Source organism: Callospermophilus lateralis, chromosome 7 (genome assembly GCF_048772815.1).
Source record: "Callospermophilus lateralis isolate mCalLat2 chromosome 7, mCalLat2.hap1, whole genome shotgun sequence".
Lineage (NCBI taxonomy): Eukaryota > Metazoa > Chordata > Mammalia > Rodentia > Sciuridae > Callospermophilus > Callospermophilus lateralis.
In genome coordinates this window covers 83,667,328-83,728,275 of record NC_135311.1, presented here as the reverse complement: position 1 = coordinate 83,728,275, position 60,948 = coordinate 83,667,328, and the positions used below count along the sequence as shown (strand labels likewise).

Sequence of the window (60,948 nt, the reverse complement as noted above, 5' to 3'; positions counted from 1 at the left end):
AATTGTAGAAGCTGGAAGGGAGCTGGCACACATATCATTTCTTACTTCAGTGAAGCTGAGTTAAGGACACTGAAAAATGCTACCTGATTTTTTTTTCCCTTTTTCCAAAACACCCAATTTATTTTTTGCCACTATCACCAAAGCCACTTAGATGGAGAGAGCCAACAAAAGCATCAAATGTGTTGTTGGAAATTTCAGGCTCTATTAAGTGCCTATGCTCTGTGTCCCCATGTTATCCCATGTGAAGTTTGGTTGTATGTGCTAACATAAAATCATCATGTTTTATTTATGCATTTGCATAAAATTATGTCAACTTTAAAGGAGATTTCCCTCAATAATGCAGGTAGGATTCATCCAGTTAGATGAAAGCTGTAGGAGCAAAAACTCCTGAGTTTTCCCGAAAAAGAATTTTATCTCAAGACTGCAACATAGAACCCTGCCTGTATTGCCATACTGCTGGCCTTCACTTTCTAGCCCCAACTGCGTGAGTGGTTTCCTTCAATAAATCTCTTTATACATATATGTCTTGGTGATTTGTTTCTCTGGAGAACCTTGTCTGATTGATACTCTCCCTTATACTCTAACATTTTATTTGGTCTCATCCCTACTCAACTGTAAACTCAATGTTGTGGACCATGTCCTGTGTCTTTGTATTCTCAAATTCCATCAGTGGCTGTAAGTACTTGTGAACTAATGGATATTCACCTCTTTCCAGAAGTCTGCCAAATCAGGGGACACATAACAAGTGACACAAAGATGACAAACAGGCCCAGGTTCTAGAAATCTAGGGAGGGTGAAACTAGAAAGCAGGGAGTGCACCTGCTACAGAAGTCAGAGGTGCAGTGAGCTAGCATAGCCTGAGACCTTGGAATTAAAGTTTAGGAATCTGTGGTTTTATATCAACAGGTTACTAAAAATAATTGTCAGCTGAGTTTGAATCTCCTAGTCCTGTGACCTTCAGCATGTTGCTTCACATTTGGGGGCTCCGGGTAGTTGTTTAATTTGGTTGTACAAACATAGTTAGGAGTCAAGTCCACAGAAGTCAAAGCAAACAGAAACAGAAATCCAGAAGGTTGCCACGTGAAATAATGCTTTCTTAATCTACATATTATTCTCTACTTGACAGCAGTGACAGGCACAGGGGACTATGTAGTAGTGCAAAGCCCTAACTAGTGAATGTTGTCAGCTGGAAGTTAGAGAGGACCAGATATAGAATTATAAGGATATTCGTACAGAAAATGATTCCACAGCTATATAATCATAATCACTGCCATTAATCCACAGAGCTTGGCTAGTTTTGCCTTCAATATTATCTGAACTGTATTAATGACTTGGGAAGTGTTAAGATGACTGACAGGTTAGCTCATTCTATGGATCAGGTAAGTGTGCAAACACATTAAACTGACTTTTACAGAATAATTATTCCTTTGTCTTTTGGCCTAGAAAAGAATCCCCTATTTTTGGAAACACATAAAATGCTAGCCTTCTGATTAATAATACTGCTTTAATTCTTTTCCCCAAAATGTTATTTTGTAGGACCGTTAACCTGTAAAAGAAATAGCCTATGATCTCAGACAATGATAATAGCAAAAATACTTCAGCCACAGCAGAGAGAGCCAGAAGCCAATTTCTGGAATTAGCAGTGCTTTCTGTTCACTACTAAAGCAGGATTACATGTTTAGACTAGAAGCTGTCATTCAACAAAACAAATCAGATAAGATAACCAAGTATATAATATAATAAGAAACAGAAGGATGTGTTCATGGGAAGAAAAAAAAAATAATAAAAAACCAAACTTTATTTCCTTGAACATAATGCTAGTGATTACTAAGGCTATCTTTTTATTTAGTTCAGATAAAGATGTTTCAGAACAGAATACTATAAAGTAACCATTAGGAGTCATGCAGAAATGATGTAAGACCAGTACTGCACAAAGACACACTAGACAAATACACAGCTAATATTCTATAGGATTTATTACAGAATTAAAAAAAAAGAGCAGATCATTCTTAGTGTACAAAATTAGTGAACTTATTAAGTTAAATAACAATATGTGACCCATATCACAAAACCTAGTAACTCTAAATCTACTCTGAAATCCCAATGAATCAAAAAATACCTGTTTGGTGACTCTGCACCTAGCATCATGGACTAAAAGCATGAAATGGTAATCAATTAGGAATGCAGTGCATATTCTAGTAGTTTGGGAATTACTGGGAAAAATAAAAAAATTTTCTCTAGGTATTACATATTTTTGCCTTTCCAAAAGATTACAAGTTCAAATGAGATTAGTATGAAAATTTCTAGAGAATTTCAGGTCCATTACAGCTATGGGGTAATCAGAGAAGATTAGTGAACTGTTGATACAAATAAGTAGGCTTGGAGTCTTATGCTAAATTCGCACATTTTAATCAAGTGGTAGAATCACTCAAGAATTTCTGAAATCACACTAATGCCATATGACCACCAACATGCTGTTTCCCTACTATGACGACTCCTTAAATTGAGATAGAAGGCATATAAAATATGGCTAGCTACAAAATAAGTTTTCCTCCACTTTCTCTGTTCCCTAAAGAAAAAAAAATCTTGTTTTTTAATATGAGAAACTCATTAAATCAATTGAATGTTAATTAAAGAAACTGTAGGCTAAGTCTAGAGGACAGAATGCCTCCTATTTGCACAAGAAGACCATAGAAGACGGAATTATCACAAGAGAAGAACCATTTTTCCAGGAGGCCGACTACCACGAATGATATCCTCATGAGCCTGGGCCACCTTCTCCAAGGGATACTGAGACCCTACCACAGGTTTCAACCAACCAGTTTCCATTCCTGCTTGAAGGGCTGCTGCAAATTGCTGAAACTCCTCCTAAAAGAGAGCAAAAAAAAATTTTTTTTTTGTAGTAGACTATATGACTTAATTTTTAGAAGCTTTCAAAAACTTTAGATTCTAAGATTTATATCACAAACAGTCTCCTACAAATGGGTGGCTTTTGTCAATTTGTCCAGAATTACAGAAAAACTAGTTCTCTAAAGAGTAACAATAAGTTCCATTTGCCTGGGATAGTGTTAGTTTATAAAATACCTATTGTCTTGAATAATTACTAGTAGTATCACCTTTCTCTTTCATGAGTCTTGACTTGGGTAATAAATTGTACTGTTGCCTTCATTACCCATCAGGTCGCTTAACCTTACCCACTCCTCGGGTCAGATGACCAAGCTTAGCATCTACCCTAACTTCAGGCTGTCAGACTAGGCAAACTGTACCAATGTCCAAGTTAACAAAATTAGAAGCTCTTCTTCTCCTACCTTGGTTGATGCAAATAAAGTGATTCCATTTATACTAGACTCTTTCATCATGGTGGCCCGTGGGTTTATTTCAATAGGGCCTCTGCTGCCAACAACCTATTATGAAATAACAGGTCTACAGTCAAAGATTGCTGCAGGAGAGCATTAAACTGCAGTAAAACTTTAAAGTGGAAATGAAAAATACTTACTATTACTTTTCCTCCAAATGACAGAAGATTCAAATCATTACTAAGATTCACATTAGCTAACATTTCGATAATCACATCAATCCCCTTTTCACCAACAGATTTCTACATAATAAAAAAGAATGGCAAGAATGATAATAAGTGAAAAAACTGTAAAATAGCTATTATTTTACAGAAATGCACTTCAAGTGACAATGACATATAAGATATGTTTTTAAGAATAACAATGTAAATTTTAAAATGATCTAATTATATAATGATGATGTAACTCCAAGGAACCAGCCACAACATCTAAAATGATAAAGGTTTGTCCTGGATAAATTGATGTAATGAAATAAAGTCTCCCTGGAATTTTCAGGTGCTATAAACCACTTTTTACTTAGCCAAAGATTTCACATCTTTAAAATGTCTTTTACAAAGAAATGAACAAATCAAAATCCATAAACCCCAGAGGACTTCCATTTTTATTAAGTAACAAATACTCTGGTGTTGCAGGATTTGCGTGTGTGTGTGTGTGTGTGTGTGTGTGTGTTTGTACATGAAGTTTTGTTCCAAATGGTTTACCATCTGATTGTCTCTGATTGTCACACTAATTCTTTTCTTTTGGGCTCTGAGAATTTGGTTTCCATCTGGCACTTTTAAAAAGCTAGTACATATCTACGTGATATTCATTTTATCAATAAAAAAGAATATCCATGGCAGATACTATACTAGAATGCAAAGAATGGACATAGTGAGCTAAAAACAAAGTTAAGAAGAAAGAGAAAATACTAGGCAGAGCTGGAATGTAATGGCCTAAGCACTATATTACCAGAATAAGCCATAAATGATAGAAGAAAAAAAGTTAAAAATTTGATTGCCTGCAACCACCGAGGCAATGACCTGAGCCTAGGGTATGGAATAGAATTTTCTAAGCAAAAAGAAAGGAAGGCAGGTGAGAGAAGCCAGACAGGAGATGGAGTAAGTCTCAATTTAAGATACCAAAAATGTAAGGAACTGATAAGTCAAGGATTGGAACTTTAGGAAAACTGAAGTATGTATCTGGGTGAGGAGGAGTAGCAGGGAGAGGAGGTGCATGTTATTCAGCTTTCTGTTATGTTAACAAAACATCAATTTAAATAAAAAAAGGTTATTTGGGCTCACAATTTGGGAGGTTTTGGTCTATGGTCAGTTAGTTACTCATTGCTTTAGGGCCTATAGCAATACAGTATATCATGGTGGGGGGTGCATGATGGAGCATGATGCTCACCTCATGGTGAGAAACAGAAGAGTTAAGGTCCTAATATCCCCTTCAAGGTCAGGTCTCCATACGACTGAAAGATTCCCACTAGGCCCTATCTCTGAGAGGTTCCACTACCTCCCAACAGTGACACAGGCTGGGAACCAAGCCTTTCATGCATTAGTCTCTGGGGATTGCTCCTCCAAACCACAGCACTGTGGGAGAGGGGACTGTAAAATTGATACAGATTGCAACCACACATTGAATGCCATATTAAAGGATTTGGAATTTGTGCATCGATTCATGCACCAGGCACTATTTTAGGCTCTGCAACAGCAGTAGGAACTGAGGGTCAAAAATTCCTTTTCTAAAGCAGTTGCCATTTTAGCTACTTCTGGGTATTTTTTTAAAGGAAGAACACAAGTAAGTCTGATTAAAAAGTGGAAAAGACAAAAGGGGCTATTAGCTAATCTATGATTAATAGTCAAGACTAAAGAAATTGAGGCCTAAACTAAGTCACAGGTGGGTGGAATAGATAAAAAAGGTCTGCATAAAGGCATGTCAGAGGTGAAACTGGCAGGATGAGGGGTGGAAGGGAGAATGGTGATTAAAATAAAATGAGAGTTCCTATCTTGGGTGAGCAGATGAGTGGTGAGGTCTAGCAGTGTAGCAGCATGAAGGAATGGACATCAGGCCAGAGTCAGTTCTAGAAATCAGCAGCACATGGGTAAAACCTGAAGCCATGGGACAAATGAGGTTGATTAGGGGAAAGTCTAGCACATGAAAGAGAGACCAGGATAAAAAAACAAAACAAACAAACAAACAAAAAAACAAACCACCAGGGAACACCAATATTTCATTCATATGAAGAGGAAGGAGAAATGAAGGTGAACAGTCAGAGAAGCAAGAAGAGAATCAGCTTTAAGGAGATGTGGTCAGGGTCATCTGGTCCAAAAAATCAAACAGGATGAGAACTGAGATAAGACCAGCAGACTGTGACCTCAGAGGAGCAGTCTAAGAAGTTGGAAAGGAAGCAAAACTGCAATCGGAGGTGAGGAAGGAAAAGCAGTAGTACTTACTAACTTCTTTGAGAAGTTTGGTGGAAAAGGAGAGCAAAGAAAAGGAATGAGATGATAGGTTAGGAGAGTAATGTGTTTTGAGAGTGGGAAAGACTTAAGTAGAAGCATTCAGTGGAAGGGATGGAAGCTACAAGACCTTATGGACTTGAAATCAGATTATTGCCAAACAAAGAAACACATCTGCAAAATAACAGGCCATTTCCATCTTTGTAAATATTTTTGGAGAATGGTGTTAGGATTGAGTAAGGGATCCTAGGTCCCTGGACATATGACCAAGAAATCTCTTTGAACAGTTTTTTGGTGAGATGATTTAGTGATAATGAACTCTCACTTGTGTTTCTCCCTAGTTAATCTATTTATTTTTAGAGAGAGAGAGAGAGAGAGAGAGAGAGAGAGAGAGAGAGAGAGAGAATTTTAATATTTATTTATTTTTTTTATTTTTCGGCGGACACAACATCTTTGTTTTTATGTGGTGCTGAGGATCGAACCCGGGCCACACGCATGCCAGGAGAGCACACTGCCGCTTGAGCCACATCCCCAGCCTATAGTTAATCTATTTTAAGAAGTATTCGGTACCTGAGAAATCCTAATTCTTTCTAACATAAGGAAGTTGTGGTTTGAGGATTAGCAAAGTAATCAGTGTTTAGCAAATTGCTACTAGAGTGCAAATGGAGAACTTGAGAATTGACTGGAACTCTGTTAATATTCAACAGCTAACTAAATACTACCTCACCACTATGGATGACTCCTCCAGCACCCAGTTAGCCAAAACTTTATAGATAAGAAAACTAGACAGATACCAGGTTTCTCACCTTGCATGGAAATTTTACATCAGTAGAAATTATATTAAGGATACCTCATAGCTATAAATACAAAGCTATAGCTTTACTTAAAATGTGATTTGCATTAAAGAGCATCAATTTTTATAGCCATAAGGCTTTAGGAATATTATATTTTATTTAGTATATATACACAATACAGAAATGATAGTAAAATTAGAAAAACGAGACATCTGATTTTAAAATTAATTAAAACTTTAAAACACAAATAAGCATAAAAACACAGTCATAAAAAAGGAAGCAAACAACTTTAAGAGAGTAGCTGGTAAAAGAATGTAAGTCTCCAATCAACAATGTTAGACTTTTATATATATACTGGAGAAAAATTTACCTTAATTTTGTCAATATAATTAACTTCTCTGTGATTAAATACTTCATGGGCTCCATTTTGCAAAACAATCTTTTGTCCCTCCTCAGTACCAGCTGTGCCCAAAACCTTTAAGCCATAAGCTCTAGCAATTTGGCATGTTGCCAATCCAACCTGAAAAACAAAATATAACACAATAGTTATATATTTTCTGCATTCCTGAAAACACTTAATAAACATTAAATGAGCTTCAGGTCCTTCTGGGATTTAACCTATCTTTAAGGAACTTAGCTTGTAAAGAAATAAGAAAAATAGCTCACTTGTATTGAGTGCTTATAATGTTCTAGGTACCATGTTAAATACTTTCTATATACTGATTTATTCCATCCTCACAATGATCCTAAAGTAGATATTATTTCTGTCTCTATTCCTCACACAAGGAAGCTTAAGTTTCTTGCCAGGCACTGTGGCATACATCTGTTATTCCAAGGCAGGAGGATCTAAAGTTCAAGGCCAGCCTCAGCAACTTAGCAAGGCCCTGTCACAAAATAAAACACAAAAAGGGTTAGGAATGTAGCTCTGTAAAGTACCCCTGGGTTCAATCCCCCCAAAAATAACAAAAAAAAAAAAAGAAGCAGCAGAAGAAGTAACTTGCCCAAGTCACATACAGAAAGATAACAGGGACTGGACCAAATCATATCAGACTATAGAACATGAATTTTTAACCACTGTATCAAAATTGAAATGTTTGCTTAGCATCTGTTTTGTGCAGAAGGTATGGGCTTTAAAGATGATCTGAAAATTCTCACTGACTTTATACTTCAACTAATTAAAAAATATACTAAATAACAAATAAGGCCTACACCATTTAAATAAGAGACAGGTACATGGGCAAATTAACTGTGCTACTCAATTATTGAGTGTTTACTCTTGTGTTAAAGATGATCAATGTAAGAAACTTAACATTCTAAGAAGAGGGGAAAATAATAAACACATGAATAAATAAATGAATAAAATAAATTCAGAAAATGGTAAATGCTAAGAAAAAAATAAAACTGGCTACTGGGTTAGAAAGATACAAGGAAAGGGGTAATTTGGGTCATCAGGAAAGGCCACTCTTGAGAAATGAGGCTTAAAGGAAGTGAGCAACAAACCACATGAACATCAGGGCAGCCACTCGGGGGATGGGGCAGGTAGTGAACTAGGTGGAGTGGGAATGTGCCTGAGGTGTTCAAAGAACAGAAAGAGGGTCAATGTGACTCAAGCAAGGGAGACAGAGAGTGGAAGATGAGTCCAGAGAGACAAAGAGAAGCCAAAGTGACAGGACCTTAGAGGTAAGATAAATGCTTTAGATTTTATTAAAAACTCTGCAGAATCACTGGAGGGTCTAGTAGTAGTATATGATCAATTTAGGCTTTAAAAATGGTCACTCCAATTATATGCGAGGCACAAAGAAAGAGGAGAGGAAGGGGAATAAAGATCATTTTGTAGCTGGTGTAACAGTTTAGATAAGAGATGAAGCTGGCTTGGACTAAGGTAATGGCACGAGAAAGAACAAAAACAATTCATATAATTAGAGGTAAACTGATGTGACTTCCTCACAGATCAAATATGGAAGGCAAGGAGGAAGGTCAAGGATGTCTCTTGGGTCTTTGGCTAGATCAACTGGCTTTATTAACCAAGAGCATCATGTTTGTGAAAGCAACAGTCCACTTGAAACACACTGGAGCTGCAAAACACTCCCAGAGGAGGACAGAGTGGGTATAGACTTGAACTTCAGAGATGGGTAAATGCACTTGAGATTCATCATCTTACAGGTGGACGAAGTCACTAGAATGCCAGATAAAGGTGCTTAGTACAAAAGAGAAAAGTAATTTAGGAATATAGATAAAGGAGCAATTATTTAAATAACAATACCAGGAAATAATTTTTTTACTATATGCCAAATCAATGATATAGATAAATGTCACATACTTTTATGAAATCTTGACTTAGTGCTAATGACATTTTGGCCATATCTTTTTTTGTGTGTGTGGTGGTGGGGAACTATTCTGAGCATTGAAGGATGTTTGACAGCATCCCTGGCTTCTGCTCACTAGATGCCAGAATCCTCTTCCCCAGTGTAACAACCAAAAATGACTCTAGACATTGACAGGAAGAGGAAGAGCAGATGATGTGGAATCACTCCCCCACCCACACACAAACCCCAGCCAAAGATAACCATGATCTAGAGGAAGGATTCCGTTAGGCAAGACAGAAAATAATCCAAATGAACAATGATGAGAGGGAAACTGATTAAAATTGTAGCAATCACAGACTCCCAGGCCTGAAATAGACCTTAAAGATTATAATGCACATGGGAATGATGATCTAACTCAGTCAGGTTATGGCAGGCACTTATGGGATCTAACCAACACACCAACAAATGCACAGAACTCACCACCTGATGGACAACAGAGGTATCCAACTAGATGAAACACAGTATGCTATTGGATCATCACTATGGACTTTTGTTACTCTGAATTTCTATTAAAAACCACAGACCTCTAATAAAACCACATTTTAAAATGAAGATTTAATGTAAGTATATTTCCTTGTGCTCTGCTTTGAAGGGTACTTGATAGCTTTGTAAAAGCACTGTTTATTCTCTTCTCATCAACAATTTTACCAGCAATACTCTTTCAATAGATTATGCACCATTATGTGGCAACTATTTTTCTCCTCCTTATTTTGCTAACACTAAAATAGGGCACTCCCCACCAACATATCAGGACAATAGCTGTGTTTATAAATCCTACACCATTTTAAACACACAACATAATCCCAAAGGAATTTGAATTAAATGAGGACAGAAAGTACAAACAGAAGCAAGGCAAAACCCAGCACTCTGTTTCCCTTTGATAGGGCAGGGAGGATCAGAAGCGCTTCACACACCAGGTCGCCAGCCTATCCCTGCCAGGCAAGGATTTAACAAACAGCCAGCTCCAAGAACAGTGTGGATTTTACCTTAAAAAAAAAAAAAAAGCATGGTGAAGCAACTGGGCTTTTTACAAGAGAGTAAGGGAATAAAGAGAATAAAGAGAGATTTTTCTTTAAACTCTTCTCCTTCCTACTGAAATCTTTCTCTACTACACAGAGCATAAGGTCACTCTCAGAAAGCCAGAACAATTTAAATAAATGCATGTGTTTGACAGACCTTCAGTTATTTAGGGTTAAATTTAACCTAACCCAAAAATAGCCTCTTCTCTGGAGCTAAACAATAGGCATTTTTGACAGAGCTTATCTGTCATATTTTCTCAAGCCCCATAAAGACAATCTTGGTGTTTTTAGTAAATAATCCAAGCAATGAAGTCCTTCAGAATTGATCTATCTGAGGTATACAGGAAGCTCGATGTAAAACCTTGTGATTCATCTAAAGAAATAGACAAAAATGCACTGCCTTCTCTGAATCACATGTCCATTTTTGGAGGTCAGTATACCATTCTCATTATTCAGGGCATAATATACCACATAATAAATTACTTTTTACAGTGTACTCTCCAGAACACACAGTGCTCAGAAAGGGTTAACCAGCTTCCTCAAGGTGAGCCACTTCAGCCTGGGCCCTTTATTTTGAAAATATAAAATCTTGTCTCCAAAATTTCCAAAGCCTTTCTGTGCAGGATAGAGGTCATGTGGATTTCTTGTTAATTCCAACCTCAGAGCTCTAACTTTTCTTCTAAGCTCCTCAGAGGCCCATTGGCAGCCAGGTTCTTGAAGAGGTTTCTGACAGCTTGGTGCTGGGTGATTTCTGTGAAGGGCTTATTTTACAAGTTCTGAGCCCTCGCCCCCCTCCCCAACATTAGCATCTTAAGCCCTGGGTTGTGGTGTTAAGGACACAGCTGTATACCGTGCACTCCATGAATGTCATCAAAGCGCAGCAGGCAAGAAAGGAGGGGAGGTAAAAAGGACTGAGTAGTGTAGCTTCTCGCTGCAGTCTGGGGCCACACAGAGGATGCTCTAATGAGTTTTATTTCCTATCTAAGGGAATACGGAATTAATATTAACCTTTAGAACTGTCTGAAATTCTCAATAAATATTCTTGTAACATGCTACTTGAAGGCAAAAACAAAGCCAGTTTATCTTGGTCCACCCCCAACATAGGTAACAAAAGTCTAATACAGACATTATGATAAGATTCTCTGTGGAATTTATTAGCTAAAAAATGCTCATAAGGTAACGACAATCACCTTTAGGAGACTGGATTTTAAAAAGTTTCACCATATAATAGGAACAAAAGTGGCCATGACCGTATTTATAAATTTGACTTTTAAAAAACAACTTGAACTCTGTGAAACCCATATACCCAAGCTCACTTAAATATAAACTTAAAAAAAAATACTTACTCCTCCACTAGCCCCATGAACCAGAACACTCTGTCCAGCTTTCACACGGGCGCTGTAAAAGAAAGCAGAGGTTCCATCTCTTTATTCTTTAAAGATAATTAAATGCTGGTGTTTTGTCATTATCTTTAAGGCATTTCTACCCTTAGTTCATCCAACATTTACCCAAAGAACAGATACATCCTGAAATACAGCCCAAAATATTCTTCACACTCCATAGGATCAAATAATGGTTCTTTAGAGCCACAGATAAAGGGAAATCTTCAGTTCATATATCTGTTCAGCAAATGGTTACTGGGGGTCATTATATGCCAGGTACTGTGCTATTTAATTCTGAGAGGCTACTGCCCTCGTAGATACATTAAGTGGAACTGCTGAGCCTTGAGGAACTGGAGTCTCTCTTCCCCAGCTTCCCACAGAAAGTGTCTCCAGGCAGGTTTATTACAGCTAAGTCTTCATTCTGTGGTCCAGAGTAATACTCAAGTAAACACAGAAGCCAGCCTATTTTTAGCCAGGGATAAGAAAATATTTTTGCTTCTCTTTGCCTCTGAACATCAAGAGGCACTAGCCTCTAGGCTCTGATTTCAGAAAACAGTGCTGAGTCAGCAAAGGACTTACAATAAATCCTGTCACAGAGGTCCCATGCCACCCCCCTCCCCCAAATGTCCAGATCCTCTAGTGAAAAGACATATTCTTTTTACTGCTGGTTCACATTATTACACTTCTGGGACACACCGAAAACAAAGAATACACACCAATGGGGATGTGCCACTCTTCCATAGGGGCAAGTGCTAATGTCACGGCCAGCCGCTGCCATGGGATCCAAATCTGACTCTCCTGGAGGAGCTCTCACTTCCTAGAACAATGTGAGGTGGTCACTCTCCAGCGACACCATGCTTATTGTGGGAGTGAGAACACAGGAACCTGGAGCCCTGCTGTATCTGTGTGATAGCAGCTGATAAATGGCAACAAAGGATGCCTGTCCAGCACTCTCACTTGGAGATAAGGGGATTGAGGACACTGAGTTAAACTGAAGGTTTGAATGATAAACTGAGATAATCAATACTAAAAATATTTGACATTATAAAATGTAAAATAAAAAATAAAGGCATAGGATTACTGATGTTATACTCTAGAATATGAAATACTTTCCAATGAATTTTTATAAATTTTATAATCTCAAAAATGTTATAACTTTTATATAAACATGCTCTTCTCAATGCCCAGGGCTGGGGTGAGTGCAGGCAAACCTTCTTCTAAATCCCTGCTACTGTGATCACGGCCCCTGCAGGGAGTCATTGTGGTAATTAATTTTATTTATCAGCTCACCTGGGCCTCATATTTGTTCAAACACTATTCTGGATAGTGAAGGTGTTTTTTCAGATGAGACTAACACTTTAAATGGTAGAGTTTGAGTAAAGCAGATTACCCTTTTTAATGTGGGTGGGCTTCATCCAATCAGCTGAAGGCCTATATAGAACAAACTGACATTCTGAGCAGAGGGAATCCTGCCAGTGAACTGCCTCATGACTTAAACTGCAACTCTTCCTGAGCCTCCACCTGCTGACCTATCCCATCAAATTTTAGACTTGCACACCTCTATGGTTTCATGAGCCAATTCCTTAATATCAATCAATCAATACATACAAACACTTGCTGTTAAGGAATATATATATGTGTGTGTGTACACACACACACACACACACAAATACACACATACACAGAGTCTGTTGGTTCAGTCTCTTGGGACAGACCTGACTAGCACAGTCCTCTTCCCTTGGGGTCATGGCCTGGGTTCCAGCAGTGGGCTGGCCTTCACACTGCTGTCCTCTACTATCTCTGGTCACTGAAAACTCTTTGCACCTGACATACAGGCTTTCTCTTCCACCTGAATCCAGCCCTATTCTAGATTTCAACAACCACCAAGAAGAAAATCTAGTGCCACAATTCCTAAATGGTTTTCTGTTTTACCCATTCTCTTTCAGGCTAAATCTGATGAACGCCAACAATCACTGTACCTAAGAAATGTCAGATACCAACAGCCAATGCTGCAGCAGGAATTTCATGCCCTGATTTAAAAAAAAAAAATAAGTTGTAAATGGACACAATACCTTTATTTTATTTGTTTATTTTTATGTGGTGCCGGGGATGGAATCTAGTGCCTCACCCATGCTAGGCAAGTGCTCTACCACTGAGCTACAACCCTGGTCCTGATGCCCTGATTTTGAGAGCCCATATTCTGTCAAAACCTCTTCCTCAACTCACAGACATGGCTATCACTCACCAGCTCTATATCTGCTCACTTGCTGCTCCTGACATCATTTCCTTTCCTTCCCAGCCTGGACCCCAGGGAAGGGTGCCCTAGTTCTCTCTCTTCAGTGTTCTCAGTTCCTTTGAACTATTCCATTTGCTATTAATATTCCAGTCTTGGATTAACATTAAAACCTAACTTCCTCAAATGTTTATCCAAATGGTTAGTGCTATGGAAGAAAATCCTGTAACACTGCATTTTGGTGCCCTTCAGTTCTAACTCTCAAGAGATCACTTTGCCTCCTACTTCATTATGAAAAGTGAAGCAATCACACATAAGCTCCTTCTACACCCCCACAGAATTTTCCATAATTATGATCCTTACCCTTCTAGGGTAAATATGTCCTTTTGATATTTGAAGCCAATCTCTCTACAATGTCCTAAGTCCTTTCCATGTGGCCTTATACAAGATCTTGTTCCATCAGTCTTCCTTCCTCCCTTCCTTTCTTAGATATAAACATGTTCAAGTTTTGTACACCCCCCCGCCAAAAAAAAAAAAAAATCCAAAAAAAGAACCTTTTCCCCCTTCCCCCATTCTCTTCAAAAGTAACCTTCTCCTCTCCTCCCTGATCACTGCTGACAGCTGGTGTCCCTCCTTCCTAGCTAGGAAGCCACAACTCCTACCACAACCAACACAAACTGAGCACTTTCTCTGTGCCAGATGCCACCCTAAAAGCTTCACACACATAATTCAACACACCCCTAGAAGGTAGACTCTGTAATTATCCACGTTTTTCAAATAAGTAAACTACAGTTGAGAGGGGGAAGTAACTTGACCATGGTCATTTAGACAAAGACAGGACTCTGACCCAGCCAGGTCTTTTATTTTCAAAGCCCGTGTGCTTACTGGGTGTTTCATGAATATTGTGACCTTCACATTCTTGGTTTAGGGATCCATTCCCTTCAGCTTCCTGAGGACTCTGTAACTTTCATCGGCCTATGCTCTTAAATGTTCACAAGGGTCCTATTCTCACTCCCCAAGGGACTGCCGCCACTTTTCATCTACTTACCTAAATGATGACTTGCCCAAATTTATATCTCTAGCTTTTAAGATTCAGATTCTTTTAACCTACAGGCTACTGAGGCTCTTTACTGGGATCTAGGATGACTGTGTCTCACAATTTCAAGTCCAAAACCAAACAGTTTACCAAGACTTTCTACTCCTTTTCTGTCGTAGTTATATACTATCTAAGCTAAAAAGCTATAAGTATCCTTAAGCTCTCCCTCTCCTTCATTATACACCTGCAAAAAAACTACCACATCCTCCTGATTTTACCTATCTAAAGTTGTCCTTTCCTCTCCACCCTCTACCAAGATCTCTTCTACCATGACCTTTACTTTGTATCACAAGAATTTTGTCCAGAGGAAACTCCTACACTATTCTCCCATCTGTTTCTCCTCCTGTCCTCAAATCTATCCTTCACACAGCAGATAAGTGATCTCAATGAATCACAAATATAACAACAGCATTCTCCTGAATAAAACACTTTATGACCTCCAAACCTTCCTTAAGAATGTATAAGCTCCACAGCCTAGTTTTCTACAGTTTGAAATCTGCCTGTTTGATGATAATACCTACCATTTAATGAGAGATTATGTTCCAATCTTATTCTCTGCCACTCTTTGCTTTGAAATCTTTTACCCAACAAAACCAAATTGCTACAGCTCTCCCTAGACACCATACTGTTTTCCCCACACATCATTCTATTCCCATTGTTGAGAATGTCCTTGCTCCTACCAGCTACCCTTCCCCAGGCAAATTCCCTGATGTTCTTCAAATGCCAAGGGGATTTGACCAAAATATAGATTCTCAGATAGGGGAGGGCTGAGGTGGGGACCTCTGCTTCACTTTTAAGGTGCTGCACATTGAATCCAATAGCTAACAGAATTTCTGAACCATGTCTTTAATGTAATCCAAGTCTCACACATCTCCCAAGGGCCACACCTCATCATTACATACATCCCTTGTGATCCCACAATTCCCCACATACATGTCACCATTGTCCTTTCCCCATTACATAGAAATACTATTACTCTTATGTCTATTTCCCTCACTACTGCGATCATTATGAAGATGGTATTTTCTCTGCTTTGTGTTCCCAGTGATCTGCACAATCACCCAAATCAGCACAGTTTCCATTCCATAAATGTTTGATGGTATAAAACTAGTAACCCAAAGTGACAGACAGATGCATGACAGATGGCAGGAAGAATGGCGGTTCACAGTGCCCTCCTCTGGCACTAGCTATAAAATTTACTGAGTGTGTCATTACCTGTGGAGCAGAGCTCGAAAGGCAGTAAAGTATGGGATCCCGATGGCAGCGCCTTGTTTGAAGTCCAGATTCCCAGGCAGTGGGTAAACGGTATGATCTGCTGCGAGAGCATACTCTGCATAGGCCCCCGAGATTGTTCTGGTACTGAAGACCCTGTCACCTTTCTAGGGGAAGAGATAGATATGTGCACCAGGGCTTCAAAATTATGCCAACATGAGATGTAACTTTTATAAGAAGAAGAAATGTGTATTTATATATTGTTTTCTACATCTTAGGAACGCATAAAAAATAATTTTAAAATACTGAACATTTTTAAATGTTTTCTTAATGGAAACTAATGAAAGAAAATAGAAAAAAATATAAGAAGGACTCTGGGAATAGCCTAATGATGACAAAGATGACAACTCATCTTTACTGAGAACTTATTATGTTAGGCACTGTGTCAGTGACTGATTGGTCCTATTTGATCTTCACAACTACCTATGTAAGATGTGCACTTTTATTATCTTCACTTTAGATTTATCCCACCACACAGATGAGAAAATTGAGGTACAAAGAAGTTCTGTAATTTCCTCGGATCAATCAATTTGTCAAAGGCAGTTAATACAAACTGCTATTGTGTGTGTGTGTATGTGTGTGTGTCCATGCACGTGCACACACAAAATACCAGAGAGAATAAACAAAAATGTGACGTTTCTTTAATACACAAACAACTGTTCAAAATCCTTTCCATGGATGCACTTCCATCATTTTTCATGCATAAACCCAGAAACAGAAAACCATGCCAAGATCCCAACAGCAAGATGAGCCAGGATAGGTTTCTTCACTTTAGCACCAAACAGGTAAACTCTCAATAAACTCCTGCTGGGCCCTCCCTATTGAAAAGCACATGCAAGGCATTAGAGGTCCAGTATGATTTGCATGTTAGGTAAAATCATTCTGCTCACTTTAAGCAGCCCCCTTAAATCCTCTTTTTTTTGGGAAATAAAGGTATATATTCCTTGGAATAGGCAAAACATGGAGGCAATGACTACTTAGTATACTTTAATTGTCCTATAATAAAGAAACCTGAAAAAGTAACAACATTATGCTGTGGGATGGAGATGAGAAAAGATCCAAAAGGTACCTGAGAGTCAAAGACAAGCATTACCACTTAATAATGTCATCTGCAAGGGTCAAGCATGCCTAGGTTAAGATTAATCCTGCTTTTACAGCTTAAACTCATGTTGAACTGATTTCAATTTCAATCATTTACTAAGAATTCACAATTTGGAAAGCATTATTTTGAGTTCTGCAAGGAATATTAATAGCAAGACACAGTCTCTAATCTTAAGCACCCTAAACTCTAGGAGGAGAGAGAAGAACTTTTGAGTTCTGCAAGGAATATTAATAGCAAAACACAGTCTCTAATCTTAAGCACCCTAAACTCTAGGAGGAGAGAGAAGAACAGAAATAATTGTAAAGCAAAACAAACACAAGGAGCCATCAAAGAGAGGTAAAAGAGAAAGAAAGAAATTGCTTCTAAGTTGAGAAAATGGAGGAACTGCTCCATTGAGCCGCTAATATTTGAGGTAGAACTTGAAGGATAGGACAAGATTTTGAAAACAAGAATTGGGAATAATCAACAAGAGTCACGAAAACAAAGATAGCAAAGAAATAGAGGCGGGAATAAATGCTGAGACATTATAAGCATCAATTCTCAATAGGAAGGTAAGTATTAAACCTGGGCATGGTTGTGCATGCCTGTAATCCCAGCAACTCCGAAGCCTGAGGCAGGAAGATGTCGAGTTCAAAACTAGCCTCAGCAGATTAGTGAGGTACTTAGCAACCCAACGAGACCCTATCTCTATATAAAATATAAAAAAGGGCTGGGGATGTGGCTCAGTGGCTAAGCACCCCTAAGTTCAATCCTCTGTACCAAAAAAAAAAAAAAAAAAACGGTAAATACTGGCATTACATACTTCATGTGTGGTATGTAATGATTTCAGGAATAAAATGGAAAGAAATTAAAGTTGGAGTACAAAAGTAACATGAAGTTACTTGACTCTACGTTTATAACTTTCAGTTTAGTTCTTCTGCCAGGCAGAAGAACCAATATGAACAAAAACACAGACATAAGAGAGCATGGGATGTGCAGGGAAGGACAATAGTTCATTAGTAAAGAGTAAGTTGTAAAATGAGAAGGAGTAGGAGATAAAAATGATAAGATAGGGGGAGAGAGCATGAAACCCTCTTATTCCATAACAATGAGTTTCATCCATACCCTGAAATCTATAAGGAATTAATGCAAGAATTAAAATAGAGGAATAAAATGCTCAGAATTACATGCTAGGAAAAGATTCTAGAGTAGGAGTAGATTCTCAAGGAAAGGAGACAGGGTAGTAAGTTAAGTGTCTACCACAGAATCCCAGGTCAGAGGTGTAGTTAAGTAGGTAAGATAGCTTGAACTAAACTATAGGTGCTGGGTATGGAAAGAGGAGAGAGAATGTAGTTCTAAGATGAGCCTCAAACCCTAGAAGCTGCCAAAGCAGTTACATAAGAGAGGAGCAGATCTGCAGTGAGAAAAGATGAGCTTTTTTGTAGATTCACTGAGTAAGAGGTTCCCAGAGCCTGGCTATGAAGGTCCAGGGCTATTCAACAGAACTTCTGCACTGATAGAAATCTATTCAGATATCTGCACTGTCTGGTAGATACTAAGAAAAAAATTAATATATTGTCCTACTGTGTCTAGGTTATACTCTACCATAAGACTGGTAGAGTAGCAGCTAGATGCATGTGAATACTAAACATTTGAATTGCTCCTAGTATGACTTAGGAACTGCAATTTCAATCTGAATTTAAATTATTTGATTTGGAATTTTTAATTGTCTATAGGGTCAGTGGCTACTGTTTTGAACAGCTCAGTAGAATATTCTATGTCAAAGACAACACATATGATAAAGGAAATAAAGGGAGTGCATGAGATCATCAGGAAAGACACCAAATATAAAAAGCAGAGATCTAAACAGGGACAAAGAGCCCTGGGCAGCACGAAGATTTAAGGAGGACACAGAGAAAAAGAGTCCTGAAAAAGAATGCTCAGAGGGGAAGGCGAAGAGAGGACAGGATAAAATGATGTCACAGAAGCTTTAGAAAAAAGTTTTTTTTTTTTTGTTTTTTTAAGAAAAAGTTAAGTGGCTAAGAGTGTCAAATGTCACTGAGAAGTCAAGAAAGATAATGACATAAAAGGGCCCATTAACTTCCGCAGTACAGAGGCCATTAGTGACATTAGCAAGAATCGTTTCAGTGGAGCGGTGGGGGCAGAAGCCAGATTGCCACAGGCTGAGAAGTGGAAAGCTGTATGAATTTACCCCGTCTTCCTGTACAGGGGCACGTTAATTTTCTCCACCCCAGCCTAATTTTGGTAAATGTGCTGCCAAAGTTGAGTAGGTCAAAAAATTATCAGAAAAGATGCTAGAACATGAGTATGCTATGAATATACTATCTGCTTTATATGTCTTTTAGCATATAAATAACAAAAGTCCTGACCAAAACATTTCCATTGACCTTGTTCTGACTCAGCTCTGAAACTGTACAATGACCTCGCATGTTTTTAAGTTTTCTAATCCTTCAAAAGAATTCAATTTTCCTTTATTTTGTAAAACTAAATTTATAAAACTGGCTTATGTAATACCAAGAGTTTGAAAACAGTATAATTTCCTTATTTGTGTTCTTTACTTACATATTTTTATTAAACTAAAAAGATCACAGTTCCTTCTGTGGAGTTGTTAGATATAGAAATCATCCAGCATTTGCTCCGACTGATGTAAACAGACAAACCCTCTGGATAAGACATCATTTCTTTTTTGACTAGAGGAGTCCCCCAAGTGGCAGAAATTGGGTAATGGGGCCTTTGAAAGTCTTAAATGCAGATATGTTTTAAAGATATACTAAATTTTTTTTTTAAAGTAAGTCAAAACGGAAATAATTTAAAATGTGATACCTTGAAAGCAGATACTTCATCTCCCGTGGCCTCTATCACCCCAGCCACATCAGTGCCAGGTGTGTAGGGTAAGGTCGGCTTAATTAAATGAGTACCAGAGCGGATATATGTCTCCACTGGGTTTACACCACAAGCGTGGACTTTGATTAGAACCTGAAATGACAATGCATTTTAGTTACACAGAGCATTTAGGCATTAGTCTAGGGTTACGCTATAACCAAATGGATTATTGGAGCTATAAAAATGGAGAAAACAAAACAAACTAATCCTTTCCCTCAAGCAGCTCACATTCTAATTTTGTGAACCAATATGTAAATACAAAATAAAACAGAGTGGTTTATGGGCTATATTAAAAAGATTTGGGGAAAACACTAGAAGAAATTTTTAAGGATATGTGTGGCAGAGACCCTATATTTTACCAAATCTACTTCCTCCTTTTCCTAGGCACATGGGAAACATTATTTCCTAGTCTCCTTATCAGTTAAGAGGAGTGAAGGGCCTGAGTGCCAGACAGTGAGCAGAAGTGATGAAAACCCCTTACAGGCCTGGCCCATCAAAACCTTCCTAGGCAATCTACACTGTGCTTCTACATCCTTTCCTGGAAACCTCAGAACTCAGGTGCTGAAGGTGGTGGAGCCCGATGAGTACAGACGCCTATGTCCTCCTAAGTCAGTGCTGGAGGACTACCCACCAACATTTTAAAATGTGGGAAATAATTTTCTATTCTTGAAACATTAAGATTTTGAGGTTACTTCTAGTACAGAAGCCAAGTTTTCTTTAATACAAAGTGATGAACTCTGCGATAAGAATAAGGAAAACCTAAAGAAGGAAGCAGTGTTTGAACTGAGTCTTAAAATATGAGTAGAGATTCTATAGAAATGGGAGGAAAATGAACATTTTAGGCAAAAGGAATAGTACATGCAAAGACAGAAGGAATGAAAGGGCTTCTTGGGGAAATGAATAAAGTTTGATGTTGTTACAGCACTGTCTATTGAGGGAGTGATAAGAAATAAATTTATAAAGGTAGGTTAGAGCCAGATTGTGAAAACTCTCTAAGGCTTGCTAAGGAAATTAGACTAGGGAGCTATGGAAGGTACAATAATAAAAACACATGATTTTGATCAAAAGGATATTGTTACAGTCACTTTCGATGATTAAGCTTTACAATTAAATTCTCTGAATTCGTAATGAAAAAGTATGAATACAGAAGGAAATTTTTTTCCCCATCATGTGCAAAATAAAAACCAAGGAAGTTTTTGAGTTTGTGAGTTGATTCTCAACTTCAAAAATTTTCTTAAAACCAGAGGTTATTTATTTTCATGTGTCTACTTTTCATATGTCTAATTTTTAGCTCTATGTTAATTTTGTCAGAGTTCATGCATATAACCAGTGTAAACTTTGTCCAAATTCAATGTCTTTATAAATCATTGTTAGTCTGCTGCTTTTGAACACTAACTTGATGTGCTAGGGTTTCACATTCTGTGTAATCATTGTCTGAATGAGGGTATTATTTCCACCTGATGCTCTTTCGGAACCGGTACTACAACATCAGACTGCAGCTTCAGTACTTCTGGTCCACCAAATTCAAAAACTCTAATAGCTCTCATCAACTTCTGTCCAGTTGCCATGGTGACCTAGATACTAAAAAAAATTAAAATATTGTCATATTGTATTTAGGCTATCACTAGGCTTCCCCCACACCTCCACCCTGGAGGGGGCAGATCAAACAATTTTTCAAACAACAATTTAAGTCACGAGCTTACCACTGATCTCATTTCATGTTTAAGAATCTTTCATCTTACAAATCCTTCAGCTACAAAGCCTTCCTGTGGGGATTCAGTGCTTTCAACAAGGTAATCAAACATGCAAACAGAAACATCTGGATAGACAACATGATACCATATCTTATGCTTTCTTTTGTGTAAGCTTGGGTTGCAACATCTTGAAAATTTTAGGAGATAATATAAGATTTATTAGATAAATAGACTTCATTTTGATAAGATTATGAACTATGTCAAGCATGAGAAATATGGAGAATATAATTAAACACTTTCATACCTAACTTTAACAAACCTCAACATTTTAAAAATCTAAATCTTTAAAAACATGAAGCTTGCTGTGCTCATCCCTAAAACCATTTCTGAACCTTGCATTAGTGAATCCAGTACTAATCATTCCCAAGTACATTCTACCACTAACACACCCATGTGCAGTAGTAAGCAATCTGTGTTTCTGTTTTGTAAGCTTTAAGTTGTTTTGCAAACTTTAAGTTGTTTTGTACTTAATTATGCAATTTGCTTTTTCATTAAGCATTAAGTTTTGAGATGTATCAAAGTGAAGCACTTGGCTTTATGTAGATCATTTTAACAAAAGGGGAAAAACATTAAAAACTAAAAAAACACTAGGCAATTTTTACAATCTTTTGTAAATTACAAGGGCTTAGCTAATCTTTATGTCTTACCACTGTTAATATTAGAATAAAATGAAAATTGAGAGTTAAAATAAACTCTTAGGCAAAGAGCATAAGGATATAAAATCATGTAACTTTGGAAAATTCTCTGTACCCGTAGAGATGTAATGAAAAGGTGTTGACTATAGTTCCATAAATTTAGTTGTGAGTTATTATAATTTCTTGAAGTAAAGCAAATCAAATATTGTTAGATTATACTACTTCTTAGAACATCTTTGCTAATTTCTGCAATAATCATACTCCTTAAACACAAATAGTATAATCTGAAAGAGCTGCAAAAAGTAGGACCTGTGATGAAAGAATTCAGACTTTCATCAGAGCTCAGCCCAGGACTACTCAGCCCAGGACTACTCAGCCCAGGGCTTATATTGGTTACAAAGTATCATTCCATGTGTGCTTGGAGTGGGGGAAGGAGGGCCAAAAGCATTTTGGTAGTATTATTAATGGAAAGTTATTGATATAATTAATAAGAAATTTACTATTTAAAAATCCTTAATTCAAATGATCTGTTATATAACAGCACCTAGCACAAAGGCAAACGTGAAATTTCCAAAGGAAAATATGAAGTTTTCCAAAGGGGGAGATGCAGACAGAGGGTATAAACAGAGCCACACAGACAGCACAGCAGCTACACAGTTTTACAGGTAGATGGATCACTCCAAAGGACCCAGAAAAGGCAAACAGTCGTACCCAGCAATCTCACTACAGTTCTTTCCAGATCTTCACTCAAGCTGGGGCTTTTCATAGACAAGACAGTGAAAGCAGAGCTTGGCATAATAGCACACACCTGTAATTCCAGCAACTCAGGAGGCTAAGGCAGGAGGATTGCAGACTTGAGTTTGGCCTTAGCAATTTAGTGCGGCTCTAAGCAACTTAGCAAGACTCTGAAAAAAAAAAAAAAAATCAATAAAAAGGGCTGAGGATGTTGCTTAGCAATAGAATATCCCTGGGTTCAATCCCCAGTACCTCACACACACAAGAGTACAAAATAAATCAGAAAAAGATCACCCAGATCAGAGTTTCCCATGGTAGAATGGTAGAAATAAGAACACAGCTTTTACCCATCCTTTTGTTTGTTTAATGTTGTTTTCAACATGGTACCATGGAAGGTGTGTGTATTTGGAGTCCAATAGCCCTAGGTTGGAATCCCAGCTCTATCATTTACTAGCCCCATGGCTTGGGCAAGGCAGTCAACATTCTGAGCTTGTGTCCTCATTTGAAAACTGGGTTTCCACTCAGAGTTACTACACAGGGGATATGGTACATAGCATAGGTTCTTTCTGATTTCTGATTCATAAAAATATACTCCATTCTATTTTCTATAATCATCTTCAATATAACAACATTTATAGAACCTGTTTAGGAAAACAAGGTCTTATCCCCAAAGAATCCAGTCTAGATAATCATTTAAACAAAATTTTAATACCAATAAGTGGTTCTTATTTATTTGACAAGTAATTTTTGAACATTAAATATACGTGAGGTATTATACTAAACCCAGAAAATACAAAGGATACACAGAAAATGCCCTACTCCTGCAGATCCTGTGCACTCTGTCCTCTCACTCTCTCTTATACACCCCATGTAAGATACATAACTCTTTTCATTTTCAGTATGGACCTATTTACTATTTGTTTCTTTCAAGTGCTCACATCTTTCCATCAGCAGAGATCATTAGCTTACAAAACAAACTGTAGTAATAATAAAAATCAAAATTGCTCTAAAATAGGATATGTATCTTATAACTAACATACATTCTTTCCCCTATGTTCTGGAAACCACTAAATAGGGAGGAACAAAGGACAGAAGACTCATCTGGATTTAGAAGACCCACCTGCTTTGCCCAGTACCACCACATCCTCATAGGAGCTTATACAGAGATGGGGCATGACCTTGACAGCACTCTCTTCTGATCTGCTTCTCTTGATCTTATTTCCCCAGAGCCTTGGCCATTCTGATTGGTCAAGCTCCAATCTGGTCTCTGCCTTTTAAATCAACTATGGGCTCCTCATCTGCTTCATAATACAGGTACTATGTCAATAGAAATTATAATAAAAATAAAATAATATGACATATTGATAGCAAATTATGATAATTCTGAAACTCCCACAATATCTGACTTTTTTTAAAAAAGCATGAGTCTTTCAACTCTATTGATAAAAATATTTTCACAACAGAGAAACAACAGTGGTTAAAAGTGTCATTTTATGTGGAAGTAAAAATAAAATCAATAATCATAAAAATAATTTTTATGAATGAGAAAACATTGCTGGAGCTTAAGAGACTTGGCCAGGATCACACAGAAACAAAGCTAGAACCCAAGTCCTACACTTTACAGATTTTTTTCCTTATTGTATAATCCTTTAACCTTCAACCTTAGAAATTTTGGCATAGATTACCCTCAATTTCTAGAAATAAATTTCATAATGTTGACAATGCGAGAGACTGAGTTAGAAATATAAAATTTAATTAAACTTCAGGTAGGATTACATATTTTATGATTAAGTATCTACTTAGTTTGAAATTTCTCAAATGCCTGTAAGTCAGGAAATTCAGTAGAAATACAATAGACATGATTCTATTAGGAAAATTAATAATTCCCTTATCTGGAAAATAGAGATAATATTCCGGAGCATGGGGTTTCTGTGAAGATTAACTGCAACTAACCAGGCAGAGTTCTTCTGGCATGCTGTGTTAGTCAGGGTTCTCTAGAGGGACAGAATCAACAGGAAGTATAATTATAAAAGGCTAAAAGGTGGACTTATTAGGCTGGCTTACAGGACCAAAATCAACAGGAAGTATAATTATAAAAGGCGGACTTATTAGGCTGGCTTACAGGACCTGATGGCCATCTGCAGGCTGGAGAGCTGGAAGAACCAGTAGCTGCACAGTTCAAGAGGCTAAAGCCCCAGAAAAAGAAGGATCAATGGTGCTACCCTAGTTAGAGACCAAAGGCTTCTGGAGAATCAGCTTTGGAAAGTGAAGAAGCTAGAGACTGATAGCCTCAGCAATCAAGAACCTGATCAAGAAGAATGGAGCTTGCATCTGCTGCTACCTCCTTGCTCTTCCAATTTTTATTCCATTCAAGCCATCATCCTATTGGTCAGTGCTGCCCATGCTTAGAGATAGTCTCCATTTCAGTTGCCTATCCCACATGCCAAGCATCCCTAACAGACCCTCATTGACATACCCATAATCCTCTTATCGTTGGCATCTCTTAATCCAATCTAGTTGAAAATTCAAATTAACCTTTACACAAGCTTGGCATATGCTAAGTTTTATAATATTCAGAGCAAATCATTTGTGGACTCACAGTGGACAGGCATGGCTTTCCACTGCTTCTGTTTTTTCATTAAAGGGTGCCTCAAACAGGCCTTTCTATTTATCAAATGCCTACTTTTAAAAATTATTTGGACTACCTCAGTGTAATTTTTGGTTCTGATTTTTGCCTCTGATTAGTTGCCAATCATACTTCAAAAATCTAGGATGTACAAACTTAAAATTCTCTTTCCAGCATTGGTCATGTTCAGTCTATGCTTGATTCCATGTGGTTTAAATGAAAGTTAAAGTACAGCAATTCATAAAGCCAGAATAAAGGCACATTATGAGACAAAAGCAGAGGTAAAATTAAGTAAGAATTCTGGAAAAAAATTTAAAAGTGAAAACTTGGAAAAAGACCCAAATATTACAAAATGTGTTGCTGTTGATCAAGAATGACTCATGTAAATATACTGCTTACTTTTCTTATCCCAGAAATGGGGGGTGGTGGTGGCGGGGGTTTGTCAGTAATTCTTTTCTCAGATGTGTGATCTTGTCACTAGATCTCTGGGTCCGTTTAGATAAGGAAAGGTAAAGTGGGGAGGCGGGTAATAATTCAGAACCCTTCCAGGGTCTTGGATGGAATAGGGCAGGCTGCTCTCCAGTGTTGGGATAGAGCTCTGTGAGATGAGATCTACTACTGAAGTCTCTAAGGCAGTAACCAGTCACAGTGGCTTCATTGGCACTGCCACTGCCACTTTCATTAGCTGTGAACAAGGAGTCCAGACTTTAGCCTTTGAATGGTTCAATCATTAATGAACCTTCCAGGATCACTAAGATGAGTCTCCTCTTGAAACTGTAAATATACAGCCAAGTGTTAATAGGATTTTTTTTTCTTTTGAAGATTATTCTGGGTGGGGGTTACATAAAACTATGTATTTATATATATATAACTATTTCTTCCCAAAAGGAAGCCTGCAATCCTGTAGGCAGGCTTATGGAAAGAGCGCCAAGAAACCTACAGCTGCGGGAATTTAGGGGGAGCAATCTCCTGTAGCCCTTCTGTGGCAGAGGCCCTGCGCCCATTGGCGCAAGCAGCTGCAGGAGTTCCCCCGGGTTAGCACCCGCCGCAGGACAGGCCGGCTGGAGGCTGGAGGCGGGCAGAACGTGCCAGCCAGCGACCCACGGTACAGCATCCCAAACGCAGATCCTACTGGAAACCAGGGCCAGAGGGCCAGGACCTGTAGGTAAAACTCCCCAGGTGATTTTTCAGCTGAAAACTTGCGGCTTCTAGAGAGGAACGGCTTCACTGTCGAGCTCCCGGTGCACACTGGTTGTCAGGGAACAAGGCAGGAGAAAAGTGCAGACAAAATCAGCACCGTTCAGTTTGGACGAGAGTCGCTGAACAATTAAGAGGACTTTTTAAAAAACACTTACCGCCTTTAGAGTGGGGATTAAAACTTGCCCAGGCGCCCTCAGAATCTACAGAAGAACGGGGGCGGATCGGCAGTTTCAACTTTTGCAGGCTCCGCCTCGCCGGCCCGCTAGGGCCGGAGAATCTACCGAGGGCGGCACGACGAGGAAGTTTGGCCATCTCCGGCCACCGTTCGCCTCAATATGGCTGCCTCCAGGGAGAGGAGAGATGAATGCCGAAGTGGAGAGCGGGGACTCTAAATTCCTCACGCATGGATCGCAGCGCAGAATTCAAGAGATGGAAGGCACAGTGTTTGAGTAAAGCAGATCTCAGCCGGAAGGGCAGTGTGGACGAAGATGTGATCGAGCTTGTGCAGCTCCTGAACACTCGAGAACAGTTCTTCACCACCAGCTCCTGCGCTGGCCGCATCCTCCTCCTAGACGGGGTGAGGCTTCTTTGTGCCCTTCCAGCGCCCGTCCTCTGGTACCCAACTTTAGAAGCCCTGTGCCCACTCAATGGGCAGTCCGTGTTCCTCTGGTGGGTGGTCTCGGTTTCTTTATGTGTGTATCAGACCAGAGCTTCTAAGACAGTTTTGCGTACGAATCTCCTGGAGCGCGGGGTGGAGGGGTGTCTTTTAATAAAGCAGATTCTGGTTCTGTATGTCTAGGGTAGGGCTTGATTTTGTGCATTTGTAAACAAGTCCACAAATGATGGCCTGAAAACTATGTTGAGTGGAAAGGGTTAGAGAATTTGATTTTCTCCAGGCTTGGAGAGTTTGAAGCCTGAGCCCACACTTCAACGGGTCTACCAAATCCTTGCTACTACGCAGTTGAACGTCATCAGATTTAAGGAGCTCACTGCCTCCTAGCGGCCCACTGCATTATTACAGCCCTGGTAATTTTGTAATGGGGATTGGGTGGGGGCAGTATATTGTAGGAGGGTCAAGCTCTCAGGCTTTGGAGTGATGCTACTTAGAATACAAATCAGTTTCTGGGATTATTGGCTGTGTGACCTTAGGATAGCTATTTAAACTCAGCTCCTTTCTGTTCCGTGAACTGAGGAAAATAGAGTGTCTGCTCCAAAGGAATTGTGTGAAGGAACTGGGAACTCTTTTGAAATATTTAGCATCAAGCACCCATATTGTGTGCTTTAAAATTTGGCTGTGTATTCATTTTATTAGTAATATTGAATTCAGAGCGTTGAAGATAGCATATTCATAGGCTCATTATTTAGGTCCAGCATAGGCTGATCATTTGCTGTTTTCCCAAGTTTTCAAGGCCTGTTGGTTTTTATATTGCTTCCATTGCATGCAGAGCACTGACACTCTTGCCCATACACCCTCTCTTTCCCCTCTTTCTATTACTCTATCTCACCGAGATTTTTGCAGTAGTTTCCAAACAAGTCACTGAACCAATGTTTTCCTTTCTCCCCCAAACCGTGTTTTATATGTGTCTCTGTGTGTGTGTATGTGTGTGTGTGTATTTTTTCTTTTTTTTAAGACAGGATCCCCCTAAGTTGCTTGAGCCTTCGCTAATTTGCTTTGAACTTGGCTATCCTCCTGCCTCATTCTCCCAAGCTTCTGGAATTACAGGTCTGGGGCCACCATACCTGGCTAGATAAACTTTTTTAAAGCAGAATTATTTTTATCATTTATTTATGCTGAAACTTTATTGCACACTTTTTTACATCAGAGAATACAAATCTCTACCTTTCAACTCTGTTTTCCACAATTGCCTCTTCATATTAAGTTAATTCCAGAAACCGAACTATTATTTTGTATTTACCAATTTTGCCTTTTCTCATGTTTTTCTTTCTGAAATGTTTTTCCCATCTCTACAAATCTGAGACATGATTCCTAAAACTTCCACTTTTTACCCCAAAACAGACACACACACACATACACACTACTCACTTAAGGAATGACTGCTTCTGGACTGGCTCAGGCTTTATGTGAATCTCTTCATTTTGTGTATTATATTTATTTTTACTCTGCCTTATTTTAGAAAGGTTTTGGAGCAACTTATCTAAAGGAAACAAGAAAAAATAAAAAGTGGGAAATCTGAATAAAGGAAATACAGATAACATAAACCAGAGATTGTATTAGTGCTCATATCATGCAATTAGATCCTGTAAACTTAGTGAAGATGGATCGTACATTGTCTGGGAAGATTTATAGAAGCCGGTAGGGAACAAGGTTATACACATAGTTACTAAAGTTTTACAATGAAAACAAAACAGTTATTCAGAATATATTGCCTCCTGGTTCAAGGCCAGAGAACAATCTCCTGTAGACCCATTGTAAAATAGTGACTTTGTTGGGGCTGGGGATGTGGCTCAAGCGGTAGCACACTCTCCTGGCATGCATGCGGCCCGGGTTCGAGCCTCAGCACCACATACAAAGATGTTGTGTCCAATGAAAACTAAAAAAATAAATAAGTATTAAAATTCTCTCTCTCTCTCTCTCTCTCTCTCTCTCTCTCTCTCTCTCTTTAAAAAGAAAAAATAGTGACTTTGTAGAAGTACTGTGATTTCTGTGTATGTGGTTTCCTATCTCTTCTTTGCAGTGTTTTAAGGGTAGAATATGTATATACCTTATAGGATTTTGCAATAAAAGTTTGTCCACTTATGTCATTGTTAAAATGTGTTCCTTCTTGAAACTTTGACCTTTCAGTCCTACCTCTCTTTTGGGCTGCACATGAAGTCTATTACAGAAATAATAAATTTATGCCCATAGAGACCAGGGAAATATTATAAATGTGAACAGCATAGGCATCAGTAAAGAGTGGTAGGTCTTTTGTATTATTGAGGCATCGCTATCCTGCAAAAGGAATTTTTAAAAAATGTTAATACAGTGCTAGCCAAATAAGACCACACAACTCAGATGCTGTTAATGGAAACTGATTGTAATCCTTTTCTCACAAAAATGTTTCAGAGAATATTAAGTACCTTTACCTTTCAAATCATAGGTCAAATTATTTGGGTTCATTTTTGTTTATGGCTAACTTTACCCAAAAACATATTGAATTATTTTCAGTAATTATTTACAAATTATTAACTTAAGAAAGCCCTTATTATACTACACAGTATACTTATTATTTTTGTAAATCTTTTATGATTAAATTTCTGTTTTTTGTTATTTTAGGATATAAATGGTTTGGGGGTTCAGAAACAAAACTGTTGCTGGCTACTAGTTACACACATACCTTGCATAAAAGATGATGTGGTAAGTTCTTATATATAAATTTAGAAAAACTTTAATTCACAGTTACTTTAAATACATATGAAAAGAACATAACTTTCAATTTATAATTATGTGCATAATTATAATGGCTGAAGATTAGAAAGCTTTCATTACAATGGCTTTTTTGAGTCCTAAGAGATGAAAGTATAGAAGTATAAATATGTATGCTAGCATTACTTCCTGTGGCTCAATAAAACATAATCTTTTGAACATAGTAGAAAGTTTATGGATGCTGGACAGGTTAGATCCAAATTTTGAATTTCAATTCTGCTGTTTAATAACTGTGTAACCTGGAACAAATTATAGAAGGAGAAGGGGATTAGACCTGACCCTGCATTACTGACTTCACTGATGTAAATAAATACATTTCTTACTAGGATTGCTTTTGGAAAATCTTTATATCTATGCTCAGTTAGTCCCCTAAATTGAAGTGTTTAGATGAGTTCATATAAGTTAGTATTAGTCGGGAACTTTTCATATCCAGTGAATTTAGAAATCCAATTCCATCTTATGCAGATATCACAATCTATTTATCCAGAAAGGACAGAGGTGAAGATGGAATCAGGTACTATTGGACCAGGTACTCAAATATTACCTTCAGGACACTCCCTCTGTCTCCATTTTTTGGTACTGGTTCTCTGCATGTTTGCCTATATCTTTTCTGCTGCAGATGGTCTTTGTGGCAGAAATGATAGCTGCCAGCAACCCCAGCAGAAAAAAACTTTCTTTTCCTAAAATTTGTGTGTTAGTCCTAGAAAAGTACTCTTGAGTTGTCTTGTGTTCTCCCTTTTAGTTCAATTATTTTTGCTAGTGGAATGATATGATGTCCTTGATCAAACATAAACATTAGACATCTCTGATAAGGTAGGGAGAGTAATGAATGACAGGGTCATGATTGACAGTTATACCAGAATCAAATGGTGAAAACGAGGGAGGGTGCTGCCTAGGAATGCTTGGCAGACAGAAATAATAACTGTCTTGTATAAATTCTAGCTCAGACATAGTATTACATGTTTCACTAGGTGGTCAGGCTGTGCTGCAGGATAGACTGTAACACAAGTGCAGCCAAGGTCAAAAGGCAGGTAGGTACCACATAGGAAAGAGACTAGTGCATGATTTAAGGTTGCTAAGAACAGACAACACACACAGTAGACTTAAGTAGTATAATGTTTACTTACAGCAAGAGAAGAAAGACAGTATAGGATCCAACTCCTTGCCATGTGTTATGCCCCATGGCTAACAGATCTATAACACAGCTGTCCAGGGCATTTTGGCCATATATCCCATTTTGTGTTAAAGTAAAAGGACCCTGACCCTTGCCCCATGGGATCTGAAATCCAGAAAATTTCGAACATGCCTGAGGGCCACTGATACAATATGTCACTAAGCAATTCCAAGAAAAGTTTACTTGTGCCCAATGTAGAGAGAACTGGAAAATATTGGCTGTGCTCTGTATTTTGTGTATGTGTGCAATACAATTGTGAATTTACTAGCACATTCTATATGAAGCAGAGTTATTGGGAGGTATCACATTTGCTTGGACTCTTTCCTTACAACACATATGGCCCTGTCTCAATCTAAACAAATTTAAATAGTTCTCATAGCACAGCTTTCATATATCACATTTTTTTAAAAAAGAAAAAAAAAGTCTGTTGTGGAATTCAATAAAGCAAGCTACTACTTTAATGTTTATGGGAGAATTGGAAATTGAGACTTTACAGAAAATAAGCAATTTAACCAATTTTTGCTGAAAGAATTAAAAAATCAGATGAAAAGTTATTGCAAACAAAGTATGCCGAGTTTGTCTGAAAATTTCTAGGAAAAATTAAAGTTACATGTGAGATAAAGTGTTACCTATTGATCCTATAGTTGAGTCTGATGTTATCACTTTTCATTGATGTAGATGGTAGCTCTGAAGAAAGCAAATGGTGATGCCGTTTTCAAATTTGAACCATTTGTTCTTCATGTGCAGTGTCGGCAGTTGCAGGATGCACAGATGCTGGTAAAACTTTTAAATTAATTTAGAAGTCTGGGTAGATTGAATTTTAAACATTCAGCTTCCTATAAAAATATAATGATGGTAGTTTATTTAACTGTTTATTAATTTTTTCATCTATCTGATCAGTCTATAAGAGTACATAATAATCACTTACAAAATATATATCTAAATTGTTCTTCCTGTTTTCTTCCTTAAACTTTCTATTTATAATTTTTACTTCGACATTATATCTTTTGGTTTTGCTTCCTGAGTTCTTAGACAAAACACCATGGAACTACATTAAAAATTATCCTAAAGAATATTTCATTTTTCTCATCATTTAACTGAGTATTTGGTAAACGTCTTTTCAGTTGTGCTACACAGAAGTGTTTCATCTCTATTCATTTTTATGCCTTTTATATGTTTACATATAAAATTAAATGGTGTGCTAAATTAAATGGTGCTAAATTCATTTAGCAATAATGCATTGAGTCCCAGTGTGTGGGGCACATGATTAGAGACCATTGGCTCCTCCCTCAAGGAGGAGGGGATAGCAAAAAACAAAACAAACAAACAAAAAATCCTGAAGAGGCAAATAAAGAAAGTAACAGCAAGGTGCAAAAAGTCCTCAGAAAGAAAAAACAAGCTGGTGATAGAGAATAGTTTATAAAAAGAATGGCCTTTAGCACAGGCTTCTCTGAAGAGATTTCTTTAAGCTAAGATTTAGAAGGAACAGAAAGAACTAGGCCTCTAACTGGTAAATGAATATTCCAAGCAGATTAAAGTATATAGTACAAATTTCAGGAGCAAAAAAGAGCATGATGTATTCACAGAACAGGAAGAACAGGAAGTCTAAAGGGAAGAGCATACTAAGAGAAGGTGAGAGGTAGACTGGGACCAGTCACTTAGGGCCTTGTAGAAAGGGTTTGGATTGTTTTCTGGCTTGATGAGATTTGTTCTGAAACCTCAGATCTGTTCCAACAAATTAGCAGTTGGTCACATTGATCAAAATGGGAAATGGTGGTGGCTTGGCCTAAAATGACAGAACTGAAAAAGGGGAAAAAGATACATTCCAAATATACTTTAGTGAATCAACTATTGAGGTTGCCTGGGACGGTAGGTTAGATTGGGAATCAAAAATTTAAGTCACATATTCAACTTGAAATGTCTTTGAGATACTGGTTTTAGATGCAGATACTTGTCTGTTAGGCTGCTATAATAAAATATTAGACTGGGTGACTTAGAACAAAGAAAATTTATTTCTGAATGCTGAAAGTAAAAAAATCAAGGTGCCTGCAGGATTGGTTTCTCTTGAGGCCTTTCTCCTTGGCTAGTAGATGGCCACCTTCCCCCTATTACCTCTCATAGCCTTTTCTTTGTGAGTATATACCACTGGCATCTCTCTCCTGGTATGGACACTAGTCCTATTAAATTAGGATACCAGTCCTATTAAATTTGTACCTGAATTAACAACTTAAAGGCCCTATCTCCAAATCTCGTCACAATGGGAACTTGGGCTTCAGCATATGAATTTTAAACTCTGTGAACACAGTCTATAATAACACTTACATGAAAATTTCAAATTGGCTTTTGGGTAGAATTCTGGAACTCAGAGGAGCAACAGTGTCTTCAGACACTGTCAAACTTACCCCAGGGGACAAAATCATTCCTGATTAAACTCCTGAGCTGGAGTAAAGAAGAGGCCCACATTTAGTCCCAAGGGCCCCATACAGAGACATTTAGAGACTGATAAAGTAACTTAGTCAACCCACAAGATCAAAGTTTTTGTGCTTTATATGCTTTACTCATATTATTTTAACAAAGTTTTTTTAGAAATGAAACGGAGATAATCTGTTTTTACTTAGAGAAAACATTTAACTCATTTAAAAGAATTTTTTATTTACTTTTAAATGACATGGTTATAGGAAGGATTGATATGTGTGTGTGTGTATGTATGTGATTTTCTGCTTTATGTAAACAATTACTAGCCAAATGTCTCTATTTTACTGAATTCTAGTTTTATTCTTTCAATGACATTTTCAAAATTGATATTCTGGTATATCTAATAGGAATGCTCTTAGTACTTGTAAGCGTAGTCCATGTAGCCAAATAACCTTAATAAGTTTTGGGGTCATTTATGATTCTGTCACTTATGCAACTGAATAGATGATTCTATTAGATAGAGTGTCAGAATTTAACAAGTTTTATTTTTTTACAGCATTCAGTGGCAATTGATTCTGGTTTCAGAAACTCTGGCATTACGGTGGGAAAGAGAGGAAAAATTATGTTGGTAAGATGCATTTTGGCACAAAGCAGTTTTTTAGTACAAATTTTATTGCCATTTTATTCAGCAACATATTCTGTTCTAAATGGCAAATTTCAGAGTTTAGATTTACATTTGAGGTCTTATGTTATAATTCTCTTTGCTTACTTTAAACTTGATTTCTGTTCTCATCCTGAGCAGTCAAGATCTGCTTTAATGAATACCATGGTATAATGACAAGAACCACAGAGGAGTCTAAAGTCCTCTCTATTGATACCACAGGGCCCCAGTTATGCCACATGAACTCATGCAAACTCACTTACTCCCTCAGCATTTGAATTTTCTCAGTTTTATCAGAGCTTCATTGAACTACTGAACTAGGGCCAAATCCAGTCCACAGGGAGCCAGATTCCACTATGTTTATGGATTAATTATTGGCCAAAGTTGCTTTTGTGCCACAGCAACAGAATTGAGTAATTGTGACAGATACTGAATGGCCCACAAAGTCAAAAATATTTACTCCCTGTCATTTCACAGAACATATTTGCTGGCCCCTGGCTAGATAATCTTTAAAGCCCTTACTCCCACATTTTCTATCTTTTCATGGTCAAGCCAACCCCTAGTTATTTTGCCCAATTTTGATCTACTGAGGTATTCACTGTTTGGCATGGGATGTCTTGTTTGTTTTTGAATTGTTTAAGATTATCCTCTATTCTAGCTCCCTAGAGTTTTTACAATCTATTTTTAACAAATAGCCTATTTCCCAAATAGGGTAGGCCCATGAAAGAAAACACCTGCAAAGCCTGAATAAATAGAAAATCAAAGCCCTTGGTACTGGTTTGTGTCCTCACCTGACTCCACACAGCCATTTTCCCACTTTCTCTCCTTTGTCCTCTGTATCTAATTAGTTAGGAGTCCTGTCACTTCTCCCTCTCATTTCTCTACCCCAGGCCCTCTGCCTTGGCTTCAGCCCTCATTATTCCTCACCTCAGTCTTTTTACACTTGTCTTTTGACTGGCTTTCCTATTCCAGGTTTTGTCCTAGAGTCCCTGCAACCAACACTGTCAAAATCCCCCTTCTAAAAAAATCAGGGTCTCCAGATATTTTTCTCTGATATTCAGGTCATCTTATGTCTGTATTTTTGCTCATCTTCCTCCAGCACACTTAGACTCCAGCCATATGGAGCTATTAGATGTTTCCCAAAGGCTTTAGGCTCTCCCTGGCTCAGTGCTTACAGAAAAGTTCTTCCTCTGACTGGAATACCCCCTTCCCCTTTTCTATGTCTGGTGCAATTGCACTTACCCTTTTCCATAAAGCTGGGTCCTCAGCCTTAATTAGTGGTTCCTCTTCTACCTTTTTGTTAGCATTGTGTGTGTGAGCACATATGTGTGCATGCATGTTTCTTTATCAGACCGCTTAAGTTGCCTGGCAATTCTTTGTTCACTTACTATTTTCTATTCTAAGGTGTGAGTCCTTAAAAGACTCAAATCCTCTGGCCTCTTCTCACCTTATGGGAGGCCTGGAATAGTACAGATGTTCAGTAAAGATTCATTAAATGAATTTTTACTCCTTGTAATAGTTTTTGTTGCTGTTTTTCTTAACATCTCTTCAGTGTTAGGATCTACTTAGAATATGTGAACTGTTTCATCAGCAGGGTTACTAAGATTGGCAACACTAAGGCATTAGGAAAGCAACTTTGTGTGGTAGGGGAGCCATGGGTTACTCTTAACCATTCTTGGCTCACGAATCTCTTAAGAGGTTCTTTGCATCCAGTCCCTTTAGATTTTCCCTTGAGGCTTCTGTTGAAGTTTTATTTATTTATTTTCTTTAAATTGTGTACTAAAGCTTTCTAAGCCATAGTGAGACTGAAACTGTTCAAAGTTATTGGATTCTTTGATAGTTTCTGCTTCTCTGAAAGATAATATGTAGAAAGCTTTCTTTAGAAATGACTGTATATGATTGGAAAATCTATTTAATCTTCTTTGGTTCAACTGTATTCAGCTAATTTATACCAAAGACTTACATGCTGAAATGGAACTAAGCTATGTTCAAACTCAGGCCTGACTGGGACTTTTCTTTAGTTATCTTCATTGTATAGAGATTATAAAGTCTTCATATCTCAATTGTTTTTCCTCCTAGGCTGTCCGGAGTACACATGGTTTAGAAGTTCCATTAAGCCATAAGGGAAAATTGATGGTGACAGAAGAATATATTGAATTCCTGTTAAATATAGCAAACCAGAAAATGGAGGAAAACAAGAAAAGAATTGAAAGGTATACTAATTAGATATTTTTATGGTATTATTAATATGCCTAGGTCATCCTTGAAAATATTAATCACACCATCATTATATCTCAAGTTTTTATAATCTCAACTGCTTGTCTATGTCTAGGCTTATCATAAATAATTAAAAGACGATCAAGGTAATAGATGAGAATAGGTCAGAATAGATTAGGAACCAAATGGAACATAAAGGCAGCTGGACATGTGACCACCAGAAACAGGCATTAAGGAGAGAACTGTAATCATTTAGGAAAGAGCCTACCAGCAACAGGAACCATAACTGATAGTTAAGGCAGCCGGGAAAGATGCGCTCACTTGCTTTGCTTGTGACCCACCAGAGATTACCTGGAATCTCTCTCTGAGGAGTATAGCCCGGATTTTTTGTTTGACAAGTTTTTTACACCTCTAGTCAGTTTAATTTCCTACTCTTGTCATAGATTCAGTCTAGAATTGCCATAATTATACAGCCAGGAAGGAGTACAGCTGTCTATTCACATCTTACATACTTTTATTCTTTAACTTCACTTTCTGACAAGTGAAATTCTTATGTTAACTTTCTTCCTCAACATTTTCTAGTATGTCTCTTTGCCAGTGATTCTCCACATCATAATTAGAATCATTTCTGTGAAGTCCAGAGGAATCCTATTGCTTAACTTGCCTGATTAAAGTTCTTTAATATCTAGAACTTTTCTGAAATAGCTGAGACTAGAAGTGACAATGGTAGCATTATAACCCAGTGAAAGAGGTTTTTTTTTTTTTTTTTTTTTTTAATCTGTAATTTGAGAGAAGTATGTACCTTAAAGAACAATTGTTAGAATTCATTTGATCACATATGCACATGGCTGGCCTCCCTGTCATGTGATGGGCTCTCTAAGAATAGGACAACCCTTATTCTTCATTAGCTCATGGAGAGTAACCACATCAGTACCACCATCTCTCAATTGGGGATCCTTATTTGAACCATGGAATTCATAAATTAATCAAGAGTTTGTTTTCTCAATTCTCCCAGGGATGATATGTATCAAGTACTAATTTAGACACACTGAGAGAAGTTGATTCATTACATACAGTGATGTCTTAGAGCATTAGGACTTAATTTTCTAACTGAACCCTGGCAGAGAAAATCTGACCATAAAAACCTGGCCACAAAGAGCAAATATTCTAACTCAAGTGATGATTTCAGCTAATCTACAGAAGAATAGTTCCCCACTCCACTAGAATACAGGTTTGAGATATATGTAGGTACTTATTGGTACCATTCCAAAAGTTTACTACATTTGTTAGATAGTAATCTGGTGAGACTGTTTGTTAAAATGTAGGAGGTAGCAAATCAGTTTTCTCTGTTTCCTTACTTGAATTTCAACAAGATGATAAATATAGCTCAAGATCAACTAACTATACACCTGGTGAAGTTAATTGAGCCACGTTCACCAACTATAAAATCAAATTATGCTTTAAATCCATTGACTCAAAAATGTTTTGAGATTATAGTATGCATGCTGCTATCAAGAGAGCCATGCTCATCATATAAAATCAGGGAAAAATTAAAGAAGGGTAAAAGTGTCTTAAGATACTGATTAGAAGATTACATGTGAATTCAAAAAGTGTGAACAAATTAGGGAGCTCCCTTGGGAACAGCTGTACATTCAACCAAATGCAGAGGAAGAGTTACTCTTCTGATGTTGAAAAGAGAAGAAATAATAAATACTGGAGGTGATGAGTTAAGCAATCAATGGGGAATACTAAAAATGTTTTGTCATAGGACCAGTTTTGCAACTCAGATATCTCTAAGAGAATTGTAAAAACTCAAAAATATACTAATGTATAAAATGTGTAACACTTCAGCAGCAAGAGATATTCTGGAAACAGAGATCAAAGTTAATAGAAAATATTTTTTTCTACTATAATACTTAATAGAAAAAGATCTTATTTGTTTAAAAAAAAAAAAAAAAAAGTCCCAAGCCCCTTGTCAGTGGGAAGAGATTTATCCAGCAGGAACAGCTGACTTCCTGTGGTTTCTGGAGCTGGGCAAGACAGGCCTGCAAGTTGCAGCAAACTGCTGATTTGGAGACTGGGAGAGACAGGGACTAACACCAGACACAGTATGATAATTTCATACATAATGATTTCCAGGTGAGACATAGGAAGCCTGAAGATCTTTTTACTAACTACAAGAGGAAGGCTTTCTTTGTGTCTGTTAATAAGAGGTCAGGGCATGGATCAGATGAAACCACCATTTGGCTATAAGTAGAATGAAATTAACCATGCTCTCCTTTTCATCAACTATATAATAAGAAAATGTTAACTAAAACATAGAATAAAAGAGCTAAATATATTGGCATATAATATTGTTAAGAATAAAGAAATCTAAAAGAGTAATTGAATCTACTTCCAGTGGTTGGTTTTTTTTTTAACTCTTTTAACTGTGGTAAGATATGTATAACATGAAATTTACCATTTTATCCAGTGGCATTAAGTACATTCACATTGTATGCAACCGTTGTCACTATCCATTTTTAGAACCTTTTCATCATCCTAAATAGAAACTTTGTACCACTTAAACAATAACTCCCAATTCTGCAAACTCCCAGCCCCTGGTAAATACTAATCTGTTTTCTGGCCCTGAATTTGACTATCATAGGTACTTCATATAATTGAGATCATAGAATATTTGTCCTTTTTTTTTTTAATGTCTGGCTTGTTTCACTTAGCTAATGTCTTCATGATGTAATGTCTTCATGTCTTAATGCTGTAGCACATATCAGAATTTTACTTCTGTTTAAGGTGATAATACTTCATTGTATTAATAGACTGCATATTGTTAATCCATTTATCAGTCGTGAACATTTGGACTGTTTCTACCTTTAGCTATTGTGAATAATGCTATGGTACTCTGAACATCAGTGTCCAGATATCTGTATAAGTCCCTGCTTTCAATTCTTTTGGGTATATACCCAGAATGCAATTCCCAGTCATGGTAATTTGACATGTTTTTAAGATCCCCAATACTGTTTATGATAGCAGCTGTGCCATTTTACATTACCACCATTAATGAGAAATTGAAACCATATCTTGGCTGATATTTTTTATTTTCTGATATTTAAATAATAGTAATCATAGTAGGGTGTATGTGAAGTGGTATCTCACATAGTCTTTCTTTGCATTTCCCTAGTAATTATTGATGCTTAGCATCATTTCATGTGTTTATTGACCATCTGTCTATCTTTGGAGAAATATCTATTGAAGTCCTTTGCCTTTTTTAATCCAGTTGTTTGGTTTTTTGTTGTTGTGTCATTGGAGTTCTTTATCTGTTCTGGATATTATTAGTCTGTTATCAGATATATGATTTGCACATATTTTACTCACTTTTTTGAGTTGCCTTTTCACTTTTTTTTTCCAACTACTGTTTCAGTTTTTCACTTTCTTGATAGTATTCTTTAGTGTATAAAAGTTATACATTTTTATGAAATCCAGTGTATGTATTTTTTCTTTTGTTGCCTATGATTTTAGTCTCATACTCAAGAAATCATTTCCAGATTCAGTGTCATAAAGCTTTCCCCCTATTTTTCCCAGAGTTTTATAGTTTTAGTTCTTGCATTTGGGTTATTTTGGGTTAACCAATGGTTGATTTTTAATATTGATAAGTAAATGACTGAGTAATGGGCTGATGAAATTGGGCCATCCTTTCTTTTTAAACCACAATTGCTCTCCAATTCTTCCATGTGAACTTTTTGGGTATCCCAGCCTAGCTCTGTTCTCAGTCTCTTCCAGGTAGATTGTACTTGGTTCTTGACAGCAAGTATACAAGGTATTTCCAGAGTAGACTTTATCCCATCATAAAGGTGATAGATTGGGTGAGGATGAATAAGTATTAGTTTTTTCCAACAAGTATTACACACAGAACTGTAAAATTTGAAGAACTGCTAGGCACTGAAATTCAGAGAAGAATCCAAAATGGATCCTGCTTGGACATCCTATATAAATAGCATAATTATGAGTTCATGAATGCACACAAAAAACTATAATTCAACCTGGAAAGTGGCAAGTACCCCTATAAAGGCATAGAATACTCTAGGATTTCAAAAGAGAAACAGTTAAATTCATTTGTGCAGAAAAGCGTAATCAAAGAAAACTTTATGGGAGAAATCAGTGAGGTAGGCCTTAAAGTTTAGGATTTTTATATGAGGAGCCGTAGAGAAGGGGGAATTGCATGATAGGTAGAAAACCAGAGTACAGGTAAAGAAAAAGGGGTGGCAATACCTAAGCCATGAATGGGTATCCATGAATGACTCGACTTACCTAAAGGATAAGAGGAGGAAGAATTTCTGTTACATCACTTTGCTGCTTTCCTTTCTGCTTTTGGTACTTCTTAGCTTCCTTGTGGATTTCTCTCTCTCTTTTTTTTAATACCATTTAGTTAAACATTGTTCTCCAGGATTCTGCCCTGGACTGTGGCTTCTAATGTGTAATATCCCATATACAGTTGGAGCAGTGTGCTTCCAGTGTGCTCCCACTTCATCTCATCTTTCTCATGGCATATTGAATGTGGCCTTACAGCTCTGAGCTCCTGATGATCCAAGGGCTCCTTGAGATGTAACCACAGACCACATGTATCTCTCACCTGTGTTTTCAGTACCTGCCACAGGCCTACCATAGACCTATGTTGTTTTTAAGTAAAATGCTTTTGCTTAAATAATGGTGAAAATACAAATACATACTACAACAGAACTGTTTTTTGTTTTCGTGTTTTTGAATGATTTCCTCAAGAATGTGTTTCTAATTCAGAAGCCAAATTTCTAGCTGTTTATTGCAGTTGGTTCTCTAATGACCTTAAAAAACAAGAATTGATTTTTTTTTTTTTTTTTAGGGCTGAACTGAAGAGTTCTACTCATGTAAAGACTTAAGTACAAAGTACAAAGTTATCTATGGAATGAGAATCTTGACTAGAGAGGAATTAAAAACTCAAGTAATTTTATTTTCTTTTAGGGAGGAAATAGAACAGTTGCCTGAGCATACTGTTTTTGTTGCCTGTGAGAGCTGAGATTACACTTTGAGAATTAGGCCATGAAAGGGTCATAGTATGTGAAAAGAACATAGAATTGGAAAACAGGTTTCTAATTTATTATGTAAGATAGTTTTTCAAAGGAGCTTTTAAAGTTGTGTCTAAAAAAGAAAACTAACATTTGAAGTTTTTATTTTAAACTTTTAGCAAGAGAAGACTTTGTCCCATTTTTATCAGTTATTTTTTGGTAATCTAAGAAAAGTAGCTTTGAATTGTTAGAATTTTGTAATGAATGATTAAGGCATCTGTATCTTTTTTATTACCTTGTGTATATGACTAAAGAGACATTTTATACAAGCTTCCAATTCCTGATCATAAAAGAGCCATTTAAACCAGGCATGGTGGTGCATGCCTGTAATCCCAGTGGCTTGAGAGGCTGAGACAGGAGGATCTCAAGTTCAAAGCCAGCCTCAGCAATGGCAAGGTGCTAAGCAACTCAATGAGACCTTGTCTCTAAATAAAATACAAAATAGGGCTGGGATGTTGGCTCAGTGGGCAAGTGCCCCCTGAGTTCAATCCCTCGTACCAAAAAATAGATAAGCCATTTAACTTTATTTTGTATTTTCTAGGAATAAAGTATAATCTAGAAAAAAAGCTTTGGTTTCCAAAGCCTGAAGTTCAGGATGGATGGAGAGCAGGAGAGGAGCAGTCTTGGATAGATAGAATCTTATGGTCAGACAAGGGGTGATCACACCATGTTGAAGCATGCTCAGATTATATTAGAAAAAGTGAGTCATTCTGTTAGGTCATACAGTCGGTGTGGAAGATGAGAAGAAAATCAGTTATCAAAGTCACCTAAGATGATGACCAACCCTGGAGAGGAAGGTCAAGCCAAGAATGGAGGTTTTCATGAATGTAAGAAACTGAACAAAGTAGTAGGTGACATGAGCAGATAAAGAAATTTAGTCTGGCAAAGTGTTGATGAGCCTCCTGAATTTCATAACTTTTAACCATGTAATTACATAGGTATCTATCCTAAGTAATGGCTGACCTTATCTCTCAATTCTGAGGTAGGCAGGATTTGGAAAGATAAGCAGTCTGCACTTGGGAGGAGGAGGGGAAATGGTGATTGGAGGAGTTTTAGTTGCATATAAATAGTGCATTAAATAAAAATTTGTTTCTGTGGGACAAGGCCCAAAAATGTTACTTGTCAATATTTCTGTCTTTCTCCTTTAACTACACCTCCTTCTTTGAGATTGATTTGGTCATTGAAGAAATATTTATTGAGTGCCTATCATATACCATACATAGTACTGGATATCAGAGTATACAAGTGGTGAGTGCATGTGTTCCTAAAACAGGGACAGGCTATATAGTAATCTTGTCATTTATTAAGTTGTGTGGAGCATTTGGGAATTTTTGGATAGATGGCATGGAAATTTCCAACTTCCAGATCATTCTAATTGGGAACCTAGGATAATACACATCTACCTTTTTTATTCAGTAGTTATTTATTCATTGTTTTCTAGCACTTTGTTATTTGAGTGTGCCAACCCTGTACTGCATGCTAAGAATATAACAGAAAACAAGATAGACATTTCATAACATCTATATTATTTAAAAATAGTCATTATTAAAAACTCTGTGCCAGGCACTGTGCTAGATACTTATCTGTATCATCTGTGATCTTCTGACAATGCTGCTAGGCACATGATATTATCTAGTTTTATAAATGAGGAAATCAAGACTCAGTGAAATAAATTAGAATTAACCTACTTCAGCCTTCCCAGTGGAATGCTGGTGTCAAACACATGCAGCATTTCATGCCACCTGCTGCCTTATGTGGAAGGTTGGTCACATACATTCACAGTATGCTACTATGTCAGGCAGATCATAAATGTTGCATGTTAACATGGGTGTAGAGAACAAAAGGAGCCAAATTTTCAGGGAGCTCACAGATTATTATCTCAAAAATGTAACACTAAAACTCCAGTGGAAAAATAAAAGAACAATTTTTATAAAAAAGTTCAAATAACTAATAAACAAATTTAATAATGTCATTAATAAACAGAGATGAAAATTAAAATAATGAGATACCATATTAATCTATCATTAAAGTAAGGCATGTTCTTTGATGGTAATATTTAATCTGTGAGTGAAATGGTCTGTCTGAAGTACTTCCATTAGAAGCATATGTTTTTGACCATCCATCTGGAAAACAGACAGTATTTTTCAAGTGCTTTAAAATGTTCATACCCTTTAACCATGTGATTACTTAGGTATCTATTCTAAGTAATGGATAGAAACTTGGATCAAATCATTTTCCAAAAGGTTTTTATATTGTTGTTTGTGTTAGGAAAAATTTGAAAATAAAGGCCTATCTGGATAATATGATGTTATACTATTATTAAAAATTATTTTGTAGTTAATTTGATGAAATGGAAAATGTTCTCAATAAATGTTAAGTTTGAAAAAGCAATGTAAAACTTTATGTGTAATATAATTGTGTAAAAATACAACAGTTTTATGTCTTTAAATACATGGATATAGACTACATTAATAAATTGGAAAGAAAAAATATTAATAGTGGTATATCAATGTAAAGGTGTTCAAACTCTAAAGTGAACTTCTTACATGTATGATTTTTTTAAATAAAATAATAATATTCAGGGTTCCCACCTCCCTTTGCTTGATTCCTACATTCAGAATAAAATGGAAATTGAGGTTGAATAGAGGGTGTTGAGAGATGGATGATTCCATCCCATCCCAATTTTTAGAATTGTTCTTAAAGAACTGAAAGCATTTTTCCCCTAATTAAACAGTGATAAAAGCAGGAAGCATATTTTTTCTTTGATTTATTTTATATTTATAAAGCTAATCTAGGACATTGTCAAATTTGTGTAATTTATAAAATCTATGTATGTTTTCATCATTCACTTTCAGAATATACAGATATAATAATAGTATTTAATTCTTTACAGGTTTTACAACTGTCTACAACTTGCTTTGGAGAGAGAAACAATTAACTCACATACCAAGATCAAAGAGAAAAATAACCCATTCTGTACTCCTAAGAAAAAGAGAAACCCAGAAAAACTATGTGGCAAATGTATCCCTGAAGAAAATGATAAAGAACCTGAAAATGATGATGACAATGACCCAGGAATCAATGTTGCTATCTTCCCCAAAGATTACTGATTTGTTTCTGAAGTGTATTAGTAAAATAATGTTCCTAATAAGTTCTATAAAGTTGCTCTTTATAAGAGTATTTTAGCTGGTTGATATCAGCCATTCAGAAAAGCAAGATTTAATTTCTCTATGTTTTAGAGAAAACCATTTTACAAGCTTCTGTGACTTTTTCTTGTATGTTTGCTCATGAATTACTGCATTTTTCAGTCATAATCATTGCAAAAATAAAATTATGATTTTTAATGCTGCTTTCTTTGTTTCAATGACTACTTCTACAAAGTAGGAAAACTAAGTATAGTCTCCTTTTGAGACAACCTCACGATCATGGACATTTGAGTAAAAATCATGGTAACCTTTTTAAAAATTTTAACTTTAAAATCTGTAGCTTTGGGAGGAGGGTTAGAGTTTGTTTCTGTTGCCATGGAATCCATTGGCAAGGTTTTTTCCTCTCTCTTAACCATGTCAATAGAACAACTGATGCCCCTTTCCCTCTTTCTCCATTATTTCTCACAAACCAGAGCTTGCCCCTGGCACAGTCTCTGAAACACATAGGTATAGTTTTTCATGAAGATTGATCAGAAATGCTAAGATAGACTGACAGAACAAAGGTACTATGGAAAATTTTAAGGATCAGAGATCTCAAGTATGAATTCTAACTGCTAACATAGAAGTTGGAGGTCCTTGAGCAAACCACGTAATTTCTAAGGACTTCCATTTCCTCTTCTGCACTGCATAGTAGTAATTCTGTGTACACTAGAGGAGTATTGACAGGATCAAGTTAAAAACGTGAAAGTATTTACTATTAGACCATTAAATGCACATATTACTATTTTCATTGTAAAATAAAGATAATTTTATATTGTATTTTCAAAAGATGCCAACTCAAAAATTATATATTTTAAAAGAAATTAGTAGGTAGTTATAGAACAAATAAGGCATAAAATAAAATTATAAGAAAAATTATATACCATAGTAAACATTGAGTAATGATTCTGGCATTTCCTAAAATTTTATAATTTATCTGTCTTATGTCAATTATATTTGAATTGCACCCCTGATACTTGTCTTCTGGCAGCATTTTATATTTTTAAAACAGATTGATTTTATAGACATTTATTGTCCTCTCAATAAAATCAGGGGTAATGTTGAGGCAGTTCTAAAGTTAGTGTAAGGTTTTTCTTTACTCTCTTATTCCTTTGAACTGCTCTTTTTCAGTCTACAAAATAAGATAACTATATTTATTTATTGGTCTGATTTCTGTTAGTTTTCCACAACATTTAGGAAATCTTAAAATCCAGCCCCAGTCTCGAATTATTGTTTCATTGATCAAGAAAAAACCTCTTGCTATCCAGTTATTGGTACTGTTGATCACTCTCCCATCCATGAATTGCTCTTTTATAGGTTTCCTGAATGCACTCTTCCAAAACATTTTCCTACTTATGGTGAATCCTTGTCAGTTCTTTACCTCTCATACTTTAAAATTTTCGGCACTTAATACACTTTAGAATTGAATTGTCTTTAGAATTTTGAAAAAAATACAAAAAGTACCCAAGAATCTCTAGGGAGGGTTACAATGCATTGTACTTTTTCATTGTTCCCAACTTGTTCTACTAAACCAAAGGATAATGCCTAGGCCTCCCCAAATTTCTGTTTTTGGCCTTCATTTAGCATTCTTCTCTTCCTGCCAGCCATCTCATCCGTTCTAGGAGATTTAACCTGTCAAGCAGTGATACCCAGCCCTCTTGCCCTTCCTGTCTCTTAATCTTTGGCTCCTTGCAGAACCTCTCCAGTAGAGCTTTTATCTGTTTAAGGTTTTCTTTCATTAGACATCTCTCTTTATTTTCTGGGGAGAGAAAGCACATCTTTTGGGGGACTGTTTTTTATTTGAGCCCATGGACGGTTTGGAGTTGCCAACTTTCCCAGTGCCCAGTCTACAAAATGTGAAGTAAAAAAAAAAAAAAATGATAATAATTAAGCAACCAACCGAACAGGGAACTCACTACTATCCTACTCTTCAGATACTGCAATTGTAGCTGGTCTACTTTCCCTTCCACCTTTTTGAGATTTCTTACATTAGTTTCCTGTATAATATCCAGAGTTCTTAATTGTAGTTAGTGAAAGGAAGAGGCAAAAATAACTAAGCCATCTTCCCAGAATCAGAAGACTAAGGTATTTTTAAAATTATATATAATATCACAGTGATGGGATATTGTTGAGAACACTTTTGGAACCTCATCCAGCAGGTCATAGGTGCCTTATTTTAGTGCCATGTGTTCTACTTCTCTGCTGTGTTCTTTGCTGCTCTTCCTTTAGCTTACTGGAGCTCCTCCAACCCAAAGGAGAGAAGGAGAATCTTGCAAGTCTGTTACCTGTTTCCCCCCACCACACACTTCCATTGTTTCATAGCAGGACTGTTCTGCACCTCCCAGTTCAGTACAGAGGACAGAGCAGGTGCTGGATAACAAATGGTCAGGTTGAATGAGAAACAAGCGGGGAAACTAAGGAGCATGCTTTTGTTTTTGAAGCAGAGATCACAAACCACTGGCCATGGTAGGGTGGAGCAGATATGTTTTGTTTGGCCCACACAGAGGATATTTTTTTCTATTTGGGTCAAGATTTTAAAATATGATGACTTCATATTTGAAAATAAAAAGTGAGTCTCTAGTTTGCTCTTTTGGGGGAAGTTCTGGCGACACTGGGCCCACATTCCCACATGACAGTCAGCCAGCCAACTCCCAACTGCCCCTTTGGAAAAGATGTGTTTTCCTGTTTACCACAGACTTACACTCACTCCTAGCTCCCTGGCCCACTCCAGTCATCACACTTCATATCTGGGTCCCTGTGAGCCTAGATGTAGGAACCCTTGGTTAGATCTTGGAGAGAATTAAACTATGGTAGTATGTAGAATATTGCATAATAAGAGACTAGAGCAGGACTTGTTATGTAATTTATATAATCTTCAGGACACAGTGCAAAGTAAAATGTGAGGCCATTTGTTAAAAAATGCTCAAGAATTACAAGACAGCAACAACAAAGCATGAAATCAAGAATGGGACACTTCTAAGTACCAACCTATGCAATCCCTCATGTCCTACATCCATGAAGCTGGTCCTGGCTTGGAGGACTTGGTTCTACAAGAGCTGCAGAGGAGAATGGGTGCTTTTCCCTTGCACATGTGTAACTCACCCCCATTAGGAAGGAGGCAGAAAGCAGCTTCCTGAGCTAAGTGTTAAAGAAACTTAAAAAATGACAACTGTGATCCTTCTTATCATGGGACCTCAAACTGGCTTTAGTCTGATGGAAGACAGGGAAATACATCTATTCTCATATAAGATGTGTAATAATGGATATTTTTATTAGGCCTTTTTTGGGAGGGGTGGCCTTTAAAAGTGGACTTTGACTTATAAGTCTCTCCTCCTTCTCTACCATGATGCCTTTAGCACACAGGCTTCTTTTAATACAATTTGATTTTTAACAACCATAAGTGCTATTGTTTTAAAACCCAATGGCCATTTTTTAACATCTTGGATTCGTATGCATTTGATCCTTGCTAAGTATATGTTTCTCAGCTCTTTTTATTTTTGCATTTAGTACAGTTCAAGTTAAACTGTAATTGCAACTTATTGTATATTTTATTCATTCATTTGTTTTAACACACTATTGTTTAAAAGTAGTTTAGGTTTACTGAAATTGAGAGGGAAAAAAATAGAGAGTTCCATGTATTCCTTCCTATTACACAGCTTTCCCTATTATGTTACTTCATGTACCTTGCTTCTTATATTAGTGTTGTACTCTTATTGCAATTGATGAGTTCATATTGACATAACAATATAAACTTCACTCCATACTTCATGCTTCTCTTCATCTTTACTCATTTCTGATAAAACCACAAGTGATCTATTCATCTGTTATTGGACCCACTATAGATCTACTCTGTATCTTTCAACAATTTCATCTCTCCTTTTCCATCTTCTCTTTACCTCTATGTGCTTCATTCTGTGTCATTTATCAGGTTTTCTTTCAGCTAATTTGCTACTTCTTTAGCTGAGTCTAATTGGTCTTACAGGCCCACTGAGTTTTACATTTTAAAGACTATATTTTATTATTTCTAGAAGCTCTGCTAGGTTCATTTTTCAAATCAAGGACTGATCACTTAAATGTTCCAAGACGTTATCTCTGTATATATATATTTTTCCAGATATTTGTGTAGATTTTATTAACCTAAACTTTTCACACATTTGTTTTTCACAGAAGTGACCTAATTTCTCTATTCCAAGAATAATTGAAAAGAAAGTCCCTATCACCACGACATATGTCACACAAGTGAAAAGGAAAATATTTCCTTATTAAATTGTTTATTTGCCATTTATCCATGTAAGAAACAATTGCACAAGTTTTACTATTTCTTCAATTTACAATTGCACAACTATTTACTATTTACTATGAAGAAATAGTAAAACTTGTGCAATTGTTTTTTACATGGATAAACGGCAAGTAAACAATTTACTTCAAGAATACTTATTGAGCACCTACTATGTTTCTGCTACACAGAAGAGGATAAAGTCCTGCCCAATAGAACTTCTAGTGTTAAAGACTTTGCATTGTGGACACTTGCCTAGGATCTTTGGTCCCCTTTAAATTCTCTCATCACCCAAGGTCTAGCTCAAAAACATCTTCTGAGAAACTTTCCTAATAACCATTGAATTAAATTCTTCCATTTATATTTTTCCATAGCTCTTTCCCATCACTATATATACATAGCACTTTGTTGATACCTCCATGGCAACATAAACCAAGGAGTAGCTCCATATTTAAGAATCACATACATAGATATGCACCACAATAACACCATAAATCTTTGATTAATGGAGGAAAAAAGCTGTATTTTCCTCAGTTTTGTATCTCCAGTGTCTTGCACATTGCTGGTTTTCAACAAGTACTTTCTAAACTATTTTGACTTATAAATGTGCTGTGAGATTTGAAAAAAAACTGTTTAATTTATCATTTAATGGTCTAAAGACAAAATCCCTAACCAAATTCTATTACTATTTATTTGTTGAGAAAATCTTGATAATAGTTTTAATAAAGTTAAAAGGCTGTTGTAAAAGCTTAGAGTTGCATAATATTATGTAATATTCCTGAAAAAATATACTAAGTCCTAGACCCCAGCATTCCAAGTTATACTTTGTGACTAAGAGTAAAAGATCCTCACAAACCTTTTAAGCACTTTCTATTTTGAAATAATTTCCAATGTACAGAAAAGTTATAATCATACAAAGAACTCTTGCATATATTTTACCCAAACTGATTGTATCTCTCTCATGCATATAAAAACACAAATATTTATATAATTACATGTAAATATATACACATTTAAGAGTAGGTTGAAGATACCATGCCCCTTCACTCTTAAATATCTCAATGTACATAGTCATTCAGCCCTAAGTTTCAGTGCAGGATTTGATTTGGGAACCCTACAGATATCAAATCTGTAGATGCTCAAGTCCCTTACACAAAGTGGTATGGTATTTTTTTTTTTATTAATTTTTTTTTTTGAGAGAGAGAGAGAGAGAGAGAGAGAGAGAGAGAGAGAGAGAGAGAGAGAGAGAGAGAATTTTTCTTAATATCCATTTTTTAGTTCTTGGCGGACACAACATCTTTGTTTGTATGTGGTGCTGAGGATCGAACCCGGGCCGCACGCATTCCAGGCAAGCGCGCCACCACTTGAGCCACATCCCCAGCCCCCAAAGTGGTATGGTATTTACATGTAACTTATGCATATCCTCCTGCAGACTTTAAAACATCTCTAGATTGCTTGCAATAACTAAACAATGTAAATGTCATGTAAATAGTTGTTATCCTATATTTCTTAGAGAATAATGACATGAATAAATTTTCTCCATGTTCTGTACAAATCCATTTTTTTCCAAATGTTTTTGTTTCACATTTGGTTGAGTCTATGAACACGGAACCCACTGTTATGGATGGCCAATTGTATTTTTTTTTTTTTTTACAACAAGGACAGTCTAAGAATTGAAATTCTTATGTAATTATAAGAATGAGAAAATTCAATAGTTATACAACATAACTATATATTTTACAAATCTTATGCAAATGTCAATGTCCCAACAATAGTCTTGGCTGTATAAACTGAATTTCATTTAGTTTCATATTGGTTTCATATTTTACCATTAATAATCAACTAAAAGCCTTTGTCTTTGATAACAATGAAAATTTTGAAGAATACAGACTTTTTAAAAATAGAGATCAGTGCATATTTTCTCATATCCATTCATGATTAAATTCATGTTATGTATTATGGGCAAGAATACCACACATGCCCTGTATTTTTGTCACTGTATTATCACCTTAGGAGGCACATGATTTAAGTCTGCTCTATTACTTGATAATGTTAACTTTGATTGCATGATTAATATGGTAGTGGCCTGATTTCTTCACCCTAATGTATTATTTTTTCTTTTATTAGGGGTGTTATATCTCAAGAATATTGAGATAAATAAACTGCTCTTCATCAAACTTTTATCCACTAATTTTAACATTTATTTGTAATTATTATTTAAATTATTACTGTGTTAAGAAAATGGTAATTTTTTCTCTCCCTTATTCCTCTACATTTATTTGCTGGAATTCTATTTTAAGTGAAATCTTTCTGTTCAACCCATAAATACACACATATTCTCTTGCATATTATATGTATTCTTCTTTTATTCAATTGACTATAATCCATTGCAATCATTATTTTAATGCTCATATTGTCTCATATTGTCCCTACAGGTTGGCTCCTCTGTATTTTTCACATATCTCTACCAATTTGGGGGCATTTTTTAAAAGTTATATTGCATTAGAAGATATTTTAGGCTCATCTTGTATATTGACTGCCCCCTGCCACTAGAATCAGCCAAAACACCATTTCCTTTTGGTGGAGTTTGGCATTTAAAAACTAAGTTGTGAACACTAAGTATGTTCATGACAATATAATTACAGAATGATTCATCAGAGTATAATAATTAGTTAGTAAATGATCATTATTCAAATGTTGAATCTTGTAGTTTATATCATCCATGTGATGTGTTGACAGAAATGACATCTACTAAGTTCATTTCTCTGTGATGTAGCTTCAGGAATGTTTATGTTAACACTCTGAAATGCTGTCTCATATTCATTTAATGAATTCTTTTGTTCCTCAGTTTTTCATGACTTGATACCTTCTCCCACCTATCTTCCAAGACGTAGTAAGGCTTTAAAAAACTGGTCTTAGGGCTGGGGATGTGGCTCAAGCGGTAATGTGCTCACCTAGCATTCGCAGGGTGCTGGGTTTGATCCTCAGTACCACATAAAACAAAAAATAAAGATGTTGTGTCCACAGAGAAACTGAAAAATAAATATTAAAAAATTCTCTCTCTTTTTAAAAAAAAAAATGGTTTTAACTCCTCAAAAAACAGCACTATGCGGAGATCAACAAATTTTGGCTAATTTCATTTCTACTTAATAATTAATAACTGTTTGAAACCTTTTTAATCTTGTGGCTAGTTTGTACTGATGCTTTGAAATGAGGCAAAATGAAATGAGTAAGTCACACAAACTAGTCAATGATTCCTACGGCAACAAGCATATTGTCAAATTGAAGTTTAATTCATCCGTTTTGTAAAAGAAAGTATCAAGGAGAAAAACAAAGGCCACATTGTCAGATTTTCCACAACTGGCCACCAGGTGGCAGAGCACCACACATGGTAGATACAGAGCAGTCAGCTGCTTTTGAGACCGAGGTGGCTCAGTGTGGGTTTTCGTTTTATTTTCATAAAATAAAATTTTGTTTTATTTTCATAAAATCAATCCTAGGATATTTTAAAAGATTTTTTAAAAAACACATTAGAAAAACAACTTTAATTTCCTATTCTAAAAAAGGCAATCAGCTAACATCAAATGATAGGTAGTCAATCAGTATTTCAAAAGCAAAAGCTGTTTATCTAGAACTTTTCACTTAATATTTCAATATGCCACTGAAGTCATATAGAAAGAATAGAATGAAGGAGATAGAACAAGAATTACTCCAAATTTTTAGGCTTGAGCCTAAAATCTGCATATAGTTATAATTGTAAGATCATTCTCTAATTTTTAAATATATTGCACACATCATGTGTAAGGGATTCAGAATAAACATCATTTGCATAAATTGATGTATAGCCCTCTAAGAAAATTACTCTCCCAATATATCTGTATTAAATCTACACATACAGAAAAGAGTGTGTAATTATAGTTAAATTTTTTAAGATTGTAGATTTCCAAGTCTAATTCTTTTGTACTCTTAATGTCCCTATTACTGTCCTGTTTACTCTTTATGCTTAACAAATTCTTAAAATTTAAATAGTTACATTCAACTCCCAAGTCTGTAAATAACCCATTGCTTATAGTTTTGAAGAATCATTCTAATCTCATGGTGCCATGATTCTCAATGATAACTTACTCTAGATTTTATACAACCATTGGTAAATAATTTTTGACCCCTTAGTTGTGAGGGACTTTGTGATACTGATTTACTCTGTGATTGAACAAATAAAATGTAAATAGTACATTTTCAACTCAGAGCACAATGCTGAGGATTTCAAAATGCAGCACAGCTGAGAACTAGGATGACCATTGTAATTTTGTGGTAGAAAAGTAGAAATAAATTAAGAGAAACTGGAAGAAAAGGCTGGTAAGAAACATCGTCTTTAACACACAATAATGATAATCAAATGTTGAGAAATCTTCAGCGAGTTGTTTCCTTGCTATTATAATTATATGTTCCACGTAGTCACAATATTTGTTTTATCCCCATAATCTCCATTTTACACTTCTCATTTAGAAAACAAAGGAGCATTTTTCTTAAATGTCACATTTGTAGTTTCACTTATAAACTTATGAAGGTATTTGGCACGCCTTCCTCGGTGAACTTAAAGTTTTTTGCTTTCTTGCCTGGATCGCCTTTTTGAAGCCTAAACTTAACTGTTTCTCCAGATTTTCTATACTGCACTTTAAGTAAATCAATCCTCTAAATGGGAAAATACTATTTGTGGGGACATTCTTTCACTCAAGCGACACAGCATAGCTCTTTAAAAGGGTAACATTTCAGCAGCCATTTCTTTAGTCACTTCTTTTTTTTTTCTGTCTTTCCATATTTTTAAAATTAAAAAGCTGCACATTATCCCTTTACTCGGTGGGTTGGTCAGTGGGCTGCTGCCCTGGTGAGGCTGAGCTGTCTAAATATAGAAATGAGCATATAACTTGCATCAGTTCCAGTATCATGCCTCCTTTCTATGGAAAATACACGATTCAATTTAATTACATAAGCTGTCGTTCTCTAAGACAGGGCTTCCAACAGGGCCAAACAATTCTGAAGCGAGTTCGTCTCTTTTTTTAAGAGGGCTAATCAGAAGGGATTTGTGATATTGAAATCACTAAGAGGTAATTATGAATGATTTTGTGCAAGTCAGAAATGAAGGATTTTCCCCCAAAGCCTCAAATCTTTGAATCTACTTTGTTTTAAAATAATGGAAGTTTGTTGCTTCACTTACATTATCACACACTAATGTTATGTACAGATTTCTCAAATGCCAAAAATGAAAATAGGCTTCTATTAAAAAAAAAAAAAAGGATGAATGGATTCCAAGTGACAAGAAGAAATGACACACATATAATTCATATCTAATTCTAGAAGCAGAAATTACCACAATGATAAAGGACAAGGGAACCTACTCTATAAAAATCATATTAATAATGGACTGCAATGCTGAAATTTTTCATGGTTTCTTTACAATCGGATAAGAAAAACATGCCCCAGAAAACTTTCCAGAGTCTGTTGACATGAATACCTATTTTTGCTATTAAAGTAGAAACTAGTAATTACATTTATAAAAATGACACTCTGGTAATTATATATTTAAAATATGAATCCTGATGTTTAATTAGGTCATATGACTGTAATATCAGTTTGCATTAGCAGCAGATTATCAAATCCTAGCAATTCACCCCATAGAGAAATACAAGTAGAAAAGCTGCTGTAATTTTAAGATTTAAATAGAACAAACCATAATGCAGTACAGTATTCTTTAAATATTTTAGTGTTTACTGATGTTATTGAGTAATGAAGTTTGTCATCATGCCGTATTCTTCTTAGATAATTACTCGGTAGCATTGAGCACAGGGGAAGCTTGGTATGTTTTTCTTCCAGAAAAGCTTTCAAATTAAAGCTCAGAGTAGGATTCAAAACATTTATTTGAAAATGGTTTTGTATATTTTTAACATGTGTATTTATATACTATTATTTTTTTCCCTGAAATTAATTACATTGTGTTTGGATATTAGGTAAGTAATTTTAATTTTTAACCTGTATTATAAGTCTTTATTTTATGAGTTCTATTTTTCATTTATAAATAATGAAGCACAAATAAAAACTTATTTATAAAATAAATAGCTCTAATTAATGATTGATAGTTTCTATAAAGGTTAAACATATGCCTGTATTTTATATTTTAACGTTTCATTTTGGATTAATTATAATCAGTGGAGGTTTTTTTGTGAATTTTTGCTTGAATCCCTTCTTTTCTAAACCACACTGATATTTACAAAAGTACAAAAAAAGTAATAGCGTTTGGTTATCAATTGCTGAATATTACCCTCTTTCAGTGGCATTTCTTGGTAGAGATCATTTATAGTTTATTTTGCACTTCTGAGATACCCCATGAGAACTTTGTCCTTAATGTTCTATTTCTCCCTCAAAACTTGCTCTTTAAAATAAACATAATAATTGTCTGCCACAGAATTCATTTGTATAAGTTTAATGATGGAAGTGTTTTGAAATACTTATAAATTTTAGCATGCGCTTATAATGTGTCTAATAATCTGCGCGCCAAAAAAAAAAAAATGTTAGAGTGCTTTTCCATTTAGTCCATAAAAGCTAGGATTTCTCACACATAGGTAACTTTACTACTCAAGAAACTTGTCTTAAAATTCTTCTACACATTATTGTTGATGCTGCTACCAGAACTTTTATGAAAAATTCCTGCCTTTTTTTCCCCTCCCTGTAGCTACATCTGCTGTAATTCAAGGCTATAAACATGCATTCAGTAATGAGAGAAAAGTCCATTCTTGGAATACAAACATCTAAAAGTGCTTGAGAGGATCTGAGAATTTTATATTCTTTTATGTAAAGGGCAAGAGAGAAGAGATTTCCTTTATCATACTCTTCAACTGTGTCTTTTTGTGTTGACTAAAGCAGCTAATTGAATTACATACTGACAAAATGTGTGTACTAACATTACTATTGTTATAAATGATATTTGGTGCCTGTGATCCACTGTAAAAAAAATCCATTTCCTAACACTAGGGGTCATTTCAGCTTGTGGAATTAGTGCATGATATTTAGTTTTAATAAAAGAGAAGGTCAGGAGTATGACATTTTCTAGAAAAGTACTATCCTAGAAAAATATTTTCCTGGGCTCGGATCCTATTTTCCCCGCTCATCAAACTGTGAATAGATTCTGGTACTTTTTCTAATGTTAAAATTGTGAAACCAAAAGGTACTCTAAGTTTCCTGTCTAAAGTTCATTTTTGTTTATTCCACTAAAATGTCCAGACTCTGCTTCTGAGGACCTGAGGCTTCCTTTTAAGCTTTGCGAATGCTGGCCATTTATGTTCTTCAGCCTTTGGACTTGCTCTACCCTTTCTGCATGTCTTCACAATGGGATCCTCCAGAGCCACAATGGAAGTCTGACCTGTTTTCCTCTAATTTTCAAATTTCTGTGAAGTAAAGTAAATGCACTCGGTAGAACAGAGCTTTGTCCTTCCCGTATCAAGACAAATAACTTTTCATTACAATATCTCAGATTTTTTACTCCTACAAGTTTTTAAAAATGCTAGGCTCCTCCCTATCATTACTCTTGCTTTCTTCCCTGGGCCTTAATAATATATACTGCTTATTTCTTTTTAAAATTCACTTTAAGGCCATGGTTCTGAACATGAGAAATGACGCAAGGAAAATATTTATTTTCAGAATAACATTATGTATTTTCAAATGTATTCTAGATTATGTAATATGAATTATGATCCTGTTTATATTGAACGGAGTGTGTAATTGCAAGCTATAAATCATTTCTGGGTATCTGAAAAATTTAGCCTTCTGACTCCAGTTACACACATAAATAAAGATAGCTATATTTGTTTTTTTAATCCAATTTTTATATCAGCTCAAAGTCTGTTGTGCTTCAGAAAGTGTAACATATTATGTTTAATGTTTCCAATCTAAAATAAAAATATTTCCTTTGGTTAAAATACTAGATATATTTCCTATGCCTAGTATTTGCTAAACATACCAATACCAAAAGAAAGTTTGGTATACTAATGCCAAAGAAAGTTATTTTTTCTACTAAAACCTAACAAATGATAAAAATATTCATTAAGCTTACACTGATGAAAATGATATGGACTTCCTTTTTCCAACTTAAAATTATGATTTTAAATAATTATAAATAAATGTGTCTGATTTTCCAGACACATCAGTTACTCTGTGTAGAGCTACGGTTACAAAGGCCTACTATGTTCTGCCTACAGAATTCTGTTACATTGGGCTGCCAATATTCTAAAAAATAGAAATTAAACAACAATACTGTGTTTTGGTTCTGCTACTAATATTCTTAATTTGGGAAATAAAAAAGAATAAGTTTTTTTTTCAATAGTTGACATTTTAATGGCCTCAGACCTATGGACAAAAGAATTCTCAACTACAGGAAAGGTTTATTATAAAGATAATGTAAAGTGGGGAAGCACGCTGAAACAGTATTGTTACTCACCCTATAGGCTCAAAGTTGCATGTTGACATCGACATATCCTATTTCCCCCAAATCACTGAAGTCTATACTATTTGAAGCTAATGTGTCATAGTTCTTAAAATGCCTAATTTAGAGCCACTTGGAGGAAATATGTTGAAAGAGTAAAATACAATACAAAGTATGGTAGTGGGGATAAGGTCACCAAAGTTTTAATTTCATCTCTGTCATTTGCCAGTGCATGACCTTTTGGAAATTACTACCCTTTCCTGGCCTCTGTTTTCTCATTTGTGTAAGAATGAAGAGGGTGGCCTGAAGAGGTGGCCTCCATGATCTTTCTGAGACTCATTATATCTCTCTGTCCTCTACTCTTAACAGCCAGTTTTTCCCACCGTAAGGAAACAGCATGATCTTAACCTCTTTTATACATTGCATTTTTTATGCTTAACTACTTTCTGAAGAGAATATTATGTACACACGTGTCTGTATCTTGCACAATGGAAAAAAAAAATCATGTGAATCTCCAAACTAGTACTTATGTAAAAGTTTCCTCCTTTTTATGAATGAACATGTTCCTGAAATGATCATCTGACTTTCTAAACACATACACACATTCTAATGTGTAAGTTCAAAACTAGAAATGTAGAAATTGACTTTATGTTCACATGTTTTTAGTGATAGAAACCTTACCTGAGGCGAATCCATCAACACTGAATGAAAAACCCAGAGGAGCACTTAAAGATATTGTTTTTTTTTTTTTATGAAGTCAAATTCTCTGAAAGGTCAAAATCCTTTGCAGAACAGTGATACCCAAGGACAGTTGGTTGAACTTATTTAAGAATATTATAGTTCAACATGTATAAAAGAATTCACAGTTTCACTTCCTCCTTTGTTCTTTAGAGACCCAGAACTTTGACCATGTTGAAACACGGTGTGCCACAAAATATCACCTTTCTCTCTCTCTCTCTCTCTCTCTCTCTCTCTCTCTCTCTCTCTCTCTCTCTCTTTCTCTTCTTTCTTTTACCTATTTCCGATACCTATTCGTTGCTGTTCTAGCATGGCAGTGATGGGATTTGATGTCATAAAAATGGTAGCCCACAAGAGAAACGTGTTACAAAAGCAACTCCTTTCTACCCTCCCTCCCCCTGATAATAACAATTTGCTAAATTGTTGGGAAGTTGTTATAATTCCTTTTCCAAATTATTACTCGCCCTTTAGATTAGAAATGAGGCCAGGGTTAGCAATCAGCTATAAATGGTAGGATTTTTCAAGTAAGAAGCACTTGTCTGATTGTGAAGTGGAGGCCATTACTGCCTTGATTGGGCCTTTTTTTTTTTTTCCCCAGCTCGCTTGATTTGCGGTTGAGAGCGCATATTCACTCCTGTACTGTGAGCAATCAAAGTCTCCCCCCTCTCATTTTTCCTCAGCGATTTAGGGTCCACTACTTTGGCACAGCTGCCACCTTTTAGCCTCCATCATGCAGAATTTTTTTTTTTTTTTTTAAATAACGGGTGGGGGATGGAATCAGGTAACCAACGTACATTTGGCTTCTTAATCGGCCTGTTTTATAATTTTCAGAGAAGTTTTTCACTCAGAATAAAAATCATATTGGAACTTGGACTTCATTCAATAAATAAGTTGGGAAAGAGACCTGAAGCTTGTTAGAGTATATTTTCTATTTCTTTGGGGGAAACAAAACAAAACAAAACAGGTGTGGGGTACAAAACTGTGACGGTGACATCTGAAAGCACAGTTCATTGCAACCCTAAGCATAGTCTTTGTTCTCTTGGGAAATAAAACACAAACAAGGGCTTGGGTTGTTTGCTTATGTGTTTGCTTTGCTTGGAGGGTGTTTCATAAGTTTTTCAAGAAATTCAAGGTGTATAGGAAGAAGAAATTGAAATCTCTTTAAATTATAGAGTCTTGTTTTGTCAGAGTTAAAGATTACTTTCTCTTCTAATTTCAGAAGAACTATTTTTTTTTTTTTTGTCAACAGCAAGAAATATTTTTGTTAGCAGTTAAGTTCATCTTGTCTTGCTCCTTGGAACCCATTAGAGATCCCTGAAGAAACTGGAGTTTCAAGGTTGGAATGAACTTATAAACCTGAAAACAGCATCCTAGGCACCTTTCTGAATCTTATCAGCCATCATCAAATAATGATGCTCATGTGAGAGCCCCTTGTCTGCACCCTTTTCCTGCTACATTCCCCCTAAAATTGAAATACTCAAATAAGTTCTATGACAGATTTTTTCTTAATATGTCCTCCAAGTCAGGGTCAGTCAATGTGTAAGATAAATCAAGTTTAAATAGAATCAATAATACCATCTGATAGGTTCCCTCAAGATCTGAGTCTGAACTCACAATAAATCTTTTTTTTTTTTACCAGCTGTATTAAGATACAACTTAACAACCTACAATTCACTCATTTAATGTACAATTCAATGAACTTTAGTATACTCACTTAGTTGTACATCTGTCCATTTACTCTCTCTCTCTCTCTCTCTCTCTCTCTCTCTCTCTCTCTCTCTCTCTCTCTCTCTCTCTCTCTCCACCCCCAGGTCTATGCCACCACTGATCTACTTTCTCTATATATGTGTGTTTGCTTTTTTTGGACATTTCATATAAATGTAATAAGACAATATATGTTCTTGTACCTCAGACTCTTTCTCAGAGATATTTTTGAGTTTGGTGCTGCATCCTGGCTGTAGCATGTACAGCTTTTGTTCCTTCTTCCTGATGAACTGTATCTGTTGTATGGACCCATTATCCATTCATCTGATGACAAACATTTGAACGTGACACTGTTTCTGTTTTGGGGGATATTGTTATATATGCTGTTACAAACATTCCTGTCCAAGCCTATGTGTGAACACATGTTTTTATTTTTTGTGGGCAGGATCTAGGAGTAGAGTTGCTGAGTCACATGATAAATCTTTTTACTTTTTAAAGAAACTGACAAACTATTTTGAAAAACGGCTGCCTCTCTATGCCATCCCACCAGCAACATATAGGAGTCCTAATTTCACCACATGCTTGTCAACACTGTTTATTGTCTTTTTTTGTTATAGCCATTTTTAGTGGATGAAAAATTGATCTTGTGGTTTTGATTTATATTTAACCTAATGACTAATGATGATGATAA

General features: G+C 36.2%; 2 protein-coding genes across 4 annotated transcripts; one reads left to right on the top strand and one right to left on the bottom strand.

Moving 5' to 3' along the window:
- Positions 1-1,958: 1,958 nt before the first annotated feature.
- On the bottom strand, positions 1,959-27,171 carry Cryz (crystallin zeta). Of its 3 annotated transcripts, none has more exons than XM_076862289.2 (10): positions 27,050-27,171; positions 23,142-23,238; positions 21,402-21,525; positions 19,885-20,037; positions 15,903-16,066; positions 11,323-11,374; positions 6,962-7,111; positions 3,497-3,598; positions 3,309-3,404; positions 1,959-2,868 (listed from the first exon to the last, which is right to left on the bottom strand). In XM_076862289.2, exons 3-10 carry the CDS (start codon positions 21,510-21,512, stop codon positions 2,707-2,709), a joined length of 990 nt encoding a protein of 329 aa, XP_076718404.2. In that variant the 5' UTR covers positions 21,513-21,525; positions 23,142-23,238; positions 27,050-27,171; the 3' UTR covers positions 1,959-2,706. The 3 variants fall into 3 exon arrangements, with proteins under 3 accessions (XP_076718404.2, XP_076718405.2, XP_076718406.2); XM_076862290.2 differs by having other exon boundaries at positions 21,402-21,518; XM_076862291.2 differs by lacking the exon at positions 23,142-23,238.
- A 52-nt stretch (positions 27,172-27,223) lies between these two features.
- Tyw3 (tRNA-yW synthesizing protein 3 homolog) lies at positions 27,224-45,173 on the top strand. Its single transcript, XM_076862288.2, has 6 exons — positions 27,224-27,471; positions 30,169-30,249; positions 32,171-32,269; positions 34,464-34,535; positions 36,648-36,781; positions 44,775-45,173. The coding sequence occupies exons 1-6, from the start codon at positions 27,259-27,261 to the stop codon at positions 44,989-44,991; spliced, it is 816 nt and encodes a 271-aa protein (XP_076718403.2). The 5' UTR covers positions 27,224-27,258; the 3' UTR covers positions 44,992-45,173.
- The last annotated feature ends 15,775 nt before the right edge of the window (positions 45,174-60,948 follow it).

What these genes read in the sequence shown, in the direction of transcription:
- Tyw3 (XM_076862288.2), top strand. Translation starts at nt 27,259, where the DNA reads ATGCCGAAGTGGAGAGCGGGGACTCTAAATTCCTCACGCATGGATCGC. An exon ending in TGCAGGATGCACAGATGCTG is followed by an intron (nt 32,270 to 34,463) that starts GTAAAACTTTTA and finishes ATTTTTTTACAG; the next exon opens with CATTCAGTGGCAATTGATTC. An exon ending in AACAAGAAAAGAATTGAAAG is followed by an intron (nt 36,782 to 44,774) that starts GTATACTAATTA and finishes AATTCTTTACAG; the next exon opens with GTTTTACAACTGTCTACAAC.
- Cryz (XM_076862289.2), bottom strand. Translation starts at nt 21,512, where the DNA reads ATGGCAACTGGACAGAAGTTGATGAGAGCTATTAGAGTTTTTGAATTT. An exon ending in TTCATGGGGCTAGTGGAGGA is followed by an intron (nt 7,112 to 11,322) that starts GTAAGTATTTTT and finishes TTTGTTTTTCAG; the next exon opens with GTTGGATTGGCAACATGCCA. An exon ending in ATTATATTGACAAAATTAAG is followed by an intron (nt 3,599 to 6,961) that starts GTAAATTTTTCT and finishes TTTATTATGTAG; the next exon opens with AAATCTGTTGGTGAAAAGGG.